A 57,740-nucleotide genomic window follows, 5' to 3' on the forward strand; every position below is an offset into this window, starting at 1 on the left:
CTTTTTTGAGATTAAATCCACACCTTACACTTGTCAATTTCTTCTTAACTTTGGCCCAACCACCATGACCTAGGGTGATGTCATCTTCCACTAATTTCAAATCTTCCACAACTATCTTCAATAGGTCCAATTTATTTTTCCGCCGAGGCATGAAATCTTGTACGCTAACTTCTTTAATTCCAATCAATTCTCTTCTAAATGAGTACAATTAAAGTTCATAAATTAATCCAATGTTCCTAATAAGATTTGTGACACATCATGACTTCCAATTTCAAAATTTGATCTCAATTTCACAGTTAATTTCACTTTGGCACAATACTAGCTTGTCTTGATCTATCGGAAAATTTTTAGAAATTTTCATGCACTTGACCTGTGGTTAATCAATTCAAGCCACAATGTATATCTTTGACACATTGCGACTTTCGGTTGTCGGGATAATCTCAAGGTTTCAAATACGGACACAGGATACCCAATCGACAGAAAAGTCGGTCTAGTGCCGATCGACAAAATTGTGCGATCCGGTGGAATCACTCACACTCGATCACATGCCTCTGTCGAGTCGACCTATCTCCGGTCTCTTATCGATTTTTATTTGTGCTGTAATGACCCTTGCAGATTCGCTCGGTCGAAATGTCGCTTCCTGTTCAAATTCTCGAGTCTGATGCATTAGAATCTCTTAACGGCTTCACCTGATAGACTAGTTATCCCATGAGTGATCAGTTCAGGGAAAAGAACTATATGCGTGCCAACGAAATGCCCGTCTCAATTTATTGAAAATAGAATTGGAAAATCGGAATGTCACAATTTCTATCTCAACCTGGTTACCAATAGACTTGCATGGTACGTTAGTATACCAAGTGAAAGTAGTTTTTGCCAAAGAAAAATGAATTAACTTAAATTTTATAAAGTCATTTGTCCTTGCTTCCCCACATTGGGCTACAAATCGAACAATGTGTTCGATGGTCAATGTTTATCTTCGCCAGTAAAAATGGCAAAGTCAGGCATTTGAAGCTTGGAAAAGTTAATTATCAATACGTTCAGGATTTAGTTTCCCATAAATAGGTATGATAACACCCTTTTCTAGCCCCAAATGTTGTTGACCTTCTTCTGCCCCTAGGCAATGATTCTAACATTGCCGAATTATCTATGTCAATCGACTAAATAGGCCCAATAGGAATTTTCATATAAAGTAGTACCAATGGAGCCAATAACTTCACATTTTCAATATTTGCAGTTGACCAGTTTATCAACCGGTTTGATTTGCCAAATTGTTATTACTAATTTGATTATTTTAACCAACATTAGGGCAATTATTCCCATTATTCTCAACTTGATTAGAAGATTCACTTTTGCATAATTCTTATAAAGGGCTGACTATTCTGACCAACATTATTAACATCAATAGATGGAAAAGGACTAGGAACGTACTCATGGGATGATCATGACCTTGATAAGGCGTCATTCACAACATCAATGACAATCACTTGATCACATCAACATGTGACTCACAATGACCACATCATTTTGCTAATTTTCGAACAATCTTCTCATGGTTGACATCATTTTGGAATTTGGAGCAACATCTCTTAATTGATCTTTAGTGTGATGCATCAAAGATCAACTTCCTTGCATCAATTATCTGACTAAAGCATTAGAATGCACGGTTGTCTCATTACCAATTTGTGGTAATGGGTTTTAGTTGTCAATAACATTGTTGGGACTCTTGTTGATTTTTGGTTTTTGCCATCGTAGTCTCCTCAAATCAACAAAATGTGTCCCACTGGAGTGCAAAAAAAGAAAAAAATTGTTTCACTAAAAATGATAAAATATCCTTAAAGTAAATAGATCAACAAAGTTGGAACAGTCCTTTGTTGACTTTGGACGGAAAAATAAATGATAAAGAATTTAACTAGAAATAATCGTTGCCAATCAATGTAAATTATAGAAAAGTAAATATAAAAATAAATTTGCAGAAAAATGTTGAGTTGTATGATTAATAGGGCCTCTTCTTTCCAATAGATACAATTGGGGTATTTATGACCCTCTACCTATATCTAGTGGTTACGGAATTTGAAACAACAAATAACTTCCTAATAACAAGAAGTTACTTTATGATCTTCTATATAAGCAACACTTACCTACAAGAAGTTATATATCTGAAAATATCACTACTCAGTAGTTACATGCTAGTGTTGATGACTTCATCCCCGGTAAAGGATCTCATCGACAATTGATGTTAGATATTGATAACTTTATTAGAGAGCTATCGAATCTCTTCAAGTTGCCAACTGTTATTGTTAAATTATGTCTCGAGTTTGAGCGTTTGCAAAACACGATCCGCTTAGATAAAAAAAAATTATTATTTGATCATGAAGATATTTTTCTGATAAAGACAATATTCAAGTTTACGCACAAGAAAAGAAATTTGAAATTCTTTTTGGATCTTGGATGTCTTCGGTCAACAGAAGAAGATTCAAGTAAAGGTTTCAAACCTTACATGCAAAAGAAGCCTAGGTCACGTTGAAGATTTAAGTTGGTGGGCTCAAGTCAAATTTTTGACCATGGGCACACATATAAAAAGCAGAACAAGTCGCGCGAGAAAGACGTCCAGAAAGAAGCCGTGCGAAGCGTTGAACAAGAATGCGAGGTCGTACCTACGCGGACCAAAGACGAATGCTGGAGTTCTTGATTTTGGCGTACATAGACCGTTTTTGTTTTGAGCTTAAACACGTGATGATTTTGTGATGTAAGTTTATATCCAAGTGAATTATTTATTTATAAACGCTTTGGGTTTGGGCTTAAATCTAGATATGGAAAATACTTGAGTGTAAGTGATTGTAAACTTTAATTCTCTTATTATAGTGGATTATTTGCTATTGGCTCTCCTCGTGGACGTAGGTACCGATACTCGAACCGAATCACGTACATTTCTGATTTCCTTATTATTTCTCATTTATTTTTCTAGTGATTTTGCAATGACATAAATTGTAAGACCATGTCATTTTTACATATTATATTTCAACATTTCTAATGTCCTTATTCTTCTTACCCAGATCAAGAACACTAGACTTGGGAAAAGGCCAGCGAGCGTCGCCGCTGGTAAGGGCTGACCATGTCATTTTTACATATTATATTTCAACATTTTTGATGTCCTTATTCTTCTTGCCCAGATCAAGAACACTAGACTTGGGAAAAGGCCAACAAGCGTCGGCCGCTGGTAAGGGCCGGCAAGGGCTCGACACCCATCGCCGGTAGCGAGCGAGGGCTCCACACCCATCGCTGACAGCGAGCAAGGGCCATTGAGCCCTCGCTGGCCATGGGGGAGGGGGGGCGTCCAAATCAAGGCCCTACAAGAAGGTCCTCGAGGGAAAAAGGGGTAGCCGAAGAAGTCATCTATCTAGGAGCGGTAGTGGGAGGAAGGGATGAAAAAAGCGACGCAGGCATCCTAATCATAGTCCTAGCAGAAGACAAGGTTGTTGATGGAGCAGCAGGCGGAGGCGGGGGAGGTCGCCCCTCATGGCCATTAGCGAGGTCACCCCTCGCCGGCCCTAGGCAAGGGCTCGCCCACCTCACCGGCCATTGATAAGGGCCGACAAGGGCTTGCAAACCCTCATCGGCAGCCAACGAGGGCTCAACAGCCCTCGCCAATCGCAACTGAGGCCACCCTCGTTAGATTTGGCGAGGGTCGGCCTACAAGCCCTCACCCACGGTTAGCGAGGGCTTGGTGGCCCTCGCTTACTGCTAACGATATGCGTCCAACCCTCGCCGACCCTCACCAACGGCCAACGCTCATTGGCCCTTCCCAAGTCTGATGTTCTTGAGAAGAAGACAAACAGAGGACGAAGAAGATGATGGACAGTGCCACCATTGACCCAAAATAATAATAATAATACAAAACAACTAAAAAAAATTTAAAAAAATTGACAAAAATATTCCTGATCAGGTTACTGGAATATGCATCGAAGATGCATTTATTCACTAAGCTGGTAAATGAGGTCCTTCTTTGAGACTAAATGATCACTTTGGCCCTTTATTTGAGACAGACTCCACTTCAGGTCCTCTTTTGAGAAAATGAATGCACTTTGGGTCCTTATTTGAGACAAACTTCACTTCAGGTTCTCTTTTGAGAAAATGATAACACTATAGGTCCTTATTTAAAAATTTCCCTTGAAACATCAAATAACTTCCTAATAGCAAGAAGTTACTCTATGATCTTCTATATAAGCAACACTTACCTACAATAAGTTATATATCTGAAAATATCACTACTCGATAGTTAAATGCAAGTGTCTATGACTTCATCCCCGGTAAAGGGATCTCGTTGACAATTGATGTTAGATATTGATAACTTTATTGGAGAGTTATTGAATCTTTCAAGTTGCCAATTGTTATTGTTAAATTATGTCTCGAGTTTGAGCGTTTGCAAAATACGATCCGCTTAGATAAAAAAATTTATTATTTGATCATGAAGATATTTTTCTAATAAAGATAATATTTAAGATTACACGCAAGAAAAGAAATTCGAAATTCGTTTTGGGTCTTGGATGTCTTCGGTCAACAGAAGAAGATTCAAGTAAGGGTTCCAAACTTTTACCTGCAGAAGAAGCACGTTGAAGATTTAAGTCGGTGGGCCTAGGTCAAATTTTTGACCATGGGCACACATATAAAAAGCAGAATAAGTCGCATGAGAAAGACGTCCAGGAAGAAGCCGTGCTAGGCATTGAACAAGAACGCGAAGTCGTACCTACGCGGACCAAAGACGAACGTTGGAGTTCTTGATTTTGGCGTACATAGAACGTTTTTGTTTTGAGCTTAAACGTGTGGTGATTTTGTTCTATAAGTTTATATCCAAATGAGTTATTTATTTATAAACACTTTGAGTTTGGGCTTAAATCTAAGTGTAGAAAACACTTGAGTGTGTAAGTGATTATAAACTTTAATTCTCTTATTATATTGAATTATTTGCTATTGGCTCTCCCTGTGGACGTAGGTACCGATACTCAGACCAAACCACGTAAATTTCTGGTATCCTTATTATTTCTCATTTATTTCTCTAGTGATTTTACAATGACATAAACTATAAGATCATGTCGTTTTTGTGTATTATATTCCAACAGTTATAACCAAATTGTTTTTATTGACTCAATTTATTACTTGCCAATAATAATCAAATGTCAATCATTTTTTTTAATGTAAACACCTGGAAAGAGCAAAAATAGAGTCAATCGAGAGTGGTTGCATGAAATTACCCAGTACTATGTTACTCCGTGTGTTGGTTGGTGGACAAGCAATGGGCAATAAAAAGAGCCTTCCAACTGAACTACATTACCATTGTTGTGTTTGCCAACCTATCCCGTGATTTTTCACTAGCCACAATCAATTCTTATTTAAATAACACCGTGGATGTTAAAATATTTAAATAATAAATCACGCATCTATTTAATAACTTAAAATTTTAGAATAATTGACAGTGGTTTCACAAAATTTTACGTGATATTAAAGTAGGAAGTTTTGACTTCAATTCTTTTCAAGCTTTTCTATAAAGGTGAGTATTTTAATTTTGACAAATATTATCTACAAATTTTTTTTTTCTGTCACGAATATTAGCTACAAATGATTGCTATGTTAATTATCAATTTAGTTCGATCCCATGGTACTTGCAGCCCAAACCAAACAAATTGGTCTAGAAAAATCTCTAGCTCAAACTTATATCAAATCAATAAAATCACAATTCAGACTGAACCAATAATAATTTGGTTTGATTTCCCACCATCATAACCAAGCCGACCCACAAATAAGAAGTTTAATACTTACCAAGGCTATAAAACTTCTATGTAAAATGGATACCATTGAAAAGCAAACAGCATTTTATAAAAGCATTCAAGCAAAGGAGTTTAATCACACAAAAAAAAAAAAAATCAAATTAAGTATCCTTAACATATAAGATACCTATCCAACTAGCTAAAGTTAAGAACACGAAAAGGCACAATAACTTTTTATGGTGATTATTCAAGATTCTACATATCTATTAGCAGCCCACATTTAATCCAATTGTAGAAAGACTATAGTCAATAAGACAGGAGTTTTATTAATTTCATACATCGATTTGGTTTGAGCTTATTGATGTGAAATGTATAATACTGAAACCAAAGCAATGGATTGGTACTTAATTCTCTCAAACCGAACATACCCAAGTCTTGTCAGTTCGGTTTCTGTTTTATGGTTGCCACGGAGGCTTCTAATTAAAGACAACAAGTGTAGTCCAATGAAATTTCTCATCTTCTTTCTACGTCCGTTAGTTAGCATTTAATAACCGGAGTTTCCGAGGGCTTTCTCCACTTGCGCGCGCGCGAGAGAGAGAGAGAGAGAGAGAAGCTACGAGGTCGTGGAAGAATCGCACTGCATGTGGGCTCTCTCTCTCTCTCTCTCTCTCTTCTCCGGAAAATGCGCTTCGTACTAGAGGATAGACAGAACTCCGATGGCCCAGCAGGCAAGAAGCTTCACCAACATTAGTAAATGCTCTAACAGACACAAGCATATAGTATTCCGATTCACATTAGATTTCACACTACGCCTCTTTGGTCAGGTCAACAGCTTATGCTAAAAAAGCTTCCCCAATCACACTTACTCCATCACAGAAGCTATAAAATGGCCTTGGCACCCATATTCTGCTATCACATCCGATCAGCCTTTCTCCCTATTTCCCTCGACCGTTTCCAAACTTTTCTTGGAGCAATGTTGGATCTCATCGTGGAGTCGGTAGCTCAGGCGGCATCCAACCCTCTCGCCGTCTTCTGTTTCTGCAATCTACTCATAGTCATCATCCTCATGTCCCCGAGACCCAGCTCGAATTTCCACGAGACAAGCGAGTTTCATCTTACAGTAGTCACCCACGACAGAGTGATGGATGAGCAGAGAATAGACATGGAGCAGCCACCGGAAGATGAGGAGACGTCGCCGGAGGTTATGGAGTTATGCGTCGATGGAAACTTAGAAAAGGAAGGCGGGAGCTACAACAGTGAGGGCCAAGACGGTGAGGTTATGGAGTTATGCGTCTTTGAGAACTTAGAAAAGGAAGGCGGGAGCTGCAACAGTGAGGGCCAAGACGGTGAGGTTATGGAGTTATGCGTCTTTGAAAACTTAGAAAAGGAAGGCGGGAGCTGCAATAGTGAGGGCGAAGACGGTGACAAAGACGACGGCCAGAGTAATAATGAAGACGACGATGAATTCAGAAGAAGAATCGAAGCTTTTATAGACAAGGTAAATAGGGGGTGGAAGGCAGAGAGATTGAGAACGCACTATCTATGTGAGCAAGAGCAAGTGGATTTGTTGGTTTCTTATTAAAAGCCTGCTTGTTTATGTTCTTGTTTTCCTAGACACTCTATAGTTGTTTCCAAATCAGCTAGATGCCTGATAGGGAAAGAGATGTCAATGCCTCGAATCTCGTACAGATACTATCATGTAATGAATGATAGCATTCAAGATTTTATGTTGTAACTCTATATAATTATACGACATTCTAATACAGTCTGACCAATTGTTGGCTGAAATTGCTCATGTTTAGGATTGTATTGATAAAAACTAAAAAGTTTGTAACTGAATTGGTATCCATACAATAGATTTATGATTGAATTAGAAATTTTCCCTATTTTTTTTTCTTGTCCAAAATAAGCATGAATAGCACAATTTGTACCTTTTCCAATGTCTGATGAAGTACTCCAAGCTTGACTAACCTGGGTGAGCTTGGGTATAAGCCAAATAATATGTCCTAGTTTCGACAGTGATGTACTCTTTCCTCTCTTTCATATTTCAAAGTTATTAACCTATCAATTTTGATTTCTTTAAAAGAATTTCCACATCAATCTTATTCATTTTGCCCAAGACCAAACATCAGTTTACAATAGAAGTGATCATACGGTGAGCTTGAAGTGGATGGGACCCTAAAATTAGGCCTAACTTGTTGTCCAAACTCGTCATCTTAAAATAAATCTTTTGATTTTTGCCGGACTTTTATGAATGATCTTGTCAAAGATTGACGCAACATTACTCTTTGGGCTCATTTAGCTCTGGGGGCCGAGGGGCTTGGGGGCCATGAGCGCTAGGCCCAAGTTGGAAGTATATGACAAATCGATGGGGTAAGACCGTATGAGTCCCAAGACGCGCAAAAGAAATCGCTTGACCTGCACAAACTCATTCATGACATCTTCCGGTGTGTTTAGGAAGATTTTTGGGAAAAGTCATTGAGAAAATATAGACCTTTGAGTTAAAGGAGTTTTTCAAAATGCAAATGTATTTATTAAATCTATTTATGAAAGTCCATTGTGAAGTATTTTTATGCAAAATAGTGTTTGGGTAAATCAAATTTGCAAAAGACTTTTGTTATTAAAAAAAAAAAAAAAAGAGTTGACTGGCCAAAGGCCTCGCCGCCAACAAAGGGTAGGTGGTCCGGCAAGGGGGAGGCGGTGCGGCGAAGGGCAACATCCGGCTAGGGTCCCTATGCGGAGGACACAACAACCCTCGCCGTGCCATCGCACAACCCACCGCACCGCGGAGGTCACCTGGATCACTACAACCTCCAACGATCTCCGCGACCCAGATTTGGGTCGCGGTGAGGTCATGGGTCGCCGAGGTCATGGCGACGATGACCACCGTGACCTGGTGACTCCGCAACCTAGATGGGTGCGGGTTGTGGGTGGCCTAGGTCGCCGCGACCTCCGGTGACCTTTGCGACCCAGATTTGGGTTACGGCGAGGTCGTGGGTCGTAGGAGGTCGCCGCGACCTAGGCAACTGACGCGACTCAAATCTGGGTCGCGCGATTGGTCGGCGACAGTCGCCAGGGTGCCATGACCACGCTGACCTCTCTCCTGCTTGTCACCGACCCATCGCAACATTGTTAGCCGACGTCAAAGAATCGACGAAGAGGAAGATAAACAATGCGACTAACCCTTCCAAAAATGCTAAATGCCCAAGGCAGCCAGGAGTTGCCTTGGGCTTTCAGCCTTAGGAAGGCTAACATTTCTTCAAGACAAGTTTCAAAAATGCTCCCAAACACCCAATACTTGAGCAAATGGGCTTTGGACACCCAAAGATACTTGGCAAAGTTGGTGCCAAACACACCCTTCATCCCCAAATAATGTCATGAGCTTTTCCCTCACAATTGGTGCCGCTGGTTGAGGTGTCAGGGGATTGCCAGCACAAGAACTGGACGTCACTCATTAGAATCTCATTAATTATGTGCAAAACTGCTTTAAGTCAAAATACTACACAAAGCAAAGTCTCAAACTTAACTGGTTCATGGAATTTGTAGGTTGTCCCACTCTAGATAGCCAAGTCTCCATGCGTTCTTCCCCTAAATTATAATAAAAACATGACATGACCTAAAGTCTTCATTGACCCAACTAACTGTATTATTCCTCATTTACTATTCAATGTGAAACCCTGCTTTACTAATGCCTCACATAGAAGTCAACACATAGAATTCAAACTTCCCCAGAAAAAAATTAAAATAGAGTCAACAGAGTCGTTGCATGAAATTACCCCCGCACTCCGTTCCTCCATGCGTTAGTTGGTGGACAAGCAACGGGCTTTGGAAAGGGTCTCCCAACTAAACTACAATACCATCATTGTTTTTGCCCACCATCCGGTCCGGTGATGTCAATCGTTGACGTAGCAATTGGTCGTCACATCGCGTGCTTCTCGTTTCTTGGAGGCTCACTTGGTACTTTCATTTTGACCTAAGCGTCGATTCGAGACGTTAATTTAAGGCCATGATTCGGTTTGGTCTAGAGAGACTTTCAGCCCGAACTGAACCATTCATCGTGGAAAAGTCTCAAACCCAAACCTAAACCGTACTAGTTACGTCATCTGACGACATTAGAAGCTACGAGGTGGTGAGAGATTGCATTGCCATCTGGGTCTCTCTCCAGACAATGCACTTGATACTCAAAAATCTTGAGAACTTCGATGGCCAACCTAGCAAGAGGTTTCACAAGTATTAACAAATGCTCTGACAAAACAAGCACATGATATCCCTTTCCTCAGTAGCTTTCACGCTACACCTCTTTAATCAGGTCAATAGCTTATGCTAAAAAGGCTTCTCCGTCACACTTCTCCACCACCAATATAAGTGCTCTAACGAAACGAGCATATCATATCCCAATTCTAAGTTGCTTCAACACCACATCTCTTTTTATCAGGTCAACAGCTTGTGCTAGAAAAGCTTCCCCAGCACACTTCTCTCTCACAGAAGCTATAAAAGGGCCTGGCAACATATCTTCTGCTATCAAATTTGAAGCATTTTTCCTTTTTTTCTCGTTCCTTTCTGTTCCGAATTTTCCTCGGAGCAATGTTGGATCTCACCACGGAATTGGTAGCTCAGGCAGCATCCAACTCTCTCGTCATCTTCTGTTTCTGCAATTTACTCATAGTCATCATCCTCATGGCCCCAAAACCCAGCTCGAATTCCAAAGAAGGCAGTGAGTTTCATCTTCCAATTCTCACCCACGTCAGTGAGATAGACGAGAAGAGAATAGACATTGAGCAGCCACCCAAACATGAGGAGACATCGCCACAGGTTATGGAGTTATGCATCAGTGAAAACTTAGAAATGGAAGGCAGGAGCTACAACAATGAGTGTGAAGATGATCATGAAGATGATGGCGAATGTAATAATGACGACGATGATGAATTGAGAAGAAGAATTGAAGCTTTTATCGACAAGGTAAATAGGGAATGGAAGGCAGAGAAATTGAGAACACACTATCTATGTGAGCAAGTGGATTTGTGAGCCCTTTTTGCACTAAGTTAAATAAACTCGTGCTGGAATTTGATTCCCAATCTTTGTCGTAACTATGATATGAATGACTAATGTCCAGTATCAGTCACCCAAAAAAGCTAGTGAAAAAATTATTGCTCAAAACAAGAAAGTTTTCCACGGTCAACTCTCTGTCCATGGGAGGGAAGGCTAATCATGATGCAAGCAACTCATGAACAAAATAAACGGTAAGTGGCAAAAGATTCACGAGAACTTAGCGTTTGCAGAAGAAATTAACACTGGAAATATTACCGTCCTGAATGCGTGATCCTCCCAACCGATCAAAAGCTAACTTTTTAAGCATCATCTCTGATGGTTTTTTAGACAATATTTAGTTTTCCAGGTGTTTGAAAGGGAAAATGTCAGTAAAAAGACTTGCATCGACCAAGAGGGGTAACATAATATGAGGAAAAAAAATCCCCATGCACATGAAAGGGAGAAAATCTGAAAAAGCAAATGCTATATTGAAATATGCAGTCGATCATCATCCAAGATCCGACAATCCATTGGACTGCAAGCCACTGCCACCATAGTATTGCTTCGTAGTTTCCCGTGAAAATTCAGCAAAAGTCATCCCATCTTTCAATCGTGAGAAAAGGGGAGGGACTGTTTTCTGGATTTCATCAATCAGTTTCATCCTGTTTTGCTCAGCAAGACAAGTGCTATCAGTAGCTACTTCAGGGTATGACAGTAACTGATCCATCGGATAATCAGATAGAGAGAAAGTTTTACTCCATACAGGCTGCAAGAAAACAACAAAAGTTTCTCTGCTCACATTATCAACTTTTGGTGGTCTGCACACACAGTGAAGGGTTGAGCGTAGCTTCCCCCTGGACAAGACATCGGCTGCTTCCCCCACTTGAATAATGAAACTTTCAGGAGATGTCTTCACCATAAAGACATTATTTCTAATGGGATTGAGAATTTGCAAGTATGTCAGACCATCCGGGCAAGGAGACTCTTTAACACTGGCTGCCGAAGTTTCAAGATTGGAATTTGGCTCTGGCGGACGAGCAGGTGAAAGAAACATAGGAGCTGTTAGAACAGTGAAAATGCCATAGTCATAATGCCACTGCTGCCATAGAGTGGAATTGGACCCACAAGACCTGGCTTCACCGCCAATTGTCTTCTTCTGAGGAATTAGTCGTGGTTCTCTTCCATTACAGAAAGCATGTTCATCTACCTTCTTTTGTTTAGCAATTCCTCGCTTGGATCTGAATCTTCTCCCATCCTGTTCAAGAACAAGGTTCTCTGCCCTTGAATGGTAGTGAATAAGACGCCCCTTAGCAGAGCACGATTCCACTAAGCTTTGTTCTAACTCATGGCCACCAATGGCCTCATCACATATTCGTGCAAGACCCAGCCCAAGTTCCATCATCAAGGAACCTAGCTTCTTGAAAACAAACCCAAGATGATCAAACTCTTTGTCCTGAAATTCCATTGTAACATTCATGTTAATATTGTCCATCTTTGAATCTAAACTATTTATGTTGCTACTTGCTTCGCTTTGAGCAAGCTCCACACCTTGTGCGTATCTCAATTGCATAGCAAAAGAGGAGACATTCCTATGGGGATCCTTCATGGGAACATCAGTCCCCAGCTGATGAACCTGATATACAAAACAAGAGAATCAGATACCCAAACCCAAAAGGAAAAGATAAACAACTACATAAGAGATAACAAATACCAAGGTTCTTATCACGAGAAGGAATATGCACGAACAACACAGTACACAACATTGAGCATTTGGACTAAAGATAAAGCTCAACCAAACTTTCTGATAACAAATTCTATGTCATCATTGACCTTTGAAGTTTCGGAAGCTGATCCCTGTCCTCCCACTCGCTAAACTCATTCCTTCCACTCTCCTTCCCAACTTGAACATTTTCATTTCCACCTGATTTTTCCTGATCTCTATGTTCTAGCAACCTAATCAAGATGCCAATATATCCTACAGGTTATATCCATGATCAATAAAATACAAATTCGCACAAGTTGCACTTGCACCGATTCGAGCGTATTTCATACAATGTCTCCACTTCAGCTCCTCCAACACACCACAGAAGCATCCGCAATGCTGACAAATTGCCAACCAAACAGGGCGAGAGACAAAGCAACACACAGTCATTTCCGAACCCACATAAGTCATTAAGTATATCATGCGTACGGCACGAGATGATAAGCTCGCCAACAATCCAATCTCAAGTCTACAAACTACCATTTCCGGCCGGCCTAACTTTTCCATTCTCTTCATCGAATACGAGTTGCGGAATTGGCGCCAGATAATCACCAACCACTGCCGCGCAAGTACATATTCCTAGAAACAAAAGGAAGGCCAGTGATCGGCGAGGATACCTGGAGAACGCGCCGGCGACGCTCGGGATCGAGGAGAGCGAGGCGGCGAGCGAGGGGAAGGAGCTCCCGGCGGAGAGCGGGAGCCTCGGGGACGTCCCTCACGCACAGCAAGCCGGGGCCGCCGGGGCCGAGAGCCTCCATCACGCTCCCCCTGATCGTGTCGAGCCGCCTGAGCTCCGCCTCCGGCGAGGAAGAAGGCGGCGGCGTACGGCGGCGAGGCGACGACAGGAGGACGAGGTCGGAGTAGGAGAGCTCGTAGGGCTGCATCACCGTCGCCGGCGCTGCTTCCGCTCGCTCCATCGCGTTCGTACGTATCTCGCCGCCCCCTGCCGGAGATACTGAAGTGACGACCGGGAAGCGATTCCGGCGGAGGGCGCGTTGCGAACTTTGGGTCTCTGGACGCCTCTGCTAATATTTATTTTCAATTTTCTTATTCTAGAAATTAATGAGTATCCAAAACCCTTCAAATTTAAAGGAAAAAATGTTAAAAGTCTCCAAACTCGAAGCAAAAATCTACTTGAAATCACTTTCTCGCATCATTTAAAATTTGATGTGACATGTAACAATCGACAGATATACACTTTCATAATATTAATCCACCTTAATCAAAATTAATAAAAAGTAAATATGTCATAAATATATCAAAACAGAAAATATACCAATTAAGAATTATTGCTGATTAAAAATTAAATTTAAGTAAATTTGTAATATATATATCGGGTTTTTCATAATATTAATCCATTTTTATATCATTTTTATGACCATTTTTACGATTTTATGCCCGATCAGAGAAAAAAATCCAAAATAAAACGCACTAAAATTAAATCATACATTGATGGATCGACACAGAATTTAATAGGAAATATGCCATTGCTCATGGTGGGACCACAAAATTAGAGATGTAGCAAAGATTTGAAACCGAAACAAAGATTTTCTCCATGGACCTTTACGTGAATCTTCATGTACCATCTGGTTCTTTTAAAAAAATTCAGGAATCATGATGAGTCGCCACCATGATCGACTCACAAAGTCACAAAGCATGAACACAGTAGATCTCTGCATAGACACCGATGCTTGACGATTATTCAAGCTCCAAATCACGATTTACTAAATAGAATCGCTTCCGGGAAGATATCAACCCTTAGACGGATGAAGTTTAAGATCACCCCCTTGATACATGGCCAGCAGTCTAGCATGACTGAACCTTCCATCTAGGAATGTCAAAGGCAATCCAAGAACATCACATTCAATGGATACAGATATCCAAATACATCAAGATTCAAGAACCCACATCAACAAGACCACCCGAAGTAAGTTCCCAGCACATACCGGCAAATTTCTATTTCTCCACACTCCATACATACCGCATACTACCTCATAATCTAAGACATGTAAACTTAAAGACGCCAAAGAGGTCATGTACAAGTATATATTACCATTCACTCAAAACCAGCAGCTCACTTCACTGTGGTATCCTTGAAGCTCTTGGCCAACCAGATAGCAGTTTCTCTGGGCGAGACCTTCTCAGGTCCGAATGGCTTTAGCAACACGCCGAGCTCATCAAACCTCTGCTGCTGCAACAGCCGTGCACTGAATTCCAGCAACCCTTCCAATGCCTCAGCTCGCTGCCTGTACGACGAGGTGTCGAACCGGTGCTGCTGCAACTCAAAAGATGAATGGCTTGCAACATCAACTTCATGGTTATGCTTAGCATGATGGGCCTTATCGAGAATCTGGACTGTGCACTTGTCCTTAGTGATTGAACGGACGGTCTCAGGTGAGGCGGATGAGCACTGAGGAGAGGTTGAAGAATTTCTTGGAATGGGTAAAAGGGAGTCTTCAGGAGATGTTAAGGGAAATTCTGCTATCTTGTCAATTCGTGGGGAATTGACAGAGACATCTGGAGACTGGATTCTGTGAAGGAGGCCTGCACTTGTCCTGTATGGAGTTGCAGAAGCCACGGATGTTGCTGATAATGGAAGAGAGACTCTGCGTGATGATTGAGAAGTATTTCTTGGAGTGCGTGACTGCAGATGCAAAAAATTATTGGAACACGTGAGATCCAAAAAGGAGAGTTAAATTTATGCACAAGCTATGAATACAGCAAACAAAAAAAGGAAATCAGCTATGCTTCCAACATGTCAAAGCAATTCTCTCTATCAAGTTAGAAAACTTATAAGATGCACTTCCCCTTCACTAAAAGCTTAGGTCTTGCATAATGTCATATGAATAACTATAGCAACAATGTGACAGATATAAACAAAGGCTGACAGCTGTCAAGTTTGACAAGGCACGCATGTAATACAACAGAAGCCAGGGAAAAAAAAACCAAAAAAAGAATGTCCGTCAAGGAAATTTCCTGAAATAGCTACTAATTTATGAATTTGATGACTGGAGATGGATAGCCCACAGAGGACACTGCATATGCAGAAGAAAATAGAATGAGTTCATTAGGTCTTCATCCTTCGTTTATGACTTACCACTTCGCGTTTTGGAGCCACGTGGGATGTCTTTGACAGAGTTGACTGCTTCCTGGGAGCAGCAGTAGTTTTTGCTGGGTTCATTCTTGGGCTTTTGGCTATGCTTGGAAGCTTTGCAAATTTGGAGTCGAAGGTCACATCTTCTTCTGAAGAATGGTCGACTGATAACTCTGCAAACTTATCAGTAATAATGGAGAAATTCCGTGCTCTTCGCATAGAGTAGAAAGAATCGTGTTCAGTTCCAGAAATGCTAGGATTCAAGGTCCGGTCATTACTGAACGACCACCTCTTTTCTCTATCAAATGAAATGGAAACAGGTTCTGGCTCCACAAATCTAATTTTCTTCATATAATTAGACTGACACCATTCCATAGGGTAAGTACTCCTTCTCGGACTATTCAATTTGAGATGAACCTTAAGAACATAAGGTTGAAGATGGGGATGATTGAGCAACTCTGCAGCCTGTGAAAGACAGCATGCTTCAACTTTGTGAGTTAATAGAACAAGACAGAGGTGAACAATGCCCCATGTCATGCTGAAACAACCTAAAACTAAGCGATCAAATGGAAATAGAGAATAAAAATAGTGTACAATAAAAACATTATCTTCAGGACAAAGTCGACCTCAACAGGAACACGTAAGACAACAACAAATGTAAGTGTGAGAGAAGCAGGAAGAGGGACGTACACTGGGCCTTAGCTCAGGATTTTTCCGCAGCATACTCTTGATGAGCCCTCGCCTGAAGAACAATAAACAGGATGAAAGACCAGATTAATACAGCATGACCAATTTAATAATTCAAAACATGCCAATAACTTCAAGTTACAAGCAATTCGAAGAGATAAGTAGCCATTGATGCATAATGGCATTCCACAATATGGACTGTAAGGGCAAGATATCTACAGGTACATAGAGAGAACTCACAAGGCACCAGTGTACATTGTTGGCAATGGAGCTACAATAGATTTATTTATCTTGTTAATGAGAGCTCGCATATCCTGTTCAGCAAAGGAGACAATAGTAAATTTAAATGTTTGGACATGTATAAGTTTTGAAGAAAATTTAATGAATCCTTAAAACTTTGTAAAGCTCTCCATGCATCTTAAACTATTAATTGCAGTTCATTGTCTGAGCTCAACATGCACTTATTTAACTCTCTTCAGAAAATGAACAAGCAAACCAAACCATATACAACGTGGCTTCTCTGCATTCTGAAGCACTAAAATACTCTGAGAGCATGAGCTCCACTGCAATTCAGAGAAATAGGCCAAACAACACTAAGAACGGAAAGCACCGAGGAAATATTGCTCTGTCTATGCAGAAAACCTTACAACAATACAATTTTCAAAAAAAAAAAAAAAAAAAAGAACTTCGCCAAGATTGAAAGGTTAACATAAGGACCACACAATTTGAAAACTGATAGGGAGAACAGCTTTACTGAGGTTAGTTTACTTCAAGAGGGACACAAGATAAGTTGTAACACAGAGAACTAACATAATATTATCAGAAATGATGTCTGAAAAGCAACGCAAATTGAGAACCTATGTAAACTTTTTGTCATCAATAAGGAAAAACTTACAAAAGCTCTAAATGCAGGTTTGTGAGCAGTCATTTCATATATGCAGCATCCTGCAAAGAGAGACTCACTGTAAAACCAGAAATTTAACAGAAAGTGCAAGTGAGTGCTTGGATATTCACAAAGCGATACCTAGAGACCAAATATCTGATTTTGAACCATATGGTATATCTGCCAAAAGCTCTGGGCACATATAACTAGGAGTACCAACGACCTGCAATTGATAGAAACAACTAATTATAAAATCCTCACAGGAAAGAAGAGAAAGTTAAGCTCCTTTACACCATCATACTCACCGAAGAAGCAAGATCATCAGAAGTCAACAGCTTGGCAAGACCAAAATCACCTGCACCAGCATGTACTTCATTTCGCATAATTGCAACACCATATCACAGAATATAAACATACATGGAACCAATTCATTTAGTGAGACTCTTTGGGCAAAAGAAAAAGAGTGCTGGCAAAAATGATTACTTACCTACGCGTATGTCCTGATCCTTTGTCAAAAATATATTCGAACACTGAAGCAAATTGGAAGATCTTTAGGTCATCGGACAAGTTGCAAATTGGGACATAAAACAAGTAATACCCTCTCACAAACTGCAGTAAAAGATGCCAAAATACCTTGACATCACGGTGGAGAATATGATTTGAATGCAAGTAATCAAGTGCCATGAGCAGTTGCACCAGCCACTTGCAAATTTTCTGCAAATCATTCAGATTTCCAGTACGAGATTGAAATAGAGTACAACACTTAGATATCGGACAGATATCATGATCATGAATATGAGATTATAATGTAAAAACTAAGGTGGGAGTATCAACCTCTTCTGAAAAATGGTTTCCATTAGCCCTTTTTATGGCTTCTGCCCTAAATAACAAGTAGCAGTATGCTGATGTCACCAAAATTGCAAAAGGATTTATCAAAGAAATGATTTTCTCAGTAAATAATGGGATGTGCTTACATATCTCCTCCCTCGCAGTAACCTATTATTATGCAAACATAGCAACCCTGAAAGTGCAATCAGGAGTCATTAATTATAGAACCAAACATTAGTTGCAATGTGACATACCAAGAGGAAACAGTAAGCTAAAAAAGCTACTCAAAAGGGGGAGGAAAAGAAACTAATAGAGACATGGATTCATATTGATACAAGTAGCTGACCTTTTCTACCCAGGAATCTTTGTACTCCACAATAAAAGGATTACGTACTTTAGATATAAGCTCCATCTACATATTTAAGAACAAAAGAATGCATCAGAACCACTGTAAAAAAAGCTAAGAACAGATCCATGAATTTAAGAGATAACTAACCTCTTGGTAAGCAGATCGACGGGCCCTATCAGTTTGGCGAGCAAGACGAATCTTTTTAAGTACATATCTGGAAGAAGAATGAAAAACCATAAGAGAATTAACATCTTCTGAATCATCAAAAGTAAGCATGTGAACCATTTTCTTCTGTATATGATGCACAAGTCAGGGGAACTCACTTCTTCTTTTCATGCTTATGCCTCACGAGAAGAGCAGACCCAAAGGAACCCTTTCCAATCTGCTCTAAAACTTCATACTGCTCCATTCCTTATCCTTAGCTCTTCCACTAATGGGAACTTCAGTTGATGCCTAGCATGTATTCAGCACAAGAAACGTGAGATCACCGATTCCGATGCTCTCCCCAAATAACATATGTCAAAAGAAAGAGGAAAAGAATATGATGTCCTACTCCACTTGGTTCATTAAGAAGAAAAAAAAATTCGTGCGGGCATCTAATATTATACAAGAAACCAAATTCACAATGAAATGAACCACTACCAAGCGACCTCCTTACTGGGAAATAAAAATGCCTGCAAACCGCAGCGTAATCATACCTTTAAAATAATCTTATCCCAAACCCATCAACATTCGGTTACATAGTGAACTGGGAGCCAAAAGCCCAAAACCCTCCTAAAACGTGCCATTTTCTTGCGCAAGCAAGCAACAGAAATTACTGAAGTGCTAAATTCAAGCGCAAGTAAAAGAAGACGGGATCAAATGAAGAACATGGCACTTAAGCTCCATGAATCCACCAAACATGTTCAGCACCCACGAGGGTAAAAAGGACAAGGATACTTAGATTTCTCGTTGAAGCAGCACGAACTAACAAGAAGAAGCAAACTAACAGAGAAAAACATCGTAAGAATGTGCAGGAAAAGAAAAAAAGAAACAAAAACATACTTGAAGGTCGAGACGGTGGTGGGATTACGAAGAACAGAGTGTCGGGTCTTTCAAGAAAACGGAGAACCCAGAACACAAGCCTCGTGCTCAGCCGACAACTGCACTTCAACCATCAACGGGTCCATTTAGGTGGAAGTTCTCGTTCTGCGCAGCGTGCGAAGGTGAGGAAGACAGAGACGCGTAGCGGCAAAAAGAACTGGAAAGAAAGCGAAAGCGGAACGCCGAGACGAGAATTCAAACGTTCAAAATCCCAAAAAAAATTTGGCAACCCAGAAGAAGGGTCAACTGACACCATCCACCCGGACCACCCCCTCCTTTTTTGCCTTTTCTTTCCCCTTTTTTTCCTCTCGTGTTCGGTTTGAATTTTGCTTGTCCTGTTCCTTTCCTCTTCCGTATTTACTTGGAGATTCTTGAAAACGACGGCGGTGCACGGGCGGGTGAGGGCAGCATTCGGTAGGAAAGTAGGGCCGTCTCCGTATCCGGCCCCCCCCTGCCGGAAAACGCGCTGCAGATTCTTGGCCTAAGAGCACATATATTTTAAAATATAATCAGATTCGATCGGATCGGATTGAATTGACAGAATGTCATTTTAGAAAAATCAAAAACATACTTAAAATTTCACTCTTTCATAATTCAAGCTCTATTTGTTTCATTAAAAACATATTTATCGGTAATAATTTATCTCTAATAATTTGATGAATTATGAAAATATTTTTTTATTCATTTTTTTAAGTAATTCAAGTAATTATTTTTAGAAAAAAGTTTTGAACCATTCATTTTATATGAAAAATGAATGCAATCATAAATATCTTTCATATTTCGGGAAAAAATCACAAGGGGAAAGCACAAAATTACCTCTCCCTTTGGAAAATCCTCAAACCTTCCATTGGAACTACATCTGTCACGACCAGCCACTACTACGTCTGCCATGCCTAGCCGCTTTCCGCTAGTTTCCCACCTCAACACCGTCGTCCGCCTTCTCCATCACCGGCTGCGGTGCCACCGACCGCCACATTCTCCCCTCCCTTACTCTCCTCTCTCTCTCTCTCTAATATGTGTCTTCTCCCTCACCATATCCCCTGCACTCTCTACATGACCCTCTCTCTCTCTATCTCTACTTTATAGGGAGGTTGTCACCCAGTATTTGAGCCACCATGTACAGTGTTACGCAAAATGAACAATCAATAATCAACAGTAACTATAAGAAAAAATTGAAATAAGGGCTTGAAGTGCTCTTATTTTTTTTTAAATAAGAGCCTAAAGTAGACCTAACTTCAAATAAAGGTTTAAAGTAATCATAAAATCTCAAAGAAGATACATAGGTCTTTGCTTATGGGATATTCCAAAAAAATACACAATCACGTTGTTCACGCCAAAAATGTTCAAAGGGGTGTAGTCGATAGCCTAGTCAACGGGAGTTTGCTTGAATGACAAAACAAACCGGAAATGGCCATGTGTTGATGATTATCGGTCAGTAAAGTGTAACTAGTCGACAAAAATATCCAATTTTGACCGATCGAGATGTCATTGAGCTAAGTGCTAGGATGAAGAAGTCGATAAATTTAGTTAATGGAAGGACACCATTAAGGAAGTAAAGCCCACGCAACGGTCGAAGTACCAGAAGTGAGGATCCCAGAAGTCGTGACCATTTGTAAATAAGTATTGCTGAATCATAGGAGCTATGTAGAAAGTTTTTAGTTCTTACTAACCGTTAAATAAAAAGTACAAATATCCAAGTTGTATTCTTTGCAATGCGTCGATCTATCCAAAAACCCCCGTTATACATCTTTACTTTCAATTTATTTTTGCATTTGCAGTAGTTTTACATGACTAATGATGATTCTTCCTGGAATCAGTATCTTTTGATTCGTCAAAAGCACTAAAAAAGTTATAAGCTTATTGCATTGGTATTAATAAAATCCTAAATTTTTTATTGAGCTAATTCAGTTATAACTATTTTGACATTTGTATCATCCAGTTAATTTATATCGAAAATCACCGACGTGAACACCAATCATTTTATGCAAACGGACGACACTAACATGGACATATTTTTAGTAATTTTTTTCATTTTTCAATTTCTTTCTTTCCTTTCCCTTTTATTTTTGTCAATCGCCAGCCACTAGCCACAAGTCATAGCCACTTGATTGAGGATCGACCTCATTAGATCTAATAAGGAGGGCCTCTCCTATGCGCAACTTGGCTAGGTCAACCCTTGTGGCTAGCGAGGTAGGCGAGCTAAGTGATTGGCCACCTACAAAGAGAAAAGGGAAAAATTGAATTTTTTTTTTATTAAAAATGCCTATATCAACAATACCAATGTCAAACCACTGGCCACGGTAGCTCCGCTAAATAAGGCCCTACTGATCCTCAGCCCAGAGGTGAAGGCTTCAAAACTAAAGGAAGGCGCTAGGTGTATTAAGTGTAACTCATGGATGATGGGTCCTCCTGCTTAAGTGTCACTTTTGCAGGGGTTTACGACGCGGTTATCATTGTACCATGCCTTCCAAAAAAAAAAAAAAAAAAAAAAAAAAAAAACAATACGAATGTCACATAAGATGGTCGATGTCAATGTCAATAATGCGCAGCTTAAATTGATCAAATAGACTAAATTGGTATTAATATGAAAAATTTTAAGATTAAATTAATCTAATTAAAAAGTTGGTATCAATTTGATAAGTTTAAAACTTTTTTTAATCAATAAAGAACTACCGTTCACAACCTTTGCCCATTCGCATCAGCCAAATCCACGTTTCGAAGGCATTTCCTAGACTTTTTAGCGAAACACGCGGAAGTTAGGGTCCAAACCCAAAAGTGGGAAGAACCAACGCTAACTACCCTCTTCAATAATGGCGTGCGTGCACAATTTCGCCTTTTTTTATTGCAAAAAAGGATGCGCCCATTTTGTCCTAACGATTCCCTTCGGGGGCTTTGACAAGCATTAATGGGCCATTCACCAGATGCCCCCAGAGCAAAAGTCGCAATCCAATCACCGTCGTGATCATAATCATATCGGCATGGCACAACGATCGCAACTCCCTACCAACTCCCCCACATAAATCTATTTCCAATCATCCCTAAATAATTGGGGCATGTGACCCTATGATCAATTGAAAATTTCCCTTAATGGTGGCCTTAATTAGTTCATCCATGCACATCCAATCCTTATCTACACTCAATTTTATTGTAAAGCAGATTGGACAGTGGAGGGTCCATTGAGGTGAGCATCATTTGCCTAATCTTCCAAAGAACGAAGCTGCTTTAACCGGTACAATTCCGAGTTTCAATTAGCTGCTATCCACCCGTCCATCAATCAAAAGCTTCGCCACCAATCATACAAGTACTAATTGCAATATTTTAAGCAATCGCAAAAAGGAACCTAATTAGATAAAGAAAGGGCGAGGAAAATTATGATGTCAAGTCTTCAACATGAAGTCAAGTACTTGAGAAATTTTGTGAACATGAATTTCATAACCTCAACAATACTATTTTGATTGATTTGTTTATTGGATACCCATATGGAAAACAAGAAGGGAATGTTGAATTATCCGATAAATTATTTATTAATTTAGTTTCATTATGATGCTAAATCAATTTGATTTTGAAAGAGATTTGGACATTTAATTTATGACTTGCATTTCGATTTGACAACTTCCTTTCATGAAATTTGATGGGTTGTAATGTAATGATTGAGAACTCTCCATCATATCACTTGTCGGTGCCGATAAATGATAAAAAATACAAGGATGGTGTCTATAGAAAATGTATTGAACTCGTACTATTCAAACAAAATTGTATCCCTAATGTTGGCTGAGTGCATATGCCAAATTAAAAATAAAATAAAATAAAATAAAAGGTCAAATAGATAGTTCCAGTACTTCGAAATTTAAAAAAAAAAGAAGAGAAAACTCAAAACATTTGTATCTGTACATTTAAATACGCCCTTATTTATATTATTTAAATTACATGTTATTAGGAATTAGTTATTTATCATTTTATTGTACATATATATCCTTTTCGGTTGACATTCACTCATGATTGCTCGGCCAAGGAGACGAGCACAATTCGCGCATAGCCATCTCGAATTTGAACTTGGTCATTGAGGAATTGAACTAAACTTTCATCTAAAAGATATGGCACTGAGGATATTCATGTTCTAAAATAAAAATAAAAACAGACAACTATGCTTTCAAACTCCTCTTTCCCAATTTTCCTATCATATATGTCCATTTTCATATGCAATCTCAATATGCGGTGCTACATCTTCACATAGTTATTGACATGCTATTCGATTCATGTCGTAAGCGAATCTCTAAACAACCGTCGTGTGTTGTGTAATTGCAGCAAGCCTCGTGTGGACAGACTTGCTCATTGCGGGCATCTTGATAAGCTTGAAGTTACACGCCCTGACCTTGGACATGCGGTCGAGGATGGTGCGGAGGAATTTCCTATTTCTCCTTTTGGCTCAGGAAGAAGCTTGGATAGTGTAGATTCAATCATAAGAGAGGTGTATAAATTAAGGACATCACAATTTGACCAGTTATGAGATTTTCTTCACTGGTTTCAAATTCAAACTAGCAAGTTGAACTAAATTGATACCACATAGAAAGCACTTGATTGATAATCCTATTTCAGATCAACACAACCAAGCAAGAATCAGCTCAAGCTTTTTGTTCAATGCACAATCCTTCAGGTCTTACGATGACGTGATGCGCCGAATAAACCGGGAGGACTCAGTTAATTCAAGGTTTCCTTTTTAAAACTCCTGTCTGACCAATCAACTCCTATAGAAGCGAAAGATATAGTCTCCAACCATGGTCAGACCAAGTTTGGCATATTCCATTTCGACGGAGTTAAATAAACGATAATCTAGTGAGAGTATGCAACAATGAGGAAGAAAGAAATATATGCAGAGAAACACCAGAGAGTAAAACATCACAGCAAGACACAATGAAAAAAGCAGCAACATTTGGTAGGATAGGGCCTTTCATGTACAAAAAGGATCTCTACACTGAAGAGACCTAACCTCTTCTTGAAACACCAGCAAAATACGGACTTCGCAACTCTATCGTAGATAGATTATGGACAGAAACTAGTTCTAGTAAAAACCAATGACTAACTCTACAAGAAAAGGCTCAGTCGCCTTTTGTTGGCGGCTGCATGCACGAACAAAAGGGCTTTTTCTTACCCTTCTGGTTGCTTCGGCCGTACAAATAGTCTCGCAGAAGAACACTTGTTTTCCGCTCCAGCATGCTGGTTTTCCCGCCTTTGCTTTCCTTATCCCCGTCCATCTTCAACAAAAGCAGCTGTATTTTCTGCACCTCCAACTGTAGCCGCCCGATCCTCTCACAGCCTCGCCGAGCCTGTTCGGATATCCTCCTCCTACTGATGTTCCCGCTGTTGTCCGACTCTTTAGCAGATTTTGCATCGTAGTAATAGAAACCGTCCTCAACACTCTTCGAAAGTTTTTGATTAGTCTCCAACAAGTTAGCGATCTCTTGCTCGGCTTCTTCCAGCTGAACCTTCACAACATCATATTCCGAGCTCTTCCCCCTTTTGGCCTTCTTGGTATTTTCCACCTTTTTCACCAAGTCCTCCACGGTTATCTGCAGGTTTGTCAGCTTTTGAGCATCCGAATCTAGCCTTTCCAGTACTTTCTTCTTGTTGCCTCCTTGAGTTTGGGACCCTCCAAAACTCCCGGAGATCTCAAGTTTGTCGACTCCCAGCTCCTTCTCAAGAAGTGACTCGGTAGAAGGATTCAGGCTCCGATGTTCCCCGTGGGCTTTGACTTCATTGAAGTCACTCGGCAAGACAGTTCCCTTTTGCGCTTTCCCGATTTTGACCTCGGGGCTCCCATTCTTTTCGGTGCTTTCCCACAACTGAAGCGTTTGATCATCAGCCTCCAAAGTTCCTCTCCTGCTCAAACCTTTTGACGAGCACTCAGAGATCTGGTCGAGCATGATGTCCTTAGTCAAAAGTTCATTCTCCGCTTCAGTTATCTCAGTTTTGGGTTTTTGCAGCATCACACCATTTGCAATACCGTTGTTAAGTCCACCAGGTCCGTTATGGCTAAGTGAACTGTTTTCTTGATCCAAGCTGATTTTGGATTTTAACCTCTCAATCTCCTCCATCGCGGCCTCTAGTTCAGACTTAGTTTGCGATTTTTCTAGGGTCGCAGCCCTCTCCATTTCCAGAAGTGCCGTTTCAATGGTCTGGATTCTCCTATGCAAATCCTGGATTTCTGATGATCCCTCTGGCACAGTGGGTGTACTATCTTCAACAGCCTCTAGACCTTTACCAATCTCCAGGTTACCGGTCACATTGGCATCCTGAAAATAGGTAGGAAAAAAAACCATGAATGACATCAACAATCACAAATATCTAGCACAAGAAAATATTTCAAAGCTCAAAAACTCTCGACAAAACCACAAGAAGGCAGATGTATGAACTCCATTGGGATCAAAGAAACTAAGGAATGCTTGCTTAAACTTCCTAAAGAAAAATTGCATAGGATATTCACCAACAAAACAAAGGCTTTATCCCTACTAGAGGGAAAGCTCAGAGGTGCAACAAACATCCGATAGAGGAGAGGCTCCTAAGTAACCAATAGTGACAGCCTAATTGGTAGAGGTGAGAAAATGAAGAGGTCATGCTAGAAATTTTCCTCATTCCCAAGTGAATTCTGTTAAAGGTGACCTATTAACCAATAAAAAAGCAAAGCACGTTACCATAACATCGTGATCAGCAGGTTTCTTGAGTTGTTTTGACAGACCGGCAAGACTCTCCAAAGAAGATACAGAATTCCTCAAGTAACCAATATCTGACATACAACCAGAAAGCTTAGCATTTAGCCCTTCATTTTCCCCTTCCAGAGTGGAGACCCTATCCTTTAGCTGTTCAATCTCTGCAGATTTTGATTCACTTAAACTCCGGTAAGCCTCACTGAGTTCACAGATTTTCTCTTCAAGCAATGCCTCTCGCACATCCGAAAAGATTAGCTCGCCTAGAAGTGCCATCGATTTGTCCTCCCACTGTACAATTTCATCCCTTTGCTTTTGCAGTTCAAGACTTAGGCTCTGTTCCCTGACTTTATAATTGTCGTGCTCTTTCTGTAACTTGGAGAAATCCATCTCCAACTGCTGTTTTGATTCACACAGAATTTCGGCTTCCTTGCTTTGATGATCACAGTCTTGAGAGAGCTTGAGAATCTGCCGCAGACGATCTTCTCCCGTCGCCTGAACTTCAGCATATTCAGTCTTCAGATGGTCCAACTCATTTTGTAACCCTGTTTTCTCGGAGGCAACTGCATTTACCATCTGTTCTGCTTCCAGAAGCTTGTTTTCTGTCAGGCACAACATCTCCTTTTTACTTTCTATCTCGTCATTCAGACGGTCCTTGACCGATCGAACAGATGTCAGCTCCTTCTCCAAAATCTCCACCAATAGCTCAGATTGCAACTTATCTGTTTGCATTTTCTCCAACATCTCCTTTTTACTTTCTATCTCGTCATTCAGACGGTCATTGACCGATCGAACAGATGTCTGCTCCTTCTCCAAAATCTCCACCAATAGCTCAGATTGCAACTTATCTGTTTGCATTTTCTCCAAATTGTGCTCCACAAGTTCTAGCTTCTCCTTCAGTTCCATGTTGACCAAGTGAAGTTTTGACAACGCTTTATTCAATTCCTTCAGTTCTGAAAACTTTTGAAGGACAATACTCTTGTAAACGAGACAAGTGGTAGCTTCACTTATGGTTTGGTCAGAAATAATGCTATTTTCCTCTTCCAGTTTACGTGTTTCTCCACTCAAGTGTGAGACTTGATCAATCAAAGATCTTCTCTCGCCATGCACTGTGTGGTTATCTTCCTTTAGACATTGGAAAGCCCCTCGCACATCTGACAGCTGTACATGCAAAACCTTCATTTCAGTTTTCAGCACTTCCTCTCTGCAGAGTCCCTCTAACACCTTCAGTACCAGATCTTCGCTAAATTCTGTCAGTTCTTGGGTCTCCCTGTGCAATGAAAGGAATTGCTCAGACTGAACCCTGTGCTCGTCATCAAGGCTAGTCATCTTAGCCACAAGATTAGCCACCTCCAGCTCCCTCAGCCTCAGCACTGTGTCAAGGACTGATTTTTCGGTGAACATCTGAAGATTCTCCTCCTCAGTTTCAGTGAGCAAACCCTGCAAGTTTTGGACCTTCTGCATGATAGGATCTAGGAGAGGTTGAGCTTCCTTGAGATCATCTTGGAAGCCAGATTTTGCACCAGTTTCAAGCATCTTGGATATCTGGGACAGCCCCAAGTACAGTACATTAATGTGATCAGAGAGAGACTTTAGCTCCATTTGTTGAGCAGAATTTTCATGCTCCAACTGAGCAGCTCGTTCTTCTGAGGATTTGGATGCTTTCATGAGTTTTTGACAATTTAACATGAGGAAAGAATTTCTATCCTTCAAATCCCGTATGAACTTATGCAAGACAAAGATTTCAATCTTGAAACACATAGTTTTATCCAATTCCTCATGGTGTTCATTTTTCTTGGACTGCAATTCCTTTTGGAGGAGAAGGATCTGAGAGACTAAATCAGCCAACTGCACTTTACTCAGGTCCTCAAAATGGGAACGCTCCTGCCTTTCTGCATCCAAAATATCCTTCAGTTTTGAGATTTCATTCAAGACAGACGCTCTCTCATTCTCTAAAAGCAAACTTTGCTCATGCAGCCCTTTGTTTCTTCTCTCCAAGTCCTCCGTTCTCTGCTGAATAGAATCCAGTTCTGACACCAAAGTTTCCTTCTCTGTGATCAGAACCGACTTTTCATTCCCAAGCGACAGGCAAGACTCCTCTAACATCTTTGATTTTTCCCTCAACTTTTCAAGCTCTGTATTTGCATCATGAAGTGTAATTTCCAGCAGCTTGTTCTTCTCTGAAAGTTCCTGGCAAGTCTCCATTGTGGCCTCTAATGTAGAAGTCAGCATGTCCTTCTCAGCAACCAAATTTGATTTCTCTTGCAAGAGAGATTCACAGGATTCTTCCAATGAGTTCACTTTCTCTCTCACCCCTTCTAACTCTACGTTCAAGTCTGAAAGGGAATTTTCTAAGAGAACATTCTTCTCAAGAAGCTTATCCATGACTGCCAATTTCTGCAGAAGAACTGCCTTCTCACTCGCATCTTGTTCACGCAGTCCCTTCAGCTCCGAGTTCTCATCCTGCAACTCCTTCACAGATTGCCCAAAGGAGTCCGAGTCAAGGCCAACTGCATCCACCTGATCAAGTACAAAGCGATGCTTCTTGTTCAGGTCATTTAGTTCCTCTTTCAAACAGTAGATTTCTTGCTGAAGAGCATTACGTTCGTCCACACGAAGTTCAATCTCTGCCTCAAGTTTCTGTATCATCTCCCTCAGGCTTAAAATCTCCTCCTGCAAGTTCTTAATCGACAGAGATGAAGACAAATTAAGCTCGCCAAGGTTCCTGTTCTCCTCTTGAATCTTCTGAATTTCATCCTGTAAACCCCGATCACGGACTTCCATGTCATTAAGAAGTTGATTTCTGTTTTGAAGCTGTGCAGCGAGAGACCTGAGTTCTTCCTGAGATTGGGAGTGAAGATGTTGCAGAGTCTGGAATGCAGTTTCTGCCTCCATGAATCTTAAGCGCTCTTCTTGTATGCACGTCCAAAGTTTCCCAAGCTCCTGCTGCTTTTCCGAAAGCTCCTGTGCTTGACTGGCCGTTTTCTGCGCCAAAGATTCAAGCTCTGAGTGAAAAGTCTGATTTGACCTCTCCAACAGAAGACACCTTTCTTCTGCACCTCTTAACTTTTCGACCCCATCCCCTATCTCAGAATTCAGCCTCTGGGTCTCCTCTTGGGCAATAGATAATTTATGCTCCAAATCAGAAATCGTCTTTAGGCACTGATTGCACCTTATAGCCACATCTTCCTTCTCTGCAGCTAATTTTGCAATCTCTTCCTTCAAAGCTTCAACTTCTCTTTCGGCTTTATCAGCTCTCTCAACAATCTTTCTGGTGTCTTCCTCAGCTTGCATCAACTTATCCTCTATATTAGATATCCTCTCCATACACTGTTTACACTGAACAAGTGCAGCTTCCTTTTCAGCTTCTACCTTAAGAAGGTCTTGTTTAAGGGTTTCAGATTCACTTTCAGCTCGACAAGCACGTTCATTGAGTTCTTGAGCATCCTTCTGTGCAGAAGAAACACTGTTCTCGAGGTTACTCATTTTCTCCAGACACTGTTCATACTGAATAAGATTTGCCTTCCTTTCAACGTCTAATTTCTCAAGGGCTTCATTCAAAGATTCCACTTCAGCCTCAGCTTGTCTTGCTTGTTCTTTAAGTTTCTCGCAGTCCTCCTGTGCACGAGATAATTCTAATTCCAGATTAGACGATCTCTCCGAGCTCTGCTGGTACTGAACTTGGCCAGCTTCTTTTTCAGCTTCTAATTCTGCAATTGCTTTCCTCAAGCTTTGAATTTCAGCTTCAGCTTTGGAACTTCTACCACCACCACTATTCTGCTCCTGGAAGTTGAGACCCCGCCGCACTCTTCCTTCTGCAGAGCCAAACATGTCATTAAACTGTTTCGAGCTCTTCCCACCAGTCATGGAATCAGACTCTTCCGTGAAAGCTCCATTCCTTCTTTGTAGATTGGAAGCAGGGTCTCCAGAGTCCTTACTGAAATCCTCCGAATCAAAAAGTGACCGCCCGGTGAATGACATTTCGGGTGTACGAGGATCAGACTCAGAAGCAGGCGAATCATCTGAGAGCATCTGTGGGACCTGGTTCGGGAACGCTTCAGCCATGGTTTTTTGAGCCTGGCGAAGTACACCGGTTGCATGATCATATCTCTCTGCTAATGCACGGTAGGCTCGATAGAACTCCTCAACCAGTTTCATAAGCTCTGGCCTCTTTTTGTAGTACATCTCTGCCCTCCTAGCGAAAGAATCGGCATCTTCTTCAATGAGCTTAATCATTTGGTTAACTTTTACGTCCATATCTGTTCAGGTGATGAGACACATGCAATGTCAATCTCATGGAAGAGAAAGGAGAGAGAGGAGGTGGAAGGCATAAGAAAGCACAAAGTGCATGACATGACATTCATAATCAAATATATAAATGTAAATAAGCGCCAGAGTGTTCTCATCTAATAAGGGTCCAGTCTTGACAGAAAAGGCAAATAAACCACACTGGTAGGAGTGTTCTCATATTCATTTTTATAGATCACTGTCAGGGATGCTACTCTTTTGTGGAATATAGAAAGAAAGTGTCATTATGCACCAAATGCGATGATGAAATTAATGAGGAAAAATCCTAGGATCAAACAAAGACATTAGTTCCAATCATTTTAAATGATGGCTGAAGCACCACCTGCATCAGTTTTCTGTTTCACCTGCTGAGCATCAACTGATGTCCAGCAAAATTAAAAGATGAATCTTGTTGCTGCCAACGTGAGCTTTTTTGTGAAGGGAGGGGGGTGCTGAAGCATCATGCTGCCCACAAAACATTTTAGGAATAAGCTATAACAACCAACTTTGACTTGATCGTGCCTGCCACTTCTACCTCACTTGAAGTTGTTAATGCCCATATACTTCCAACAACTGGAAACGACGCAAGCTAATCGAAGTTGGTTTTTGCAGATCAAACAATCCAAAAGTACGTGAATTTCGAAAGAGTTGTATCCTAGTTGGCACATTTGCATCGCAATATTCAGCAATTATGTTGGAAAAGAAATAGTTTAATTTAGAATATCCCCATTTCCATTCTAAGCTAGTTGTTCAGCAGGAATGAACGAGCAACCATTTGTTTGGTCTCAAGAATCAGAATCAGCGAAAAGAGCATTTCAGGAGCTAAATAGTGGATACGCAAGTCATCACATGGCCTTCTCTCACACATCTCTTTCAGAGAATTCAGAAACATATGTTTCTGAAATGCTTAAACAATAGAAAAGCCGTGTGCATATAACATCATTACAGAAAACTCGCAATAAAGCAATTCAAGCAGCGATCACAGCATCATTAAACTCTTCCAATCCAGAAAAGGAACTAAATAGTACCTGTAAGATTTTCATGAAGCCATTTGGAATTTTTCGGGCTAATGTGGCTGTTCCACCACCAAGAGTACATGCCCTTAGAATTTGCAAGAGCCGCCGCCGCCGCCATATCTCTACCGAACAACAACTCTCCTTTCAGCTTCTTTTTCTTTTCTCTTTTTCCCGGAAAAAGTGCACTCTGAGTCTTGAACCAGTGAAAATATGCTGAGCTATATTACCAGCATGCGAAAGAATTGGTTCAATGTCAGACCGACTTATTCCTATATACAGGGCTAATAGCCTTATATCTCAATCTTCTTGTACCTGGCCACCAAAACGTCGACCAAATAGAACACCTCAATCCAGTTTCAGATGAATGAAGATCAGACTTTCAAGCAAAAAGAAAGCCAAAAAAAAAAAGACAAAGATCAAACTCCACATGATGAGTGATACCTGATCGATAAAAACACAGGCCCGAGAATCATGTAGAGATTGGAACTTCTCTTACGCGACCGAACTACCTATCAGAATACACCCAATAGTCATAATCAGAACCGCAGAATAGATACGAGCGAATTTGGTAAAAGGAAACAGAACTTCACACGCTTCCAAGAGGTTCATAATTAAGAAAAATCAATCGCAAGCCATAATTGGAAAACAATATCCAAGAAAGCCCGCAGAAACTGCAACTTAAACTCAGGAGCAGATTTGCAACCTTTTTAGCTCCATGAAATGACAGAGAAATCAAGAAAGCACGTTTCCGAATCCAAAAAAAAAGATAAAAGAATCAGCCACCAAAAGAGCTAAGTATCGAAATTAAATTCTGGGTAGCCCATAAAGATCGATATTTGATTCTACTTCCTTATTAGGAAACCAAAAACCAAAAAAAAAAAAAAAAAGACAGGCAACGCAACTCCAAAGAAGCTCACCAAAACTGAAATCAAGAACCGAAATTTTTCTTCTTTTTTTTTGGGGGGGTTTTGGGCTTTTGCTCTGGAATTCGATGAGCAGCTGAAACGGAAATAACTCTAAGCTGCCTTTGCTTCCCCTTGAAGACTGCCCCACTTCAACCCATCTCGTCTTTTCTTTTGCTTTCGCTTTGCTTTATCTGTCGCTTCAGATCTCTCTGCTTCACTCCGAAGACAAAACTAGCTGTTGCTGCTTGCGTCTCCGGAGGAGCCTCCGTTGATGGTGATGACGAGGACAGAGGAAAGAAGACAGGGAAAAGGGAGGAAGAAGGGTTGGCAGGGACAGGAGAACAAGCGCATGAATCATATCAGTTTGGAAACTAAATATTCAACTTTGGTAACTGTAGGGACTCTGCCCCTCTCTCTCTCTCTCATTCTCTCTCGTTCATTGAAGGGAATAAAAATTTGGGACAGTTCACTTGCTGTCTTTGGCATTGTTATGCGATGTGAAGGATCCGGAAATGACAACCTTGTCCTTGTCCTTTTCCTTGAGGAATCCAACGATGTTTTTTCTTGTGTCTCCAAAATAATTCTCTTTTTGTAATAATTGGCCTCAATGGGGAGAAAGAAATTGAGTCTTGTTTAATTTGTCAACTTGCAAAAGAGTGCCCCTTCTAAAAAAAAAAAAAAAAAAAAAACTGGCGTTAATTTTTTTTATTGTAAAATCACTTAATTGCTGATTATTTAACTTAGGAACATTTGGTAACTTTCCCGTTTCTTTTTTTTTTTTTTTTTCTTTTTTTTTCAACGGAATAAAAATCCGTTTGTGTAAGCTTTTATTTCCAAAAGTAGATTTTTAAACAGAATCAAAAGGAAAAAAAATGTGACTTTTTATTCTCTGAAACAACTTAATAACTAAGCTCAAACTATTTCTTTTTTTTCTCTTTTCTTTTCTTTTCTTTCTTTTTCCCTTCCTCCTCTTCTTTCTTAACCGATCGCTGGAGCCTTACCAACCATCGATGAGGTTGCCTCAAGCCTCATTGACCACCGGCAAGGCTCAACCCCCTCCAGCCACGACAAGGTCCGTGTCGCTTGGCTGGATGAGGCCGAACTCACCGACGAGAGGAAGAAGAAGAAAAATAAAAATATATATAATAAAAATATTTAAAAATAAAAAGAAATTTTAAAGTCACAAAGTAGTCATATCAAATGTATTTATATTTTGAATTATTTTGTACAGATTACCAAATACGTTCTTCTACTCATAAACTTGTACGGAAAACAAAAATAGAAAAATTATTTCCAAGCATAAATTGTTTTTAGAAACATAAATGTTACTATACACACCCTTAATTATTGAATAGAATCTATTGAAACAACATAAAGATGTTGTACGTGCATTAAAAATACAAATATTTCGAAATTTTAAACTTCTTTAGATTCAAAGTGAAGAGTTAAAATGGATGAAAAATAAAATAGTAATATGAATTTACATACAAAATAGAGTAATTGATGATTTTTTTTTTTGAAAGAAAAAGGATGAGATGTTTTCTTTACGTTATATAATTGTATAGATAATATTGTTAGCATATGAGGAGTGTCTCGGACATTTCTTAACAATCAAATAAAATCATTATAATCTAGAATGCATTTTTCCGCGCTATGAGTCATCATTATTATAAATATCGAAATATTCATATAAGATAATAAATTTATGAATTAAACAGATTTTTTTTTTTTTTTTTTTTGGGAGATATGATGAGTGGTGGCCAGTTGATGCGCGTGCATATAGAAAGGTCAAGAGAGATCTCATGATCTCTTGCTCATTCCTTAAATGTCAAGTTGATAAACTAGATTAAGGCAAGGGTGGGGTGCGTGTGAAGATGGATGATTCTCAAGTACGACTCGTTGATTAATCATTGATTTGATTGCCTAATTTCATTCTGTTCAGACCCAAAAACAAATGTAATTAGCGTTAAAAACTAGATTATTACAACAATTATATATTTGTTTTAGGATCCTATCCACCACATGGCCTTCGACGTGGATGATTCAAAAGCAAGGTAGAGGAGGCAGTGCACATTCCAAATAAGATAAAGTCTTCATCTCTGACCATGACCTTCGAGAATGTTCTTTTTCTTAACTAACGTTTGGTACCATGCTATTGAATAAAATAAAAGTATGTTATTTCACCCTCTCCTTCTTTTGGATCCAAGTGGCCTTGTAAAATAATTTCATTTCTTAGTATTGCCAAAGTACAAATGAACTTAATTGATTGATCTTCGCCGCATCGCCTTAAGGTTGTATAGTATACGAATGATGTACTCCTTTTGATAATTTGACCCACGCAAAATGGGTCGGATCGATATTTATGATTTTTGATATGTTCTTTTATTCAACATTTGCCCAGATGAGTGGGTATGTTGTTATATCAATATAACCCTTTTTTCACACAGAATTTGTGTACTTATTCTTATTGTGACCCCAACCTTTATTTACCAATAAAAGAAAGAACCTCTCTCGCATGATCTCTCTTCACATTAACATTAGGTCTTGTTTCTCCTTGAATTCCTCAATTTGGCCAAGAAAAAATTCTCTAGTTTCGTTCCATTTTTCAAGTATTTATGTTTAACCAAAAACCATCCGTTGAGTCGAAATTTACTGAATCGATTTGTTGATCAATCCTAATCTATCCATTCACTTAAGAGAATCACGAAACCTTTTAAGCCATCGAAAATACGCATAGAGACATTAACCGAGAATGAAAATTTGGGATTTTCATGTAATTCTTCCCTGCCTAAAAAGGGGAATGTATAATTTCATCCAAAAGATCTAATGAACAAATAAAAAAGAAGAGGAAAGGGGAAGGGTAAATTCGTAATTGCACGAGGAGAATATCGAATAGTTGAGGGCCGATGTATATGTCACGGTGTCACTGCTTTAATTAAAGGGGGAAAATCAGGGGTAATGGGCCGGTGGGCGTGACAAGGACGGTCTTGAGTCGTCGCCCGGTTCCGTCGTTCAGCTGCTCAATTGCGACCACGTGCACCGCATTCTTTTTATTTATTTATTTTATTAATCCCTTTTTCCCTTTTTCCCTTTTGGCCCGATTTCTTCGGTTTCCCTGCATTTCTCCTTTTTCTGGATAAATTACAAAAACGAGAAAACCCTCCTCGGCTTCAAGTTCCTATCTAACTACCCTTTGGGTCGTCCTTTTAATTCTCATGATCCTATACCCTACATCTTGATTTTTTTTCAAGAAAACTATATCTTACTTCTCGGAAAGTCTCGGTCAATCACCAAGAAAATCGCGACATGCAAAACATAATCTTTTGAAAAAAAATGATTCAAAATATACATCGAAATAATATTGAAAATAAGTACTCGGTAGTATAATTATCTCTCCTTTTTATCTATTTAGAAATTTGATCGAGCATCTTCCTTTTTTTTTATATTACTATGAGTTAATTGTCGCAAACCCAATTATTTGATTAATTTTATATCTCTAATCTTGATAATGATGCACTGTCCTCACAGGGATTAAAAGATTTTTCAAATACATTCTTATTGTTTGCCTGCGTTATCACTCGACAAGATGAGATGTTTCTTAAGACATTGAAAAACAGATTCCCAACCTTTCAATGGTCCTTGAAATAAAAAAGGAGTAAAATGTCGTCCATTAATCATAAACTTTTCATGTTTTTGTGTGTTACCACACCTCGCACAAGAAATTATAATAATTTGACTGGAGATGTTTCTCAAGACATTAGAAAACAGATTCCTAACCTTTCAATGGTCCTTGAAATAAAAAGGAGTAAAATGCCGTCCATTAATCATAAACTTTTCATGTTTTTGTGTGTTACCACATCCCGCACAAGAAATTATAATAATTTACGACTGGAGGATCCGTTCCCCTAAAGACTATTGAATTGCCCTCCAAAAATTAGGTAGACGATATCTAAAATCGCAAAGAATCTATTTTTTCAAAAGAAGACAACAAGAGAGTACTACTTCATGAATTTATTTTTTCAAAAGTGCATCCGCTTTGAAAAAAAAGTGCATCCACCTTTTAGGAGAGTGACAATAACATCACTGTTCAAGAGTTTACATTTCAAGTTACCAGCCACTCTCGAAAAAAATGAGACAGTTCAACAATTACGAAGTTGAGACAACGAGGCTCTATTAGTTTAACGGAAAATGAGTGATTGAGAAAGCATTTTTCTAAAAGATGTCGAATGTATCATTGATAAAAATAAATAAATTAAAAATATTTCAACATTCATTAAATAATGAAACATTTTGCATTAATTAATTATTTTAAGTGATATGAATGATTGCTTTAAAAAAAAAATTAAAATCATTGAACTTTCGCGAAATAATTTGAATTTAAACCTCACGACAAATTTCAAATCCACACGACTTCAGAGGAATTCAAGCCGCACCGCACTCAAAAAAAGAGGGACAAGATGGGTTAGAATTACGAAGTGAATTAAGCCCCTTTCAAATTAAGCATGATTACAAAATCAGGTGAGGGGGGTTTAATTTCGACTGTTCTTGAAATCATGGCGCTATTGACTTCTGAGTTTTTTACCTCATTCTTTCTACCCACGTTTGCTCTCGTCAAACGTCATTAATATGGCATCAATAGTGAAAAAAAGTAGCCCCAACTCCAATCCCGATTACAAAAGCCCACCCACATCGACCTCCGAAACTTATATGTAGGATCCAATTATTTGAATTAAATAACAAAAAATAGAAGGAAAAAAAGGGAAAAAAAAACCAAAAATCGAAAGAAAAAAAGGGGGAGAGCGTGTTGATGCTAAGGGGTCCAGTCCAATAATGGCCATGGTTTGGGGTCTGAAAAAGCTGATGTGCCCTACCTTTATAAACTGTTATAATTGATGCATGTGGCTCCTAATAATGAATTTGCTCCTTACCTAATTTGTGAAAAAGAATACCTGCTAATAATTATCCCACCGAACAACAAAGCCGCAGGCTTTTAATCTAGAAAAGAAAACTAATGATAATCAAATTGATGAATTTTTAAATTCTAGCAACCATGAAATTGCTTACATGCATGCAGCATGTCCAGCCGCATATCATCAAAGTTGAGCCAAATTTTATTCAAACTCGACTAATGATGCCTCATGAATAGCTCCATTTCATTCATTTGGACACAATCCATTACCAATGATTGTACCTCCAAGTAAATTATAAAAGGTTACTTTTTCAAAAAGCAATCGCAAATTTGCCTTTCACGGCCCTTTTAACTAGCTTTTCTATTTAAATGTTACCTCAGTACCAACAAGTAAATCTCCAAATCACTATTTACTTAAATCAAATAAATTGGGGTGGAATCTGATTCCAATGTTATATTAAAACTTTTAATCCGAAAATTTAATTTTATAAATGAAGAGAAATTATGAGAATATAAAGAAAATATATCAAATTACATCAAAATATGACAAAACTTATGAAATTAATTTGCAATAGCAATACTAAAAGTAACCGCAACACGAAATAGATCCAAAACGATCATGTCAACCGATAGAGGGGCATTAATGATACGGAGTGATATGATAGGACAAAAAAACTAGGCACGAGATTATAAGAGGTCATATCATAGGCCATGTTCATGTCCTTTTTTACTTAAGTAAGGACAAGGGGAGATTATCATGAAAAGTTTTGAAAGTTAGGCCCTGGATTTAAAAGTCTATGTATGCAGCCGGCGTTGTGAATTGGACTTATGTTCATGGAAAGGGACGTCTTTTGTTGGATTATTGGCGAGAAGATGAGCAAATTTTTTTTGGACTTTTCTTTGGTTTGGTGGAGCAAACGCACGAATCAATCAAATCAATTGGAAAAAAAAAGGGGTTAAAAAACAAAAAAAAACAGGAGAGGCAATTTCACTTTTATTTTTTTAATGATTTTTTTTTTTTGGGGTTGATATATGGAGGACGTGACAAGGATGGGCATGTCATAGACTTGTGAAAATCCTTTTCAAGTAGAATTGGCTCAGGCTGGATCAGGTGTGCATCCACCCTTGTATCCACGCTTAATGAAATAAATAGATGTTCTACCCAAAAAAAATAAAAAAATAAAAAAATAGATGGATGTCGACGTGCCACGTCGCTCCATTTTGGGAAAAATCGAAAGATTCACGTGGACCACGCCACATGGACTTTATAATCTACACTAAATCGAGGAGATTAACAAGATATTTTGTAGATTTAAAATTTACCTACTTTAGATGCACTTATTCATCGAAAATATAAGGGAAAAAGTATAAAATTTTTTTTAAACCTATTATATATATATATATCAATTTAATTATATACTTTTTAATTTGATTAATTTAGTCTTAAATATTTTCGCATTAATATAAATTCAGTCAATACGGTCAATTTAAGCAGAAAATTATTAATGTAAATATCGACCATCTAACGTGGCATGGCCAGCACTAACACAAAATTTTTTAATAATAATTTAATATTTTTTTGATTTCTTAAATAATTTTTTGATTCTTTTTTTTTCTCTTTTCTTTTTTCAATGGCAGTAGCCACAGCCATGGCGGGCAAAGGCGAGCGGCAGCTGTCCAGGCGCAGCCCCCTTAATAGAAATTAACAATTAAAACTGCGATCGTTCCTTGTCTGATTTCATCACCTCTAAATCTGGCTAGAGAGTAGTTCGTGAGTTTAGTTTAATAATGTCTCCCCGTCAATTTACACCTGCAACTATGGCCCCACCATTATAATTACTTTTTGCTTCACTTATGCTCCTCGCAACAGTAGGTACCACATAATTGGTCTAAAACTTACGTTATCCCATAAATGAAAATAATATATATATATTCCCTATGGGAGGCTTGTTCAGTCGAACTGAGTTCACAAAGGAACGACATCTTGCCATCGCATCTTGCATCGGCTTACTGTCTTTGGGCCCATCCACATAATTCGTGCGCGCCTGACCGAAATCAATATTATAACATACGAGAGATTTTATAAAAATTTTAACTTCGCATTACCATGGATTCATTCGATGTTTGTAAAATAAAACATGCTGGCAAACAATAAATTACATAATTCGTAGGGGCCTGACCGAAATCAATATTATAACATACGAGAGATTATATAAAATTTTTACCTTCGCATTACCATGGATTCATTCAATGTTTGTAAAATAAAATATGCTGGCAAACAATAAATTACATAGAGTCGACATGTCATCACATGCGCATGATTATTTCAATTAAAGCCAAAGACGAATTCTATGATTATAAGTGTGCACAAAAGAATATCCAAACTTGTTCCGGAAGGGGTTAAAAATCTCCCCGGGAAAAATTTCAAATTTCCGTGAGAAATAATTAAGAGAAATCTAACTTCTGAAAAAAAAAAATAACAAAAAAGGAGAGATAGTTAGCTGGGTAACCCGAGCATGTACCCGATTGGGGCATCAAGCCGGGGAATGTTCTTGATCGCGTTAGGAAGATAGAGCTGGAAGAAGGGAGAAAACTAACATCTTTCAGATATCAGATTCTCATGCTTTGTGTTATTGGACAAGTGGGGCACTTAAAGCCCAGCCTCTTCTCTGTCCAAGGCCAAGCCCTCCTGGAGTAACTTTCCTGATTTTGGGCCCACAATACGTGGTGGGCTGGTTGGCCAAATTGGGCTTTTTACACCCAAGAGTCCGTGTAGGAGGAGTGTGTCAAAAGGGGCCTTCTTGAGGAAAAGGGTACTTTTATGCATCCGGTTCCTTTGTAAGGATGGTGAGTACATTGCTTGATTCTTAGCATACCAATTAAATTATATGTTTGGATTTTGTAACTTGAGTTTTTAATTGGCCGGTTACTGTCACATTTGTTGCTCTTGCCTTTCCCTTTCTAGGATTTGTTTGGGAATGATTTTCCCAAGCCATTTTGAGCATCCAAAGCCCCTTGGGCTAAATTGTAGGTGCATGGCAAATTTTTTTGAAACCCTATTATGAAAAGGCCGGCCTTCAGAAGATAGAAAGCCCAAGATAGCTGCTGCCTTAGGCTTTCAGCTTTTTCGGCATACCTTCACTTAGGGTTAGTAAAAAAGAGTTTCTTCCAAAACAATCCTCACTAACTTTTTGTTTTTGGGCTTTGCCCTCGATGGTTGTTCACCTTCTTCTCCGATTTTGCCCTTGATGATTGTACATCTTCTTCTTCGTTGTGGTCGATCAACATGGCTATGAGGGGTCGGCATGGTCATGGTGACATAAGTGACTGTTGCAGGGGCGTCATGCGACCTTCGTGCGAGGTTGTGTGATTTGGGTCGCCGCGACCTCCGTGAGGGGCCACACAATTTGAGTCATGGCGACCTTTGTGAGGGGCGGAGCCATCCTTGCAAGGGGTCGCCCGACCTCAGGTGGCCCTTGTCGATAGTCTTCGAACGCCACCCGAGTTCTTGCAACCTCAAATAACAACCGCCTGTCCTTGTCTTGGTCTCCAAGGCCTTTTTTTTTTTTTTTCAATAACAAAAGCCTTTTGTAAATATAACTTTCAAACACTATTTTATAGTTTTTACTTGAAAGTACTTCACAATGGATTTTTATAATACAATTCATAACACATAATTTGCATTTTGGAAAAAAGAAAGTTATTTACATTTTCTCAAAGGCTTTTCCTAAAAGTTTAATCAAATGTAACCTTACTAAGGAGTTGGGCTAGTCTCAAAGTTTCTAGTGGAGTCGTGTAAGGGCGACATTATATTAATCCATGCATGAAAAAAAAGCGGTAAAATTGCTTCCGTGGTTGGTAATTGCTATAAAGGTTGGTAAGTTCACGAGACCAACAAAATGTTTGTTTGGTAACTAGTTAGTGACCCACCAACTTTTACATCAAATTGCCAGCATTTATTAATTGTTTCCCATTTCGAACTTTGCCTACTTTTGTTCGGGACTAACCAACCATAGTACACACTTATCGGCCTCTAATTAATTGACCAACTGGCTTTTCTCCGATTGAGTAATTTATTATATTTGCATTAATATCCCGTATTGGAATGATTTTCCATTTATTGAAATCAATCAACTAAACTAATACAAAAAACCATCTCTATTTTATTCATTTGAAACTATAAATTGTAATCTGAATGCCTTCTTACCATGTTGATTTTGATTAAATTACCAAATAGCTTTTGGTTACCAAATCTTATTTAAATGACTTGCCAACAATTTGTTGATGGCAAATGCTTTTATCGGTGTAACTTATTAGAAGTTATCAATTCTCATGTCAATTTGTCAACCTTAATTCGAATGCCTTACCAACCTTTTTTTCGATTAAAATACTTACTAGATTTAGGTTATCGACTTTTATTTACGTGAATTATAAAATTTTATTTAATTATTCCTAAAATATCAACTTTCATTTGCGTATTATAAAATATTCTTTAACCATAGATTAAAAACTAGACATTTTGTAGCGGGTGCGAAAGGAGGTCGCCCCAAAAAAGTTACGGTCGCCAGCGCAAAATCGATTAAGTAGAGGGGCTTCTTTGCAAAGCTCGTGAAAAATGAAAAGAGAGAAAAAAAAAAGAAAAGGAAAAAAAGAAATCTCTAGATCAGGTTCACCATTTGCCCATAATCGTTTCGTCGTCTCGTGCTGCCTACCACGAACGAACCAAAGCCGAAGCCGAAGGCCACCGCCCCCGCAAAACCCCCCAGCCGTCGACCGCCACTCTTCGGCTCCGGCGACGACGACGAGGACGGCGACAAGGCACGCCTCTCCCTCCCCTCTCTCTCTCTCTCTCTCTCTCTCTGTGCTGTTCAGTCTGGAGAGCCGTTTGGTCGAGTGTCGATTGGCGTGGTTGTCCTTCGGTTGGCCCGGTACCGGTGTTTTCGATTTCTAAGTCGCTCCACACGAACGTAGACATGCTCCGCGGCCGTTCCTGCGCGCCATTCAATCGCCAAGCTTCGAACTTTCGATGTTTTCGAGTTCTTCTTTTAGGTCACGCCCGGTCTGTTATTGAAGTAGGGGGAAAAAGAGGTTTTGGGTGCTGCAATTGTTGTCTCTGTAGTGGAAATGTCGCGGGACTCTGCCTTTTTATAGCTTCTACGTGTCTTTATATTTGCCTGTTCTGGTCTACTTTTATGGGGAATTGGTGGACTGTTGTTCCTTTAGGAGCGGATGCTGATTGTGTTGCAGTCCAGGTTTTATAAGGGCACCTCAAGGAGCCACAATTCAAGTTCTGTAAGTTGCCAGAGTATATCTGATGGCCGTTATACCTTCTGGAAATACGTGCTTCGTTCAATGGGGTATTCGTCCTCAGCTCATGCTCAGGCCTTACTCTGCGAATAGGGCGCCTTCATCGCATTTTGGGTGAGCATTGGTTTCATAAAGCACTCATTTGTCATGCGGTGTTTTGGAGATTTATTTATGTATTTTTTTGGCAATTTTACTAGGGATGTGCGGCGACTGGCGGCTCAGTCATCAAGCTTGTTCTCTCGAGGCACATTGCCGTTGTCCTTTTACATGGGGTCATGTGGACGGTCACCTCATCGTCGGGGAGCAAGATTAGTAGTTAGAGCTGATTCTGTGAGTTAACCATAAAAATCATGTTTTGTGGCACTGTCGTTTACTTTAAGCTAGTGCTAGTACGCTTTCTTCTGTAAATCCTATTGCTTGCATTGATGCAAAGGAACTAACATCTCACCGTCTTTTTTTTCACGCTTTCAGGACTATTATTCTGTTCTCGGCGTGTCAAGAAATGCCAGCAAATCCGAAATCAAGAGTGGTATGTCTACATCTTTCATTCCTCTTCCGTCTCATGGCTTTCAACTTGGGTTCTAACTCTTCTAGTGAATCTTGTTCTTAAAATTTGAATACTCTGCACTGTTGCTCTTCTTTTTTTCCCCCCTTTTTATCTTCTTCATTTCCATGGTATATCTTCTTCATGTGATTCGTCCAAGACGTAACTGTACTTTTGTTGGAAATGACATGTGAGGAAAATATGTCAAATTCTGGACAACCATGCGACAATTCGGATAGCACATTTGTTTAGGGAACACAACAAATTTGCTGAATTTTTCAATAATTTTGCTTTACATCTTAGAGAGAATTGGGAGTTTGGTTTCTGCCCACCAAAACACTTGGTAACTTTTCATTTGGGTGATCAAGTCAATTCTTTTGTACATTTGGAAAGTTATGATATAATAAATTAGGCCAAGGCCTTTTTTAACAAAAAAAAGAAAAAAAGGGGTGGAGGAAGCGGTTTGTGTTTTTGGGTTTTCTATTAAAAAGAAGATACTAATTACGGAACCCCTAGAAATAAAATACGAATCAAATTGTTTATTTGGATGTCCTTCAAGTGATTTCAGTTTCTGATGATAAAGAATATGTTACTTCCGAAGTATCCCTTTGAAGTTTGAACTAGGCGATGGAAAGAGAGAGTCTAAAGAGTGGAACCATGACATGTTCCTCGGTGTTTGCTCCATTACGCAATTCCTGCGTGCCATATCTTGTAATTTTGGTTTCTGCCGAGAGTTAGGTGTATTGCTGACATGGAATGATAGGACATTGTTTTCTAAATCAAACAAAAGATTGTATATGATACTGAAGCTCTAGAATAATACATCCCTCCAGGAAGGGAATAAACCGTGTCCGTAGTCACAATATCCAGTCAGTTTTGGTTTGGTGGTTCTATAAGTCTTCCTTTCTTCTGCTTACTTATTAAGTTCAACTTTTTTTATATCTCCTCAGTTATGCATGAGGAGTGCTTGGTCTTGTCAGCATCTCTATTATGCAAGACCGATTTTGGGTTGTTATGAGACATTCTTGCGAGTTGATTATGTGACAACAAGTATCTTTGACTGGCATCCTTCTCTGTTTTTTGTTGTTAGATAAGAATTTGATTTATTTTCTCAGTTTATCTAATACTTTGGAGTTCATTAGCCAGCTTAAATCCCAAATTGTTGTTTATGGTTACTGTCTCTTTGCCCAAAAACAGGATCTCCATATGTGATTTGATTTGATCAGATTTTCCTAGATCAACTATTTTTGCTTCTTTGTTTGTTAAGCAAGGTTAGACCTTCATAACAACCGCCAAAGACTTTTCTACAAAATGTGGTTGGTGACAATGACTTTCTCATGTGGTTGCAATCTGAAATGCACCGCTCAGTATCTCCGGATTTGGTTCAGTTTGATCAGATTGTCCTAGATCAACTGTTTTCACTTCTTCTTTGTTAAGCAAGGTTTAGACTTTTAAAACAGCCGCCAAAGACTTTGTCACTAAATATGGTAGGTGACAATGACTTTCTTATGTGGTGCAATCTGAAAAGTACCATTTTCTCCTAAAGGTGTATAAACTCCCTACGCTTCATTGTTTTCCTGCATGTCTCTTGGGGAAATTCTTCATTTGAATTGTTATTTTACCTCACTGTCACAGTTTTCACAGATCATTCTTTGATCCTCTTCTACATTTTCAAATCACCCTAAGTGGTTCCACTCAATCAAACCTATAACAAGTCCACCCCAACTCATTTCGGAGCGTGTTTCCTTTATATGCCCACATCCAGCAAAGTACCCTTACCTAGACTAAAATCACTTTTTGAATGGTAAAGGTTTGATCATAGAACTTACTTGGTCTACGACTTTCCAATCTATCCTTAAGATTGAGCCAAATCTATGATATACCATGTCCAATATGAACCATTGTTTCTCATGCAATCCATTTAGTCTTTAAGTTGCATGCCATTCCGTGCTATTTACTCCTTCAATTGACTAAAGAAACTGAAATCTTTTCTTTTTCTGGGTACACTTTGCTTTCAATCCACAGTGTTGCTCCATTTTTACCATGGATCTTTATTAGTACACCGAAGGTCAAAACCATGTCGGTGTGGGACGGGCTAAAATGGACAATATTTTGAGTTACTTATGGACATCACATCCATAGCGCGACTCCTGAGTTTAATTTCTTCGCAACAATAACTATTCCCTTTATTGTAGGATCTTGAGATTCCAGCTTTTAAGCTACAAATTTCTCTGATCATGTGGAAGTTTTTGTTAAACTCAGCAATGTGCATTGAATTCTATGCAATATAATTCTGGAATGCTGTGAGGCCTGAGCCCTGTCTACTTAAGAGTCAGACGTGAAAGTATATTGGTCTGTATATTCGGCATCTTGAGACATACTTCAGATCTGCTGATATTATTCATTTTGAATGGCAACTTCATTATAGCTCCTACTCGTAAGAAACTTTGTTTCTTAAAAATTAACATTTGTGTCAATCAGGAGATTGTAACGACTAATTTGGGGCTCCTACTTTGGATACAGCTATTGTGTTTTCTTTTTTCATCCGTGCTAGAATGAAACAACCTCTGGGTTTAGATTCCGTGATGGACAAAAGAATAAATTATGAAATTATGAAAACTTGGTGCATTTTCTTTTGCAAAATCTCTCCCTCCCTCCCTCTCTCTCCTTCTCTCCCTCTCTCTGTGACACAAAGGCATTTATTGGTTCTTTCATGTCTATTCTGAAACATGATTTGGGGGGAAGGGGGGTTCTTTCATTGAACTAACTTGCTTTCTGAAGATTGAATAAGATAAATCCTTCCTTCCTTTCATTGCCCTGCAGCGTACCGGAAGCTTGCTCGAAATTATCATCCAGATGTGAACAAGTGAGTTGGTTTTTAATTTCCCTTTTATGCTTTTCCCAGTTCCTTCAATTTTTTCATCAATGCCATATGTTGTTTTGTAACTTTTGCTGGGATGAGGAATCATTTCTAATGTCGTGCCTTGCTGTTACATATTGTCTACCATCAAAAAGTTGACTGTGGTTCAATAGTTCCACAATTGTTAGACTTGGAATTTCTTGCCGCGGTTTGTTTACTTGCTAAAAGTTGCACCAAATATCCAGCACCTGTAGTGTCTTGTCATGCTTTAATAGACTTTGACTGTGCTCTGTCCCTCTTTCTCTAGCACACACACATGTACACGCGCCATGCACGCACATAACTAAAAAAAAGAAAAAGGAAGAAGAATAGTTGTATTAATCATTTTAACAATTTTAGTGCTTTGTGACTAGTTGCATTTCTGCATTCAATTCAGTCATCCTCACATAATTTTTATGTATGATTATCTTATCATTATCTATTGGAATTAGTTTCCAGGGAAAAATGATTTTTAAAGTAAATATTACTGAAAGCGGCCATTTTCAATCTTTGGGTTTTTAAATATGCATGTCCATACTCATGTGCTTTCCTATCTCTATTTGTGAGTTTAATTCTGGGGATGCACGGGCAGATGATGAATTGATTTTGAGACTCATGATATAAATCTACCTGCTAGCTTTAGATTACGGGCCTTAATCTTGTTCTTTCAAGTTTTTGGAGGTCCTCTTTAGCTATTGAGTGAGATGGTGAATATGCAGTGGATTCCTAATATTTTTTACTTCTATCCCTTTTTTCTGCCTTGCTGTCTCAAAAATATTGATATTATTTTTATTGCTGCAGAGAGGCTGGAGCAGAACAGAAGTTCAAGGATATTAGCAATGCTTACGAGGTAAACAAATGCATTTTGTTTTAAAATCCTTTTGGGTTCAGTGGAAGTTCGCTGATGGGCACGGAGGGATAACTGCATGTTACATTCTGGAAAGCCCTTAGATAAAACGGACTTCAACATATGCACAGAATATCTATGCTCTTTAACCCAATATTTACATCTAAAGAGAGTTTTTAGCTAACTGAAGTGGGAAGTATTCACGCAATATCGAAGATAGGTATCATGTGTAAATTCTTCCTTCAAAAGGTTAGCTAACTGAAGGGGTATGATATGAAAATCGTCTCTTTAGGGAGCCATTACAAAAAGCTCAGTTGCTTATATTGTTGGGTTTGATTCCATCGCTCCTTTATAAGGCATTCAACTTCTTGTAATGTATGGCAAATTCTCTTTTGGTGACTGTCCTTTATTTGCAAATCTGCTACAGCAATTTTGCTGGCAAATTGTAACTGAGAAACTGCTCTTTGTTTAGGTCTTATCAGATGATGAGAAACGGTCTCTTTATGACAAGTATGGAGAAGCTGGACTTAAAGGTGCTGGAATGGGAATGGGGGTAAGTTTTCTGGTCGTGATTGAAGCTCGTGTAGATTCCTTAAGAAGTTCTGTTTTTGCTCCAACGTTTGCATTTTTATAGTGGTTATCATTTGTTGCTGCCAGGATTTCACCAATCCTATGGATATATTTGAGTCTCTCTTTGAGGGCATGGGCATGGGTGGGATGGGTGGAATGGGCATGGGAGGCAGAGGTTCCAGGAACAGACCCGTTGATGGCCAGGATGAATATTACAATCTCGTTTTGAATTTCAAGGAAGCTGTCTTTGGTGTTGAAAAAGAGATAGAAATAACCCGCCTTGAGAGCTGCAGCACTTGCAATGGCTCTGGTGCAAAACCGGGCACCACTCCGTCCAGATGCACCACCTGTGGTGGCCAAGGCCAAGTTGTGTCATCAGCTAGGACTCCATTGGGTGTCTTCCAGCAAGTAATGACATGTTCATCCTGCGGTGGTACTGGCGAGATATCTACCCCTTGCAACACGTGCTCGGGTGATGGTCGGGTTCGGAGGACTAAAAGGATAAGTCTGAAGGTGCCCCCTGGGGTGGACTCTGGTAGTCGCCTGAGGGTTCGATCAGAAGGTAATGCAGGAAGGCGAGGCGGGTCCCCTGGCGACCTCTTTGTTGTGATTGACGTGATTTCGGACCCAGTCCTCAAGCGCGACGACACAAACATCTTGTACACCTGCAAGGTATCATACATTGATGCGATCTTAGGGACCACGATCAAGGTACCGACTGTGGATGGCATGGTTGATCTAAAGATCCCTGCCGGGACACAGCCAAACACGACTCTTGTGATGGCGAAGAAGGGAGTTCCTTACTTAAACAAAAGCAACATGAGAGGTGATCAGTTGGTCCGGGTGCAAGTGGAAATCCCGAAAAGATTGAGCAGCGAAGAGAGGAAACTTGTTGAGCAGCTTGCCGATCTAAGTAAAGGCAAAGCGACAGCCAGCAGAAGATAGTGGCTTTATCGGTTCTTTTTCCATTTTCCATTTTCCATTTCTTTTTCCCCTTAAATTTAAGGTGTCATAGATTTGTCAACCATAAAAGTTAGTACAAGATGTATAAGGTTCATTAAGTTATTCGAGGGGGCGAGCCATGTATGGCAATTATTTACTGATTCAAATTTTGTGAATCCCCCTGTTTTGACCTGAACTGCTCTATGATGGAACACACAGCTTGAAATGATTTCTTCCGCCCTTGTTGTTGTAAACATTTTTGCCATCTCCGTCTGTCGAGACAACAAAAGATCAAACGACTCTTTTTGGCCCCACACCCAGTTGTAACGGGGAACAGTGCGATCTTAGCTTATTACACTTGATTGGGGGGTCCTCCTTGGTGTCGAGGGACATGTCTGTTGAGTAGTCTCTTTTCTTTTTATCTTTTTTAGCACAAGATGAGCAATCTAACTTTCAGCTCGATCGATAATCATGGATGCTGCATATTCTGCCCTCTATATATATTGGATAATCTCCATCCTCAGGATGGGGCATGATCCTACATCATTTTGAGCGGGGAATGTAATTGTAGTACGTCTCACCAAAGCGTTCCATCATTTAGCCAACCCCCGTTTGATCATATGACCCAAGTATAGAAGAGAATGCTATTAAGAGAAAGAGCCGGTCCAATTGCTTGCATTAATCATTTTTACTCTTTTGTGAGTGTACTACTTTAAATCACAATCCAGTGGAATGCTGGCCCCTATATATTGACCATTTATCAGCTGTTTTTACCATGTATCGTGAAAAAGCACATTATGGAAGAAAATTTACACCCCAAGTGAACTTGATAGAACAAATTTTCATAATAGATGAACGAAGATCCAATTTTAAGGCACAAAATACCTGATCTCAGTATGCAAAACATATCTTTGTTGCACAAACTAGGGGTGAGCAATTCAAGATTTCAAGTTTCTAGATTCTGTACAGGTTTCACTTGGAACTTGAAATCTATTTGTTGAAATAAAGTTTTATTTATTTATTTATTTTTAAACTCAAAACCTATTCTGCATATCTTGAAACTTGGAATCTACTTTGTCAAAGATTCTAAGTTGGTTATAGATTCTACCGAAGTTCCACCTAACATTATTAATTGAATAATTGTAATAAATTATCACTTTTAATAATCATGACTTGCTTAGTTGCGATCTACTTATTACAATTTACATTTAGACATAAGAAGAATATGAAATATTAACAAAGTAAAATAAAATGGAAGCTCAAACTAATGATTCCAAAGGGAGAAGTGTTAAAAAAGTCATAAACTTTTTGCATTTGTGCTAATTTAATCTTAAATCTTTTTTTGGTGTCAATTTAGTCATAAACTTTTTTATTTTGTGTCAATTCAGTCATTTCTAGTTAATTTTGACAAAATTTTGCTGACTGAATATCGGTTGGTTGACGTGGTCTAACTTTTAATTTTTTGAATTTTTTTAATTTTTTCCTTCTCCTCCTCCTTCCTCCAATTGGTTGCTGGACCTTGGTCTCGCACCGTGGCCTCGCCGGCCACCTTGCTAGTGGCCGCAAGGGTGGCCTTGTGCTGGGTGGCGAGGCCAGCTCAAGGCTGCTTAGATTGCGAGGGTGGCCTGCGGTCGACCTTGCCGGCTAGAGGAAAAAGAGAGAATAAAAAAAGAAAAAGAAAAAGAAAAAAAATATTAAAATATTATTAAGAGTTGTCAACGTTAACCCTTATTAAGCCACGTCAGTTGGTCAGTGTTTAGTTAACAAAATTTGACCAAAATTGGCTCGAAAGGACGAATTCACATAAGGTAAAAATGTTTAGGACTAAATTAGCACAAATACAAAAAAAAATTATGACTTTTTAACACTTCTCCCGATTCCAAATTATACACTTATCATTGATTGTCATGGAAAACTGCAAGATCACATGAGACATAAACCAAGATACAAAAAAATTTGTTTCACTACTCATCAAAACAAATTCATTAATTTGTGGAATTTGTAAACTACCTACATATCTTATAATCAAAGAAGCCGAATCAATCTAGAACCAGATAGGTTCCCACCGATTCGGTTCTTTGATTCTAGATTAAACTGGGAACCATGCTCACTCCTAGCACAAACTCCTTCAACCATTAACCTTAGAAATAGTTGCGTTATTCTTCTTACTGTTAATACTCACTCATACCAACTCAACAGCAAAGTGAAAACCACGATGGTTAATCACTTCACCCCACCCCTGCTACTAAGTATGAATGAGGGTGCTTTCTTCTGTTACATTTCAGATAACATTCCAAAGGAAGTACAGGCCAACAGTTTGAAGTTGATCAGCAAATCCATATTTCAAAATTACATCATTTTGGATCGAGATCAAGGTTCATGAATCGAAGCCAGAATAAACACCACTATCTCTCAATAGCCTCTTCTCCTCTTCAACATAATTCTTCACCCTGCTGGCCTGACCAAGATCTCTCTTCTTCTTTTCCTTCTGCGAGAAGGAAAGATTCTTCTTCTCTTTCCGGGTTTGAACATCGGCCAATTGCTCTCCAGATGCTAGTGCAGCTCTTGTTCTTTGCCGCTCTTTGTATGATTCATCAGCATCCTCAGTCTTACGACCTTCCCTCCCAGTGGACCATGACCAGTCTTTCTGGGCATCATCGTCTTTTGGAGGGGGCACTCCTAAGACCGATAACCCGCCCTTGAAACCGTGTTGCTTTAATGCTTCAAAACTCATTCCACTACTCTTCTGCTTTCCAGATTTCCCTGAATTTAAGCATCTAAACCAATTTTAAATTTTCTGGTGGAAGTTAACACTTTTGAACTTTGGACAAGCCACAAATGGAGTAAAATCCAAAATCAAAAGGACCCACAATATGATGATGGTGCAAAATAACGACAAAATTACTTCATCGATCTGTTTTCATATGCAGATAAACTATATTCACCACTAATCAAATACATTTTCTATATATACCTCTGAAACGGCTATATCATCTCATTAAGTACGCAATAAGTACATATATGACATGATAATATAACTTTTCGTTTTCTCCCCCCAGTAGAGATATGCTTAGCTCATTGACTGAGGTGAACATATCTGGTTAGGAGGGTAAAAAATGTTGGAGATAAGCCAATGCCATCACATGAACACGATAAAAAGATTCACCACAGAGTATGGATTAAATGCAAAATTAGATACTTTACCATAAAATGGACAGGAGTAAAGGAACACCTACAAATTATAAATGTGTTGGCACAAACTAAAGGCATGTAATTGACACGCTGATACATCTTGTCACCTTATGTAAACTACTAAAGATGAACTCATCATACAAGCTAGCTTAACATATGTAAATGTCGAAGGTAACCTAAAATTAATACCTTTGGAAGATTGTTCACTCCTAGATTTATTCTTTTCTTTCTTCTTCCCAACACCATCATCAGATTCATTATCTGAATGGGATGATGATTCTTCAGATGAGTCCTCTTCCTCATCACTCCAAGGCATTGCCCTCTTCATATTTGAGCTCTGAAGAACAACAGAAAGGTATAAGAACCATGTAGCAAAAATCAAAATGTCAAATAAAGTGAAAGAACACATAAGTCCAAACAAGCATGCCATATTCAACAAAATCGAATTTTTCCACCGCCCCTATCATTTTGAATACAAACTGTAGACGGACTAATACGCGAAACCTATTTAAGCCATTTCTGGTCTAATACATCACTAGACTTCCTTTACAACGCCAAAACACGAAAGACAACAATCCGAATCGTGACCAGCGAACTTCTTGACAAGTGATTCAGCAATTTGACATTTAGTAGCCATCCATCCATCAACCGCCCCTAGCAGTACTGGGATTCGGAATGATGTAGCAAAAATCAAAATGTCAAATAAAGTGAAAGAACACATAAGTCCAAACAAGCATGCCATATTCAACAAAATCGAATTTTTCCACCGCCCCTATCATTTTGAATACAAACTGTAGACGGACTAATACGCGAAACCTATTTAAGCCATTTCTGGTCTAATACATCACTAGACTTCCTTTACAACGCCAAAACACGAAAGACGACAATCCAAATCGCGACCAGCGAACTTCTTGACAAGTAATTCAGCAATTTGACATTTACTAGCCATCCATCCATCAACCGCCCCTAGCAGTACCGGGATTCGGAAAACGATTAACACAGACTCGATTCCTTTATTCCGCCAAGAAAGTTGTCACAGCTGATAAGAAATTTGAAAACGAATGAATTTTTTTTTTTTTTTTTGAGCAAAAAAAAAACGAATGAATTAAAAGGACACTCTTTTGCTCTGTTACCACTTCATTTACCACGCTTACGCTGCCGATTTACAGGAAAGATTCAATTTTTTTTCACAATATTCAGGAAGGTCATGTCAAAATCACATGCACCATCCGAGCAAAATCAAATCCAACAAATGATCGCCAAAAGAAGATAAAGAGAAATCAAACCAGAAAAGAGCTAAACGCTTTGCGATCAAGCGCGTAATCGAGACGCGAATTCTGCTGGGGACGAGAGGAATTGCAGTTTCAAAGCGTGCAAGAATCTGAGGAAAGATCAATTTACCGGATTAGGGTTCGCCGGCGGCGGCGATTCCACCCACGGCCGCGAGCCAAGATTGGATTAGGGCTTCGGGAAAGCAACGGTCGAGACAAAGGACGATGGCGTGGCTTGTTATTTCTGTTGACTGCCGCGGCGCGGCGCGACATGTCGTTTTGACCCTCTCAAGTCTCAAGCCAAGCCTAAACGACATTAGGAACGGCTGAGTACCGAGTAGTCTTTTTTTTTTTTTTTTTTTTTTTTTTTTATGGATCGACCTCCCAGCCCGAAAGCTTGCCCGGAGCTTCGGCCCGGCATTATGGTGTCGGGTCTGCCGCCGGGGCAGCCCAGGATGCCCGGCGGGGGCGGCTACAGCTTGATTTGGTCGATAGCTAGCGGAGGTGAAAGTATTTCGAGTTTACAAGTAAATTTTTTTATTGACATTAAAAATATTTTCAACCGTTAATTTTTTCTCAACAAGACTCCATAGCGATAAATGAGGGAAATGAGTTTATGATCTATGTTAATAAAACACCCATTCATAGTCTTTTGCGAGATTACGTGATTTTCATTGACACTTCCATCTCTTGTGCATTTATTGAATTTAATGATAGTCGTTTTTTAAAAGAAACGTATCACACATATGCTTGTCATGTTATAATTTGGGCAAATACTTCGATTTTTAACTAATTGCAAATCTTAACACTAGTCAATTAATAATGCGATAGTGAAATTACCATTCACGTAACAAAATCATAATTATATCATCGTATAATCACACAAAAGAATATGTACTCTTTTGATTTCCAATTTGATTGTGCAATGTATGATGATAGTATGAAACCCGATAACTTAGTACATCTTGTAAGTCCTATTTTTACATGTGAGTTTCTCTTATGCATATAACACAATTGAAGTAAAGATACCTTTTCTAGATCATATTAAATAACGCCAAACTCGATTACCTCACGTAGTTTTACTATTAATTGCAAATAGATCTTCCACGTAGACACAATTATGAGCATGGTGGCCTGTTGGCCCGCCGTGGCTTAGCCACTAAGCTTGAAGCATAATATCAAGCAAAAACTTGTATAAGCACATCCTTTTTTCCACTCAGCCGGACCCATCCGCTTAGGTTTTTTTGTTTTTTTTTGTTTTTTTTTGGTGGTCTCTCTACTCTATTCCTACTCTACACTCACTCGCTTGAGACTTGTGCGCCCGCCTCTCTGGGGTGTGGGAGTCGCAACCCACTCTCGAAACTTACGCGTCCCTACCCCTGCCCCCCTGAGAAGGTGGGGATTTGAACCCCTCACCTCCCCCTTCCATGTTGGAAGGGTGGCCACTGGGGCGAACCCCCAGTGGTTCATCCGCTTAGGTTCGATTAGCACCTTTTAAGTCCATATTTTATATTTTTGTTGGCCTTGAGCATCGAGCAAAAACTTAGATAAGCATAATCCTTTTTTTTTTTTTTTTTTTTCACTCGGCTAGACCCATTCACTTAGGCTCAATTAGCACCTTTCAAGTCCATGCTTTATATTTTTGTTGGTCTTGAGCTTGAGCAAATGATTAGCACTTTTGAGTCCAATACCCGATCCGACCCAACCCGTCCATTGTCGAGGCCTACCTTAAGGTAAAGGCTCATGAGATTGACAATAAGGTGACTCAAAAGAACGAGTGGAAGCTGTTGTAAGACAAAGGGGATTGACCAAGTCTCAAGTCAATGTCAAAAGAGGATCTCTTAATCTTTGATAGAGAGGGCCTTTCCCTGTCTGATGGCCGTGCCGACTGGGCTATGCGTATTGTCATCTTATGAACAAAATTCAAGCCGTCAAAACTTGAATTCCACTGTTCACATTCCTTCATTTTGAAGACAAGCCACAACACCAACCACGAATGGAATACCAACACGGCTACAATGATTTGAGCAATTCTAACCATCCGACTTATAATGAACAGTGATCGTTGTTCCCATGCGATGGCGTGACCACGTTTAGTACCTTCTGAGATCAGATTTCTTTTTTACATTTTAGAAATTTTCGTGGTTGACATGAAATTATAGATCCCGACACGAATCTCTTACATGCTTCGTTGATTATCTTTTTTCGCATGAGTCATGATATTGATTTGTCTGACAGGGATTAGTCAAGCGATTGAAAATTCTCAAATACCCAGGTCGTGAAAAATGCGATGCCCAAATAAAGGAGGATGGAGATGCTTGGTTTAAATAGAAGCAGGCTCGCATATTGAACGGTTGAAATGAAACTCGAGCAATGGCATGATCTAGCAAGAGGATAAGGCATAAATTGAAGCATTACCGACTCATGGTGTCTCTCCATTTACATCGATCATGCGGCCACTTCCTTAGAACCTTAGGATCCATTGTTTATATGATAGCATTTGCTTTCTCTCAACCGTCCCAACGCATACTAACCTCGTTCGGATGATGTTTTTTAAATTTGATTGAACAACATCGGAGAATCGAATTGACCCATAGAAGCATAGAGAGGCCCCGTAAGGTAGAGCACAACCTTCAAATCATTTCTCAAGGCATCGACCATGAGATCATGCTCTTTATTTGAATGGTTCTCATCCCTTTTTTTGGGTTGCAGCGAAGGTAGATAGTGGTGGTGATGGCAAGAGGAGGAGGCTGTTGTCATTGGAGGAGCGGTGGCTTTGGTGTTGAAGCTTTGACAAAGCCCAAGGGAGAATTGTCATGCGCGCGCACATAAAGTTTGGGTTTCTTTCGAGGCGAGACCTTAGTCCAAATTAACTTAACATATAGTGAAATATGATGGAAGATCCATGTACCCCCAATTTCTTGCTTAGTAAATAAAAAATTTGCCTTTCGAAATCGGGCCGTGCAAACACGAAAACCTTGTAATATGATTCTTATTATTTCAAATCCGATTTTAAAATGAACTTAATGGTGTCTAAAGAGTTATCATGCCTCATCACTTTGTTCTCTCTCTCTCCCTCCTTCCACATTAAAGATATTTTTCTTGAATAGTACCAATGAATGTGACCACATACATCATAATTGTTACATCTTATAGGCTTCAAATAAGGAAAATTCTCCTTTGGATCTAGGGCCATGGACCGCATGCTATCACATCCGTTCATCTTGCAGCACTCCATAAATGGGGTAATGTCTACTAGTCGTGGGTCCATATCAAAAGTTCCTCCTTATGGACCCATATGATCCGATAATTATGGTAAATTGGATGGGCATGTACGCTTGTTTAATCTTCAAGTGGTAAAAGTTAACAATCGTGGCATGTTTTCCTTTTCAATTATTGGTGGCATATTTATAAACCCCGGTAAGAATTAGGAAACAAATTGACACTATGATTGAAGAAGAAGTTCGTGCAAATGGAGCGCATTCTCTCTCTCTCTCTCTACACGGGGGAATATTATTTACGAAGAAAATGTCAGGCCACATGTATTTCTGACCTTGTTGATTGAATAATAACATGTAGATAGCAAAAATGGATCTATTTATAACATTTGATGTGATGACTATTCAAATGGGCTATAATTCTACTAGTGGAAGCTTCACTCTAAGAGTAGTGATTTGCTTGCCCTATCAACAGGGTTCATTAGGGATTCCCAATTTGTAAATTTTGTAGATTAGGACTTTCTTCGGACAGCTTTGCTGTCTCTTCCTATTAATTAAAACTCAATTCTTGGACTTATAAACAAATAATCTACTTGATTGCCAAGAGCTTTGAAATATGAAAAAAAGAGAAAAAAAATTAGTTTAGGGGAACCTGACACAGTCTCCCACATGCAGCATGTGTGGATTAATATTAGTCAATTGGGACAGCAAGCCTGGAAGCAAAATCCAAGAAATTGCTTTGGCCTCATAAGCTAATGAATATGCATATATTGGGTTAAAGGAAACAAAAAAATACTTACTTTCTCCAATACCCAAGAAGATTGCAGTGGCCTTGAACTCCAAATGCCCTAGCAAGATCCTATTTCTATGTGGTTAAGCACTTTTTCCCATCAGGGAGGGGTTGCGGCTTCCTGTGCACAGAAACTCCCCCAGTAATTCATGCACTTTCTCATGTTGCTGGTTGCAAAATCCTAATGGAGTTTGCATAGAACCAAAAAAGATGGGACCATTGTCTTGGTTCTCTAGGACACATGTCTTGATTGGGTCGAAAGAGGCTCAAAATTCCACAGCATACATGGAATTTGTTCTGCTTGGAAGCAACAGATAATGTTCTTTTTGTTTTTTTTGTCTGAACTATAAATAAAAGAAACAAATGCATAGAAGGTGAAGTTGGACAAGAGACCGCTAGGAGTTCTGAATCTCTCTCACAAAGCACAAGCATGTAGCTGATATGTCTTCTTCTCTGGTCTGGTTCAACCATTGACAGCTCAAACCCCAAAAATTCTATTCTCTCAAGAAACTTCCGAGACATTACCATGGACACTGTCCTCAACATTCCCCTGCAATTTTGCAAGCGAAGCCAACATTCTCCCTAAAAAGTGACATCAAAAGACTAAACTTTGCAATCTAATTTCTAATCTCAAAGAGGGGTTTAAGCGACAAGATGAAATCTTTTAGGTACTTTATTACTTCTTTCACCTTGTGCCATGGTGAATGAAGCTAGCCCAACTTGATTTGCCGACCAAAGCAAGAAAAAGAGAGTGAAAAGAATATATTCATCTAGTTAGAGATAGCGAGGTCTATCTAAACAACAAAAATATTAAAAAAGGGTACATAAAAGAGTTGACTTGATGGGCCGATCTATCATGAATTTGT

General features: G+C 39.3%; 6 protein-coding genes across 10 annotated transcripts; 2 read left to right on the top strand and 4 right to left on the bottom strand.

The window, feature by feature from the left end:
* The first annotated feature begins 10,346 nt into the window (after nt 1-10,346).
* LOC108956381 lies at nt 10,347-10,856 on the top strand. Its single transcript, XM_039304213.1, has one exon. It carries the CDS (start codon nt 10,347-10,349, stop codon nt 10,785-10,787), a length of 441 nt encoding a protein of 146 aa, XP_039160147.1. The 3' UTR covers nt 10,788-10,856.
* On the bottom strand, nt 10,818-13,594 carry LOC104426639. The gene is made up of 2 exons (XM_010039765.3): nt 13,170-13,594; nt 10,818-12,423 (listed from the first exon to the last, which is right to left on the bottom strand). Exons 1-2 carry the CDS (start codon nt 13,467-13,469, stop codon nt 11,299-11,301), a joined length of 1,425 nt encoding a protein of 474 aa, XP_010038067.2. The 5' UTR covers nt 13,470-13,594; the 3' UTR covers nt 10,818-11,298.
* A 656-nt stretch (nt 13,595-14,250) lies between these two features.
* LOC104426640 (serine/threonine-protein kinase Nek2) lies at nt 14,251-19,748 on the bottom strand. 2 transcript variants are annotated; one of them, XM_010039766.3, is made up of 15 exons: nt 19,438-19,748; nt 18,717-18,846; nt 18,541-18,607; nt 18,391-18,456; nt 18,191-18,237; nt 18,051-18,096; nt 17,850-17,930; nt 17,704-17,746; nt 17,522-17,571; nt 17,358-17,439; nt 17,229-17,278; nt 16,574-16,647; nt 16,337-16,388; nt 15,650-16,111; nt 14,251-15,196 (listed from the first exon to the last, which is right to left on the bottom strand). In XM_010039766.3, exons 2-15 carry the CDS (start codon nt 18,800-18,802, stop codon nt 14,627-14,629), a joined length of 1,776 nt encoding a protein of 591 aa, XP_010038068.3. In that variant the 5' UTR covers nt 18,803-18,846; nt 19,438-19,748; the 3' UTR covers nt 14,251-14,626. The 2 variants fall into 2 exon arrangements, with proteins under 2 accessions (XP_010038068.3, XP_039161403.1); XM_039305469.1 differs by lacking the exon at nt 19,438-19,748 and adding an exon at nt 19,092-19,396.
* Nucleotides 19,749-24,326: 4,578 nt separating this feature from the next.
* Nucleotides 24,327-32,829, bottom strand: LOC104426641 (protein NETWORKED 1D). 2 transcript variants are annotated; one of them, XM_039304781.1, is made up of 5 exons: nt 32,398-32,829; nt 31,922-31,985; nt 31,493-31,792; nt 26,166-30,436; nt 24,327-25,766 (listed from the first exon to the last, which is right to left on the bottom strand). In XM_039304781.1, the coding sequence occupies exons 3-5, from the start codon at nt 31,596-31,598 to the stop codon at nt 24,573-24,575; spliced, it is 5,571 nt and encodes a 1,856-aa protein (XP_039160715.1). In that variant the 5' UTR covers nt 31,599-31,792; nt 31,922-31,985; nt 32,398-32,829; the 3' UTR covers nt 24,327-24,572. The 2 variants fall into 2 exon arrangements, with proteins under 2 accessions (XP_039160715.1, XP_010038069.2); XM_010039767.3 differs by having other exon boundaries at nt 31,922-31,989.
* A 9,144-nt stretch (nt 32,830-41,973) lies between these two features.
* LOC104426642 (chaperone protein dnaJ A6, chloroplastic) lies at nt 41,974-48,657 on the top strand. Its single transcript, XM_010039769.3, has 8 exons — nt 41,974-42,112; nt 42,547-42,715; nt 42,799-42,931; nt 43,073-43,130; nt 45,969-46,011; nt 46,846-46,894; nt 47,364-47,444; nt 47,549-48,657. Exons 2-8 carry the CDS (start codon nt 42,609-42,611, stop codon nt 48,404-48,406), a joined length of 1,329 nt encoding a protein of 442 aa, XP_010038071.1. The 5' UTR covers nt 41,974-42,112; nt 42,547-42,608; the 3' UTR covers nt 48,407-48,657.
* A 1,973-nt stretch (nt 48,658-50,630) lies between these two features.
* LOC104426643 lies at nt 50,631-53,154 on the bottom strand. Of its 3 annotated transcripts, none has more exons than XR_001982064.2 (3): nt 52,997-53,154; nt 51,785-51,932; nt 50,631-51,180 (listed from the first exon to the last, which is right to left on the bottom strand). XR_001982064.2 is itself a non-coding variant. In XM_010039770.3 (3 exons), the coding sequence occupies exons 2-3, from the start codon at nt 51,921-51,923 to the stop codon at nt 50,781-50,783; spliced, it is 525 nt and encodes a 174-aa protein (XP_010038072.2). In that variant the 5' UTR covers nt 51,924-51,932; nt 52,997-53,154; the 3' UTR covers nt 50,631-50,780. The 3 variants fall into 3 exon arrangements, 2 of the variants coding, with proteins under 2 accessions (XP_010038072.2, XP_010038073.2); XM_010039770.3 differs by having other exon boundaries at nt 50,631-51,166; XM_010039771.3 differs by lacking the exon at nt 52,997-53,154 and adding an exon at nt 52,882-52,905 and having other exon boundaries at nt 50,631-51,166.
* Between the last annotated feature and the right edge of the window lie 4,586 nt (nt 53,155-57,740).

The sequence above is a fragment of the Eucalyptus grandis genome, chromosome 11, assembly GCF_016545825.1.
Source record: "Eucalyptus grandis isolate ANBG69807.140 chromosome 11, ASM1654582v1, whole genome shotgun sequence".
Classification (NCBI taxonomy): domain Eukaryota; kingdom Viridiplantae; phylum Streptophyta; class Magnoliopsida; order Myrtales; family Myrtaceae; genus Eucalyptus; species Eucalyptus grandis.

Coding starts and splice junctions, on each gene's coding strand:
- LOC108956381 (XM_039304213.1), top strand. CDS start 10,347: ATGTTGGATCTCACCACGGAATTGGTAGCTCAGGCAGCATCCAACTCT.
- LOC104426639 (XM_010039765.3), bottom strand. CDS start 13,469: ATGGAGCGAGCGGAAGCAGCGCCGGCGACGGTGATGCAGCCCTACGAG. Junction 12,424..13,169: donor GTCGCCGGCGCGTTCTCCAG/GTATCCTCGCCG, acceptor TTTGTATATCAG/GTTCATCAGCTGGGGACTGA.
- LOC104426640 (XM_010039766.3), bottom strand. CDS start 18,802: ATGGAGCAGTATGAAGTTTTAGAGCAGATTGGAAAGGGTTCCTTTGGG. Junction 17,931..18,050: donor GAAACCATTTTTCAGAAGAG/GTTGATACTCCC, acceptor AATGATTTGCAG/AAAATTTGCAAGTGGCTGGT. Junction 16,112..16,336: donor ATCCTGAGCTAAGGCCCAGT/GTACGTCCCTCT, acceptor TGTCTTTCACAG/GCTGCAGAGTTGCTCAATCA.
- LOC104426641 (XM_039304781.1), bottom strand. CDS start 31,598: ATGGCGGCGGCGGCGGCTCTTGCAAATTCTAAGGGCATGTACTCTTGG. Junction 30,437..31,492: donor GCTTCATGAAAATCTTACAG/GTACTATTTAGT, acceptor TCACCTGAACAG/ATATGGACGTAAAAGTTAAC. Junction 25,767..26,165: donor CTGCTGATCACGATGTTATG/GTAACGTGCTTT, acceptor ACCTATTTTCAG/GATGCCAATGTGACCGGTAA.
- LOC104426642 (XM_010039769.3), top strand. CDS start 42,609: ATGGCCGTTATACCTTCTGGAAATACGTGCTTCGTTCAATGGGGTATT. Junction 46,012..46,845: donor TATCATCCAGATGTGAACAA/GTGAGTTGGTTT, acceptor TTATTGCTGCAG/AGAGGCTGGAGCAGAACAGA. Junction 46,895..47,363: donor ATATTAGCAATGCTTACGAG/GTAAACAAATGC, acceptor CTCTTTGTTTAG/GTCTTATCAGATGATGAGAA.
- LOC104426643 (XM_010039770.3), bottom strand. CDS start 51,923: ATGAAGAGGGCAATGCCTTGGAGTGATGAGGAAGAGGACTCATCTGAA. Junction 51,167..51,784: donor GAGTGAACAATCTTCCAAAG/GTATTAATTTTA, acceptor GCTTAAATTCAG/GGAAATCTGGAAAGCAGAAG.